Genomic DNA, 61,827 nt, shown 5'->3' with positions numbered 1-61,827 from the left:
AGCCTGCCCTCTTGAGAGGCCACGCAAAGGCGCAGGAGTGGCTCCCCAAGGAAAAGCAGGGAGGTTTCGCAATACAGCAGCGTTTGGGGATTTCAAGGTCCGCAGGGCTTGGGGTGGGAGGAAGGAGGAAGGGATGGCAGCTGGGCCCAAGCCTAGGGGGCAGCAGAGGCCAGGGTGGGAAGTTGGGGAGAGGGAGGACTGCTGTGCTGGGGAGTCTTGCTCACGGAGAGATTAGTTGTGAGTAGCAGACAGAGCAAATGAGCGAAGCTAGAGATAGTGAGGAGCTACGGCGATGGTTCTCTAGAACGGTCAGTAAATACCCTAACCCCCCTTCTCCTCCCCAGCCCTGCAGCTCTGGGAGGGTTGGAGCCACTTGCTGGGAATCCGGGTAGCCTTTCTCTAGAGTCCGGAGTAGTACTGGGCCACCTCACCCTACAGCTCTGCTACCCAGAGCCTGTTAGCGGCCCGCTGCACCTCAGCACTTAACAGCCACAATTAATATTAACCACCACTTATTAAGCACCTACAATGAGTAGTTTTATGTGTTATTTTAAGTAATTCTCACAACAGCTTTATGATTGTTATTGCTTCCATTTTTTAGAGGAGAAAACCGAAGCACAGGTCATGTTTTCATTCATCCGACTAATGAGCCTTGCTCACACAGGACACATTACAAACATGTTACATGTATACTCACATATGTGATATAGCAGATGTTCAATGCATGAATGAAGTCGCTTCGTTGGGAATTAGTCCTGAGTTCTGCCGGAAGTCAAAGCCTGTTTTCAGGTGGGTGCTCAAAACAGACTGATAATGTAGTGGCTCATTTGTGGGGTTTTCAGTCACCAAGTACTCATCACACCTCCATTATGTGCCAAGAATGTACTGGGGCCAAACAGGCCGTGCAGGGTTTGTGTCCCAGGAAGCCCAGAGGTGTAATGGGACCCAAGGGCTTTGGAATAGTGCCTCACTGTGGATCCCAGTAGTGTCTGGGATCCACTGTCTAAGTCCTTCCAAGTCCTTAGAGACAGGCTCCTCTTCCTGTCTTCCTATTGGGGACCTAAGATTTTAACTGAGATTAGGGAAGGGTCTGGGGAAGGCTGAGCCCCTGAGGGTCACTGGTAAATAGCCTTGCGAGTAGCTACAGGCCCAGGAGCCAATCTTGGCTTGAGGCTGTGAGCTTATGGGAAGGAACACTGCTCTCACTTTCCTTTGGCTTCTGTAGCATCTTGGGAGTCTGAGGGCGGGAAGAAGAAGGTGAATTCAGCCAAGGGAGCGCCTGGCACCTCCTACCCCCCACTCTCTCCCCAGATATAATGCAGTCCTATCTAGGCTTGACCATGCTGGGGCAGGAGATTTGTGGGAGAGAAAGGGGCAGAATGGAAGGGGAAGGTCCATAATCCAGCCCAGAGCCCTGAGGCGGCCTGTGGTGGGACCTGAGGAGGAACTTCCAACTGGGAGGGAGGAAAGCATGTGGGATCTGCTGGGTTGGAGTTTGGGGAAAACATTCTTACCCACCCCAGCCCTCTCCTGGAGGAGAGCAATGGGGGACAGGGTGACCCCTGGGGAATTCTGCCTCCCCGTGACAGTCTTGAGCAAAAATTCTACCTTAGACATCCTCCCCCACTGTCCCCATCCTACCGCAGGCACTTCCCCTCCACTGAAGCTACTCGACTCCATGAGACAGAAGTAGTAGGGCTATGGGTGGGCCCAGTTGGAACCAGGGTTCCTTCTTTATTTTCAAAACATACCCATCCTATTAAAGAGGGGGTCCCTGGAAATGTGGGAAGCAAACTGAGAATGATCATCCCAGATGCCTTGGCTCTCTTCCCAGTCCTGACCCTTTGCCCACGTCCCCCATCACCATCAAATTTCCTGAAAATGTCAAATCTTTCCTCCTGTTTTTTCCCTGGGACCCCCCCTACAATCTATTCATCACACATCAAAACATGTCACTGCTTAAACTTTCCAATGGCTTTCCATCGTCCTTGGAAAAAAATCCCTTTGTCTAAAATGCCCTTTTCTCAGCTCTTGACATGGTGGGCTCCTTGTCTGTCTGGATTCTATACAGGTGCCACTACGTCTTCAAGGACTCTTTCCCTGACCACCCGACCTAGACAACAGGAGAGACCCACCATCACGGTCATCTTCTATCTCTCACTATGCTTTATTTTTCTGTAGTACTTTAAAGTATCTGAAATTATCATATTTATATTCTCACCCGTATACTTGGGAGGCAGCAGTGAAAGGCAGTACAGAGCATGGGAAGTGGTTTAAGCTAACACTTCCTGGATGCGTAACCTTGGGTAAATTTGTTAACCTCTCTGAGCCTCGGTTCCTCATCTGTACAATGGGGACAGTAATAATACCTTATCATAGGGTTGCCATGATGATCAGGGATATGATATCTGGCACAACATGGACTCAATAAATTTTAGCTGCTATTATGATGATAGCTAAGATTTACGGTTTATGGCTACTATCCCATGACCTAAAACAGTGCTGAATGAACCAGAAAGCAAACCTTCACCTAGTGTGTGGGAAGCATATTCCAGCCAGCTGCCTTGTTGAGGGAACGCGAACGCCATTGAGGAAGTGACAAAAATGCTTATGCAGTGGGTAGCAGGAAGAACACTTGACAGAGAGTCCTGGTTGCAATATTGCTGTGGCACTTGGGTGAGTCACTTCCCTTCACTGGGCCTCAGGCTCTTAAAATAAAATTATGGGTTGAACCACTGGTTGCTCTGCTCCTTGCCAGCTTCCAGGGGTTCCCATTTGGGTCCTGAGCTCCCTTTATCCACTACATACTCTTCAAGGTTAGGGACACATGGTGCCTCCAACTTCCACAGCCCTGCTTCCTAAACAGTTCAAAGCTGTCATGGAGAGAGTTGACCTGGATAACATTCTTGGTTTAAGTCTTTGAACCCAGAGACAAAGTCTTAGCCCTGGAACACTAGATCTTCTTTTTAGCCATGTCTCTTCCTCCCTTGCATCTCATTCACTTTAATATTTGAGCCCTGCGGGAGGAGGGCCAGCCCTGACTGAGCTCCACCAGGGGCTGGGCATGGGCATGAAGGCCTTGGCCTCGAAGTTATTCTCAGACATGCACACAGGGTGTGTGTACAGCTGGGTGAACACAGATGCATGTGCCTGTATGTACTTGTGGGTGTCTGTAGTTATATTTAAACTTGTTCCCATTTTCCTCTCATGAGTGGCAGGAATGAGATTAATTAGGAGAAAAGACTGTAGGATTGCAAGGCTGGCATTCTTCAAGGAAGTAAGTCACCAGTCAAATGAGATGTTAGTCTCCAGGACTGTTGTGGTCCCAACATCCTTTGTCTACACCCCCACTCCAGATATGTCCCTGGTTCCCCAGAACTTGGAGATACAGGGATTTGGGGGGAGCAACTGTGAGGCTCATGGGGCTGGAGCTTTTCAAGGGGCCTGGAGGGCTGCATGCCTAGGAGCAGGTGTTTCTGGTGGTGGGTAATACCGAGTCCTTTGTCCCCTGCATCATTGCTGCTGGATTTTCCAGCACTGTCCACTCCTTACTGAAGTTGTCTGTCTGCCCCTTGGGTCAGTCTGGGGGACTGGGCAGACAGATGATAAGATCTCCGAGGGGGAGATGGACTAACAGAGGGATTTCTTCTTCCTTTCTCAGTCCTCTTTGTTTCAAAACTGAGCCCACTTGCCCCACACTTGTCTGCCCAGATCACCTGGGATGCTTGTGTCTGTCTCCCTGCTAAAGCTATCTACATGTTTGTTTTTGTTATTTTTTTATATTGATGTCTAGAAGCTATTTATGTATCAGGGGCATTAGCCCTTTATCTATGATATGAATTGCAAATATTTTAACACAGTCCTCTGTTTTCTTTGTTTTTTAGTAACTTTTTATTTTGAGATAACGTGGATTCACATGCAGTTATCAGAAATAGTACAGAACTCCTGGATATCCTTCATCCAGTTTCTTCCCCTGGTACCATCTTTCATAGCTATAGTACAACATCACCATCAGGAAATTGAAATTGATGCAACCCACTGACATTATTCAGATTTCACTCATTTCACATTTACTTATTTGTGTGTGTGTATGTGTATTTAGTTCCATGCAATTTCATGATGTGTTGATTCATATGAACACGACCCCAGTCAAGATGCAAAACAGTTACATCATAGGGTCATCTCCTGCTACCCTTTTATAGCCTTAGCCACCTCTTTCCCTCTCCCCTCTGTAACCTCTAGCAACTACTAACCTATTCTTCATTTCTATAATTTTGTCATTTCAAAATGTTCTATAAATGGAATCATATAGTGTATAGCCTTTTGGGATTGGCTTTTTTTATGCAACATGAGATTTATGCAAGTCATTGCAAGTATCAATAGTGTGTTCCTTTTTGTCGATGAGTAGTGCTCTGTGGTATGCATGGACAACTGTCTGTTTAACCAGTCACCCATTAAAGGATATTTGGGTTTTTCCAGTTTGGGGCTCTTACAAATAAAGGTTATATGAACATCTGTGTACAGCTTTTTGTGTGAATGAATGTAAGTTTTCATTTTATGCACAAGGGTGTAATTGCTGGGTCATATGGTAAGTGCATATTTAGTTTTGTAAGAAACTGCCACACTCTTCCAAGAGGCTGTACTGTTTTACATTCCCACCAGCAACGTATGAGTTATCCAGTTACTCCACATCCTCACCAGTGTTCACTGTTATCACTATTTTTTATTTTATTTTAGCCATTCTGATAGGTGTGTAATGATATCTCATTCTGGTTTTAATTTGCATTTCCCTAATGGCTAAGGCAGTTGAAAGTCTTTCCATGTGTGTTCGAGTAATTGCCATCTGTATATCCTCTTTAGTGAGACGTCTGTTCATGTGTTTTGCCCATTTTCTTTTTCTTTTTTTTTCTTCTTTTTAGTTTAGACAGAGAGGAAGAGAGAGGGAGAGAGAAAAACATCAATCTGTTGCCTCCTGCACGCACGGACAGGGGATCGAACCTGAAACCTGGGTATGTGCCCTGACTGGGAATCGAATTGTGACATTTTGGTGCATGGGACGAAGCTCCAACTAACTGAGCCATACTGACCAGGTCTGGCCCATTTTCTAATTGGATTGTTTATTGTTGTTTTTAATTTTTGAGCTTTGAGAGTTAAAAAAAAATAATCTAGCTATATAAGTACTTCGTTGGATATGTCATTTGCAAATATATTCTCATAGTCTGTAGCTGTCATTCCATCCTCTTAGCAGGGCCTTTCACAGAGTAAAAATTTTTATTTTTAATGAGACCAAATTTATCAAATTTTCCTTCTATAAATTGTGCTTTGGTGTCAAGTCTAGCAACTCTTCCCCTAGCTTGAAGGCCCTGAAGGTTTTCTCCTGTTTTTCCCCCCTATATTTTATAGTTTTACATCTTACATTTAAGTTATGATCCACCTTGAGTTAATTTTTGTATAAGGGGTGAAGGGCAAAGTTCTTCTTCTTCTTTTTTTTTTTTGCTTATGGATGTCCAATTGCTCCAGTACCATTTGTTGAAAAGACCATCCTTTCTCCGTTGAATTCTTTTTACACCTTTATTTAAAATCAGTTGGGCCTGGCTGGGCCTGGCTCAGCAGTTGAGCATCAGCCCAGGATCCTGGAAATCACAGTTCAATTCCTGGTCAGGGCACCTGCCTGGGTTGCGGGCTCGATTCCCCAGTTGGGGGAATGCAGGAGGCAGCCGATCGATGAATCTCATCATTGATGTTTCTCTCTCTCTCCCTCTCCCTTCCTCTCTCTGAAATCAATAAAGATATGTTTAAAAAAAAAATCAGTTGGGCATATTTGTGTCGGCCTATGGGTCTAATAATTCTCGGTTCTCTATTCTGTTTCACTAACCTGTGTGTCTGCCCTTTGACAATACCACACTGTCTCGATTACTATTGTAACCTAACATTGGGTAGAATTATTCCTCCCACTTTATTCTCCTTTTCAAGAATTATTTTAACTGTTATTTGGTTTTGTTTTTTCTTTCAAACATACAATACAGTATTATTACCTATAGTCCATGCTGTACCTTATATCCCAGGACTTACTTATAACTGGAAGTTTGTGCCTTTTTACCACCTTCACCCATTTTGCCCACCCTTCACCCCCGCCTCTGGCAACCACTAATCTGTTCTTTGTATTTATAAGTTTGTTTTTCCAATTCCACATATAAGTGAAATCATACAGTATTTGTCTTTCTCTGTCTGATCTATTTCATTTAGCATAATGCCCTCAAGGTCGATCCTTGTTGGGACAAATGACAGGATTTCCTCCTTTTTTGGCTGAGTAGTATTCCATTGTGTACATGCACTGCATTTTCTTTATCCACTCATCTGTCAGTGAGCACTTAGGTTGTCTCCATAACTTGGCTATTGTAAAGAATGCTGCAATGAACAGGAGGGTGCAGATATCTTTTCAAGTTAATGTTTTCCTTTTCTTCAGATAAATACCCAGAAGTGGAATTACTGGACCATAAGGTACTTCTATTTTTAATTTGTTGAGGAACCTCCATATTGTTTTCCATAGTGGCTGCACCAACTTTCGTTCCTACCAACAGTGTACTTGTGTTCCTTTTTCTCCACATCCTCACCAAAATTTGATATTTCTTGTCTTTTTTATGATAGCCAATCTGACAGGTGTGAGGTTATTTTGTTGTTTTGCCATACCATTTGAATGTTTAAAATGGGGGGGGGGGTAGAGAGATCTTTTTAATGTAACTTGGAGTCTTTTAAGATCTTTTCAGGGTGTCCGTTAGCACTCGGGATGAAATCCAAACTCCTTACCTCAGCTCCAGGCTGTGGCCCCGGCCTGCCTGCGTGGCCTCATCTCTCTAGGTTTCCCTTTTGGTCACCTTCACTGTGCTTGGCTAATTTCATTTACTTCCTCTTCCCCCTGGGCCTTTACAAAAGCTGATCCTTCTGTTTTGAAAGTTGTTCTCCCACATTCTTCACTTGGCTTGCTCTCATTCCACCTTCAGATCTACTCTCTACCTCCAGGAGGCCTTCCCTGAATCCCTGCCCCCTAGTCCCCTGGGCTTTGTTCACCCCTGTGTCCCAAGCTGACTTCATTCAGTACAGTGCCTGGCAGGCCTCGGTGCTCAGTGGACGTTTGGAGAAGGAAAGGATGACTTACTGGGTTTGTACTACTTGGTCCGGGCCTCCCCACTCCATGAGTACAGCAATGGCTCCATGATTCAGATTTACTTCCTTAGGGTTCCGCCTCTGGCTCCCCAGCTGTGCTCCGCTCCCAGGCTTTGCTCCGCAAGAGGGCCTTTAGGACCCAGGAGCCAGTGGGGAGAGGCACAAAGCTGGGGACTTCAAGAAAGAGGCAGGGGAGAATAAACACTGTCGGGAGGGGCTGCTGAGCCAGTCTCAGGCCCACAGAACAGACGTGGGGGTTGGGAGGGTGACAAGGGAGAAGTCCAGGTCTGAAGTAGGCAGGGGTGGGAAAGCACAGGTGGGAGCCCTTCTCATGTCTCCCAGCCCACCTAGATTTATTTTTCTCATCACACCATCCTTCACCTAAGGGCTCCATTGAGATTCGCTGCTCAGCTCTCTACCCTGTCTGCAGATGTGGCCTGACCTGTGTGTTCCTGCCCCTAAGGTCAGGCTTCCGCCCAGGACCTGTCTGAGTAAAACTTCCAGGCAGCACTGATGAGGTGTCCAAGCATCTGTGTGGCATCACCTCTCCTTTCTCCCATGAGGATCCAGCAGTCCTGCCTCCATCTTGCTCTCCCTGTAGCACCTGAGTGTCCTTCCCTTCTCCTGGTCTCTGATGATCTGTCCAGGAAATACTGGAGCCAAAGAAATCAGATGAACTTCCACTCCAGTGTGATTGGGAGTGAAGGAACTAGGGGTTGGCACCATGAGAGGAGTTGGTTTCCCTGTCCCCTCCTCATGAGCTCTCTGGGCAGAGAATGTGGCACCCAGTAAAATCAGTCCCCCTGATGCCAGGGCAGTGTTAGAGGGGGGTTTGAAAGCCCTATCCTGCACCTTTTCAAGCTTCAGGGAATGTCTAGTGACTTCTAGAGGTGAGATAAGCCCCTGGAAGGGGAGAGCCAGCAGTGCACAGGAGGCAGAGCCAGCCCAGCCTTTGGGTTTAGAAAGACTTGAGTTCAAATCCTGTCCTCCCTGGCTGTGTGGCCTTGAGCAAGTGAGTTAACCTTGAGACAGGCTAGTAAGGCAGGACAAGCAGAATAGGGAAACTGAGACAGATAGTTAAATGGCCAAGCAGTTTATAGCCATCTAGTAAACTGCAAAATCCTATCTTCCCTAAACGAAGGACACTTAAGAGTACATGGTTTAGCCTGGCAGGGTGTGGCTCAGCAGTTGAGCATTGACCTAGGATCCAGGGGATCAAGGTTCGATTCCAGGCCAGGGCACATGCCCAGGTTGCAGGCTTGATCCCCAACAGCCGATCAATGACTCTCTCATCATTGATATTTCTATCTCTCCCTCTCCCTCTCCCTTCCTCTCTCTGAAATCAGTAAAGATATATTCAAAAAAACCCAAGAAACAAAAACACACGAAACAACATAATTAAAAAAAAAAAAGAGTAAATGGTTTACACTTCTCTCCAACCACAGGGTTAATAGCTTAAACCACCCTACTCAGGGAGATAGCAGAAATCCAATTAGTGCCGTTTGCCAGCCACAGCCAAGGACAGATGAAGTCCATCCTTGGAATAAATCTCATTTTGGCACATTAGCATAAAACTAATAAATATTCTGTTGAGATCCTCCCCTAAGACCTCCCTTAAACTCCCAGCCTTTAAAAATCCTCAAACAAAACAAAGCAAACATAACAAAAAAAACAAAGGGCCAGCTCCCATCCCGGGAGCATGTCTGTGCCTTTCTCTTTCCCCTCTTCTTCCCCACAGGTATACTATTTTCTAAACTCTAGGGGACCCCACAAGACTTGTAACCCTCAAGTAGACGCAAAGGGCAGCTGCTGCTTGTCTGGACTAAGCCCCTGAACCTATCCCCAAGGCCTCTTTTCTCTGACTTATTAGTGAGCCAAAGCAGCCCAGCCTAGGTTCATTTCCCTACCTAGTGTCTCTCCTGTTGCTCTTCTATCCTAAGCCCTTCCTTGTTTCACTAGGCCCAGGTTAGTTACTGTAGTCTGGCCCAAACTGTAGCATACTGAGCTCCCTGGCAGCCAGGGCACAGGATGAAATGTGAGGGTTACCTCGAGAGTTGCTTAATTTCATAACAAAAGGAGACAACCCAGCTCCTTGGGTGATCCTAAACAGGGCTACCCCCAGCCTGGCCCTTTCCACCTGCCCTCTCTCCTCTCCAGCTCCCAGCTAGTAGGAAGCAGAGTTGCTTCAGTGAAGGTGCACCTGACTCACAATCTCGCTCAGATTCAAGGGGAGGGAACATAGGCCCTACCTCTCAATAGAAGTAGTGTCAAAGAAATTTTGGCCAATTTTTAAAAATCATCACATTAATCAAATCCCAAACTGAAAGAATCAAGGACAGTGTTTATAATCTTAAAAGAGGACTTTTCTTTTATTTGACAAACATTTATTTTCTCTTTCTGTGGCATACCTTGTGCTGGGCTCTGGGGAACACAGTCCCCCTTGCCTAAGCAGAAATGGCAGAGGTGGTGTGGGGAGAGGAAGGTTGGAGCACCACGCAGAGGCAGGTGCCCTGGGCTCTGGCCCTGGCTCTGTACCTATGAGCTGGTAACCCTGGGCCAGTTTTTTCATAAGTTCTAAGGTCCCCTCTGCATTAAATGCCCAGGTTCTAGAACAAGGTTCAGCCTGTGCCTGGGAACCTCTTGGAGGCAGCCTGGGGAATGCGGGGAAAGCGGGGCAAAGACATAGGCCGAGATAAAGGGGTTTGGGGGGCTGGCTCACACCTTGGACAGGGGAGGGTGGTGGTCTGTAGAGGGTGGAGACCCCTGTACCAGTACTTTTGGGGGAGAAGAGTCCTGTTGCCCCACTGGAGCTTCCCATAGCCTCAGTAGCAGTGTACACCAGCAGGCTCTGGGCCAGCTTCTTTTCTTTGCCATCTTGGAACCCTCTTGCAGCCTCAGGACCAAGGTAGGACCTCAGAGATTTGGTTCCCTCTCAGTTCTCCCTTCTACCCCTGACCCTGGTCCCTCTTCAAGTTTCTGCCCAGCTGCCCAAGCTGGTTGCTACTGTGAACCATAGCCTCAGTCCCTTCATGATGTTTCAGCCCCAAATACCTTGTCTCTGTCCTGACTCCCATCTCTTCTTTTTGCCTAGAGAACATTTCACCCCCACCTGGTACATTTTTTCTCTCTGTTTCCCACCTCTCCCAGCAGCTGCAACCTTCTTCCTCCTCTCCTTCCCCTTCTCCCACCCTGTATTTTCCTGCTGGGTATTGGCATTTGGCAATGGTCTGGGGCCACTGCAGAGAGTGGAGTCCAAAGCACTCGAATCCTTCCACCAGCCACTACCAGGCTGTGGAAAGCCCTCACTGGCTGATTAGAGGTTTCCATGGAATCATCCTTCACCCCAGAGGTCCACCAACAGGAGATCTTCCTGGAGGTCCACCAACAACAGGAGATTCTCCTGTGTGTTCACCCTCATTGACTAACAGACCACCTCCATCCCATTTTTATTTATTTATTTTTAAATTTTATTTTTATTGTTGAAGTATTATAGATGCTCCCCCCATTAATCCTCCACATCCTGCCCTCCCCCCTCTCCCACCCCATTGCTCCATCCATTTTTTTTTGAGGTCTTAGGCAGTGACTCCCTGCCAGGTAGAGATCTGCATCCCAGGGTAAGGTCAGCAGCTTACCACATGTCCCTCTGTGTAGTTAAATTTCCTCATCTATGGCCCAATCTTCCTGGATTATGGCCACATCTTTTATGGCTCTAACCTTACCCACCCTGTTCATGGCCTCTATCCCCGTTCTTATAGCTCCAGTGGTTTCTGACTGGGCTCTTTTAGGCCTGAACCAACTGGTGTCAACCTTCTGTGTCCTGCATTGACATCAAGAATATCCCCTCATCAGCAAGCTCAGGCCCTCAGTTCAATACTCTTCCCTTTGCGGCACCCGGCTCCACCAAATTCTCTATACCCAAACCCTGAAAATCTGTTTCTCTCTTTTCCTAGCTTCATCCAACTTCCCCTTCTTCATTCTCCTCCACCCAAACTAGAATGTGGATAACTTCTCCCGACCCTGTTCCCTACCCTCAACTCTCCTTTATCCCAGAAGCTGGCCTCATCCCATATCCCTAGAGACTCACACTGAGGGAACTCATCCTGGCCCTCCTGTTCCTTTCCTGCTGCTGGAGGGGCAGGGTCGGTGCATTGGCCTGCAGGCGAACCTAAGCACTCCTCTCTGGATCTCAGTCTGTTCCTCCTATGTAGAGAGAAAGGAGTGGTGGGCTCAGGCCCAACCTTCTGCTGTTGGGGGGACAGGTTTACCTTACTAACTCCTGAGATTATGTAGATGGGAAAGTACACTGTGTGTGGCTGGAGAGTGGGTCACAGCCCTTGAAAGGCAAGGTCACCCACTCCCATCCAGCACTCCCTGTGTGACAGGGACACAATGTGGAAGTGTCTCTGGTTGATCCATAGGCAACAGCCAATTTGAGAGTGGGGGTTGGGAAGTAGGGGTCCCTGCAGGACGGGTTTGCAGAGGGTGGCAATAGATGGTTGCTGCATCATTTCTTTGACTTATCTTAACCTTCTTGGAGGGCACCTTCCTGGATGGAGCCTTTGCTCTTCCCCTGCCCCATCAGCCCTGACAGGTCTTCCCAGCTGCCCTCTGTAGCAGTCTCAGCCACACTGTGGGTCACTGCATTGGAGATATCCCCCTGCAACTCAATGGCATGGGTCTTTGAAGGACCTCTGACCCTGTCCCATCTCCTGTCCTACCTAGGCCATCCTACCTAGCCCAGCCAGAGCATCTGGCCCAACAGAAGTGAGGGATGGAGGGGGTGAGGGGGAGAAGGGAGAGAGAAAGGGAGAGAGAGAGAGACTGGTTGCCTCCCTCCTGCATGAGTCCCACCTGGGGGTGGGGATGAGCCTGCAACCAAGGTAGGATCCATTGACTTGGAATCGAACTTGAAATTCTTCGGCGCATAGGCCGATGCTCTAACCACTGAGTCACACTGACCAGGGCTAAAGTGTGACGTCTTCTTGGGGGTTTTCTCTGTGCCTCTTTCCCTCGTCCTTCAGCATTCCCATCCTCTCCTCTCCCAACTCTTTCCTGGGTGGCAGATGATGTAGAGTTGGGACCTCTCCAGCCTGGAGTGTGGAGGGAAGTGCCAGTTGATGAGGGCTTGGGCAGGGCAATCTCAGGTAATGGTAGCTTTTCTGTTTTTCCCCTTTTGCTTGGGTTCAGTTCCTGAACAATATTTACAATTTCTTTCCTTACTCCCTCCTTCTGGGTTCCTCCTCCCCACCTTCTACTGCTCTTAGTCAGGGCATGGTTTAGTGGGGCATGTAATTGGAATCCATCTTTGCAGAAGAGAGTATAAGTAGAATATGCTGCCTTGAGACTAAAATTAAGGATAGAGAAGTCTTCCTCACTTATCAGTACCTTCTTAAAGGAGGAATTCCTTCCTTCCTTCCTTCCTTCCTTCCTTCCTTCCTTCCTTCCTTCCTTCCTTCCTCCCTCCCTCCCTCCCTCCCTCCCTCCCTCCCTCCCTTCCTTCCTTCCTTCCTCTTCTTTTTTAAGAGGAAAAGCAATTCTAGGCTTCTCAGCCTGATCTAGCAAAAAAAAAATCCTAGAAAGAGTGGGGGCAGGACTGAGACTAATCATTCCCTAACATTCATATTGTTTCTTTAAAGTCATTGGGTTAACTTTCCACTTCCTAGAAGCCCATAGCATAAGCTGTCAAACAGAATGGCTTGCTTTTATCTCTACGTCCAGGCCTAGGAAGAGGTAGTGGCTAGATTTTAAAGCTGAGGGATTAGGCTTATGGAATTCGTGGCGAGGGCCTTTAAAGTCATCAGCACAGTCAAGGCCTGGGGGGCAGTTTCAAGTTTTAGCTCCAACCTGCACTGTGTGCCAAAGCTGCATTAGCCTCCTTAAAACAACAATAAACAGAAAACAAAAAGCTTTTATTATAGAAGTGTACAGATAAATACAAAAGAAAGAAAATATTATAAGAAACCCTGTGTACCCATCATCCAGCTTCAACAATAATCCACATTTGGCTAATCTGGTTTCTTCTATACGCCCACACTCATGCATTGCCCTTCTTCCCAATCTCAACATTACTTTTATTTATTTTTAAAAATTGACTTGAGTGAAACACAGATTTATGTTCCACTTATTTATGCATTCATTGATTTTTTTAAAAATCCTCACCCAAGGATGGTTTTTATTTATATAGATATGTGTATATATATGTGTGTGTGCGTGTGTATATATAATGTATATTGCTTTTTTTTAGAAAGAGTGGAAAGGAGACAAACATCGTTGTGAGAGAGATGTTAATCAGTTGCCTCTTGTACATGCCCTGACTGGGGATTGAACCTGCAACCTAGGTATGTGCCCTGACCGGATACTGAACGAGCTCACAACCTTTTGGTGTATGGGACAACTTTCCAATCATCTGAGCCACCTAGCCAGGGCCATTGGTTGATTCTTGTATGTGCCCTGACTGGGGACTAAACCTGAAACCTTGGTGTATGGGGACGATGCGCTAACCAACTGAGCTGCCTGGCCAGGACATTACTTTTTTTTTTTTAAAATTCTCACCTGAAGATATTTTTTCCATTGCTTTTAGAGAGAGTGGGAGAGAGAGAAATATCTATATGAGAGAGACACATCAATTGGTTGCCTCCTGCAACGAAGGTACATGCCTTTGGCTGGAATCGAACCCGGGACCCTTCAGTTGTCATTGATCGGCTGCCTCCTGCATACCTCTGACTGGGGATCAAGCCCGCAACCTGGACATGTGCCCTGCCCAAGAATCGAACTGTGATCTCCTGGATCCTAGCTTGATGCTCAACTGCTGAGCCATGCTGGGCTGGGCTAAAATTTTTATTGAGATCATTGTAGATTCACATGGATTTATTAAAAATCACTTACACACTTTCCTATTTTCCCCAGTGTTAATTGCTATAGACTGAATGTTTGTGTTCTCCCAAAATTCATGTTGAAACTTAATCCTCAAAGTGTTGGCATTTGGAGGTAGGGCCTTTGGGAAGTGTTTATGCCATTATAAAAGAGATCCCAGAGAGTTCCCTTGCCTCTTCCGCCATGTCCATGAACCAGGAAGTATGTTCACCCCAAACACTGAATCTGCTGATGCCTTGATCTTGGACTTCCAAGCCTCTAGAACTGTTGAGGAATAAATTTCTGTTGTTTATAGCCATCCAGTCTATGGTATTCTGTTATAGTAACACGGATAGACGAAAACAGTAACATTTTGCAAACTATATTATATTGTCACAACAAGGATATTGACATTCATACAATCCACCAATCTGAGTCATATTTCCCAGTTTTGTACTCATTTTTGTGTATGTATGTATGAAGTTCTGTTCAATGTTATAACCTGTGTAGGGTTCTGTATCCACGACAGTAAAAGAAACAGTTCCAATACCAAAGGATCCCTGATGTTGCACTTTTATGACTACACCCGTCTTGTCTACCACCTCTTCCACTTCTTCCATAACATTTGGCAATCCCCAATTCTGTCTTCCATTTCTAAACTTTTGTAACTTCTAAAATGTCATATAAATGAAACCACACAGCATGTAATTTTTTGGATTAGCTTTTATTTTTTTCAGTATAACCTGGCAATTCATCCATGTTGTTGTGTGTATCAAGTTTGTTCCTGTTGCTGAGTATATTCTATGACAAAGAAGTACCATAGTTTAACTTTATACCTGTTGAAGGAAATTTGAAATGTTTCCAGTTTTTGGTTATTACGAATAAAGCTGCTATGAATATTCTTGTATCGATTTTGAAATGCCTATATGGAATTAGCTACTAAAAAGTGGGGCCAGGGGTGATTATTGAGTCCGTCTTTGTTTCTAAGGGCTTTTCAGTGGATAAAATTAGGATATTTTTTTTTGTTTTTTTTTAATCCTCACTTGAGGTATGTTCATTGATTTTAGAAAGAGAGGAAGGGGGAGAGAGAGATCAATCAGCTACCTCCTGTACTTGCCCCTACTGGGAATCTAACCAGAAACCTAGGTATGTGCCCTGATCGGGAATCAAATCAAAAAACTTTTGTTGCATGGGTGAATGCTCAATCACACTGGCAGGGAAGGATATGCTTAATTTAAGCTAATATATGCCATGAATTCATAAAGATAAATCAAGACTACAGGGAATTTGCATAAATTGCTGATTTTAGGTTTGCATGTCTTTTTTCCTGTTATGATACAAATCTACATAACTATTTTTTCCCTATTTTTTGTGGTAATGTATACTTTCAAATGGTTAAGATGTTAAATTTTATGTTATGCATATTTTACAAGTATACACTTGTGTTATTAAATATGTTCATAATGTTGTGCAACTATCATCACAATCCATCTCCATAACTTTTCATCTTGTAAAACTGAAACTCTATACCAGTGATTTTCAACCAGTGTGCTGCAAGAATTTTTAAAACATGCAATATCTATTTAGTCAGGGGCATTGACCTCTTTTTCCTTAGATTGTCAAAAAAAAAAAAAAAATGACAACAGCTAATACAACAACAGCTGTCTGGTGTGAATAAATCAAAATTATACCTACTTTTTTTCTCAGATCGGCAAAAAAATATTTTGGTGTGCCGCAGAATTTTAGTAATTTAAATGTGTCATGAGATGAAAAAGGTAGAAAATTGCTGCTCTATACCCATTAAATAACTTCCCATTTCTCCCTCTTCCTCCCCAGCCCTTGGCAACCGGAATTCTATCTGTCTTTATTATTTTAATTAGTCTAAATACTTTATATAAGTGGAATCATACAGTGTCATTTTTTGACATTCAATATTATTTTATATTAGTTTCAGGTGTACAGCATAATGGTTGATTATATAATTTACAAAGTGATCCCAACATAACTGTTTTAGCCAACACATTTTCACCTATTCCCAACAATATGACTACTGAAAACAATTTAAGATTTTATGGCAGTTTTTTTAAAATAGTAGTTAATTTTGTCCTTAGGGTAGATCTTTGGATATATAGTTGAATCAGTGTGTTTTCAAGTCATTCAGAAGAGTTCCCTTCTGTTTAGTTAGGCCACCAACTAGATATACATTTTAGGTTCACTTACTTCATTTTACTTTCAACTTTTAGGAACTGGTTTTTAAAAAATTAATTTTTATCATACCATCATGTAATCAGGTTTCCGAAGTCAAATGCACAAAACAAAGTATCTTCAAAGTCTTACCTCTTTTCCCTTTATTGTAGTCTCTCCTTTCCAAGCTAAGTAACCATTAAAAAATCGAAATGTATATTTCCATTTTTTAAAGATATGTTTTTATTTATTTATGTCTGTACCTCCCTACTTCCTTTTACAGATGAAAACTAAAGGGAATGAGCATACTTTCTTATTGCTGACTTTAGCAGGTAAGCCTCGAAGGGGTGGGGAACCTTCTTTCTGCCAAAGGCCACTTGGATATTTATAACATCATTTGTGAGCCATACAAAATTATCAACTTAAAAATTAGCCTGCTATATTTGGTCAAATATTTAATTAAACTCACCCCTAATCTGATGGTTGGAACTGCTTCTCTTTGGTGAAGCCTTGGCAGGGCCAGACCAAATGATTTCTGGGGCCTTATAGGGCCCAGGGGTCAGTTGGTCCCACCCCTGGGTCTAGTGTTTCACTATTGAGATCCTCGAAAACTTTTTTGTAAACTGAGAGCAGGGCTATCCATTCTATCTGATCTTCCACAGCATTTCTTGGGAAGACAAAGGATGTAAAAACTCTAAAACTGAAAAGTGGTACACAAACATGCCTGTTTACTTATTAGCCCACGTTTCGGAGAACCTTGAGCCCTGAACCCAATTAGTACATTTAACACAAGAACAAACAGAGGCTCACAGAACTGAGAGGACCTGACCAAGGAACACAGAGAATATGCGAGAGCTCCAGTCATCTGCCTTGCAGACCAGGGGTCGGATAAATCCACCAAGCTCTTCTTTTTTAAAAACTGTACTCAACATACAAATACCTATTTTATAGAAATGAGTATTTCAGGAGACCCTCGAAAAGGAAAAAAACTAACGAAAAGTCTCAAGGCTGAGTGAGGCAGTTAACGCTCAGGCAACCGCGACCGCCCAGAGTTCCAGGAGGGAACAGGAGGCCGGGTGAGCGAGCCCTGCCTTCACTCAAACTGGGAAGCTCTGGTAGGAGCTCGAGGCGACCGAAAACCTGGAGATGTGTGAAGGCACGGAACCGAGCAGGGAGGTCCAATGCGGGGAAGCCGGACAGTTAAGTTAAAACTGTCCCATGTGCCACCGGCAGGGAGGGCTAACACACTCCGACTGCAGCTGAAGCTGGGCGAAGATTCCACAGGGAAAGGACATACGTCATAGATCCGGAAGGAGAAATGGTACAAATGGGGATCCGTAGGGCTTCCGGGGCTTCAGCTCTAATATCCTGGCCTAGGGGTGGGGCCGAGGTTGGCTCTTAGAGGCCCGCCAGGAAACAGGGGGAAGAGCAACGAAAATGACGCTAGGGAGCGTCAACGGGGCGGGGCGGGGGCTTGTCTCCCAGCCCCCTTGGGCAGGGGCTAACGGTTTCCGGTAGCAATGTCCGGCAGGGGCCGGGAAGAGGAGGTGGCAAGACTGTGCCCTGTGAGCCTTGGCCCCCCCAGTAACCCGTACCCCTGCAGCCCCTTCAAGATGATGGGCTATGGGGAGTCAGAGCTGAAATCGCTGGAAGGGGAGGAAGCCGTGGCGGCCCCGGGACCACCCCCAGAGCCTCGCGCCCCCGAGCCCGGAGTCCCAGTGCCGGACCGTGGCCTGGATCTGAGCCTGAGCCTGAGCCCGCGGTCTGAGAGCCCCGAGCTGCCGAACTGCAGCCCGAGGCGGGGGAAGGGGCGGGCAAATCGACAGGGCGGGGCCCGCAAGGGGCGGCAGGTGAGCTGGCTTAAGGCCTGGACCGCATCCCGTCAACGACTCCGCGCCCTCTTCTTCACCGCCATGCTTTCTGCTCCCAGGTCCGTTTCCGCGTGGCGCCGCCCTCCCCGGTCCGGTCCGAGCCGCTGCCAGTCACCGGCGCACCGAGCGAGAGGCCCGCGGCGTCGCAGGACCTGGGAGCGCCCGCGCAGCACAGCAGCCTGGCCTTGAGCCTCGAGCTGCAGGCCGCGCGGACCGCAGCCGCGGGCCAGTTCGATGCCGCAAAGGCCGTGGAAGAACAGCTGAGAAAGTCGTTCCAGACCCGCTGTGTCCTGGAGGAGAGCGTGGCCGAGGGTGAGGGGGGCAGATGGCCGGCAGGGCGCGGGAGTGGGGGTGAGAGGCACGGCTCACCTTCGCTCCCCCTGCGGTCTCAGGGCTGAACGTGCCGCGCTCCAAGCGGCTGTTCCGGGACCTGGTGAGCCTGCAGGTGCCCGAGGAACAGGTTCTGAACGCTGCGCTGAGGGAGAAATTGGCGCTCCTTCCACCGCAGTCCCGCCCCCCACCCCCAAAGGTGAGGGACTTGGGCTTCAGTCCCCTCCCGCGCTCTCTTCCCTCTCCGTGGCGGGTTCTTCTCTCTCCGAGTGTAACTTTGCTTTGGACTCCAAACAGGAGCCACCTGCGCCAGGGCCAGACATTACTATGCTGTGTGACCCAGAAACATTATTTTATGAATCTCCACACCTGACCCTGGACAGTCTGCCCTCTCTCCGCCTTCAACTCCGCCCACGGCCTTCAGAGGATACTTTCCTCATGCATCGGACACTGAGACGATGGGAACTGTAAACCTGGAGTCTCCCAGAACTGCTAGTTAGTATTTTTGTGTTAAAAAAAGTATCAGAATAAAGTGGTTTTGCTAACTAATGGGACTTTTCTTGGGAGGCTTAAGATGGGGTCAAGCCGCTTGTTGGAAGCTGCCTGGAAGTCAAGTGTTTTGGCCCTTTTCTAAGGGAACTCAGTAATGACAAGTAGAAAACATTGGTCCAAGTCAGGGGTTTAGTTTAGTTTAGTTTTTTTAAAATCCTCACTCGAGGATGTTTATTGATTTTAGAGAAGTTAGGAGAAACATTCGACTGGTTGCCTCTCCTAAGTGCCAGGACTGGGAACCAGCTGGCAACCTTTCAGTGTAGGAGATGATCCAACTGAGCAAGCCACACTAGTCACGGCCAAGTCAGGGATTTAGATACTCTCCCCACATCTTTCTGACCAGTCACACCTACCACCTTTGTTTTTGATGACACCAACTTGTTTCTTTGCACCGCTGGATCTCAGCCTGTATGTTACCAGACTCAAGGAACCTGTAAGGCAGCTACTAGCACCTAGTTATTTAAATAATCTTGCTTTTACCTTCAAGGGCCTTGCCCATCTTTACAACTGGCCAAAGAGTACTCAGTATCTGTTGAATGTCCAAAGCTCCAGGGACCCTTGACAAGCCACTGAAGAGCTATAAGTTAAACTGCTTATTAGTCTGGTTCCACAGCAGCAAAAAGGAGGATGGGTGGTAGGTAGGTCCTAGAGCAGGGAGGCAGTCTCGTCCAAAGTGCCTTTGGAAAAAAACTGATTTGAAAGGGAGAGATAGGAACATCAATGATGAGTCATTGATCTGCTGCCTCCTGCACACCCCCTACTGGGGATCTAGCCTGAAACCCTGGCACATGTCCTGACCAGGAATCAATCATGATCTGCATTTCACTGGTTGACAATGACTGAGTCACACCAGCTGGGCCACAGTGCCTTTTTCTAGCTCCACTTTAACTCCACTGTTAACTTCCAGTTAGCCCTCTGCCAAAGCTTCCACAAAAAAATTGTGTCAGTGGGTTTTTTGGGGGTGAGGGTGGGGGAGGATAGATGGGCTCTTCAAGTTTCACATCAAAATTTGCATTATATCCCCTTTTCCTGACTAGGGTTCTATATAGTTGTGTACAGATCTAGCAATCCACAATCTTCCCAGCCACTGAAAAACCTTTAGACTGTAGTTTGGGCAGAGAGGAAGCACAGGCTGTACTGGGAGGCTCCACCCCTTCCCACCAGCTAAAAAGTGCCAGACATATATGTGGGGGCCATTGCCCTAAACATCAAGTTTATTGTGCTGTTCTTACATTCCAAACCCAATCCCCTCTCCCAATGGGGGACAGCAGAGGGATTTTCACAGTACCTGCGTGCCCCCCCATCAAGCTTCCCCCTCTTAAGCCTCAGTCCATCTATCTGTGGTCCACTAAAACGTAGCTAGGGGCAAGGGCTGAGGAGAATGGGAATCTCTCCTTGGAAGAACAGGAGGAAGTGGCTAGAGAACTTGATAACCCCCCACCTCCTGTGCCCTAGGAGAACAGAGGTCAGCAAACAGTCCATGCCATCCAGCCCAGTGAGCCGGGGGAGAGGAAGATGGTAACTCCAGAACAGCTGGGCTTGCTGCTTAGGTACCAGAGGTGTAGGGAGGAGGCTGAGGCAGCAACATAGGAAAAGCTTTCTATGCAGATCCAAGAAAGGAAACTTTTGGAGCCAGAAAGGAAAGACTGTGGGATACTTTCTTCTTTCCCCAGGTCCTTAAGAGCAGCGGGCAGCTTCTTCACACTTTCTGTTCAGGGGCCACTTAGTGGCTGGGGGAACGGGCCTTGTGGAACAGGTACACAGGACGCTGGAAGCCTGAGAGGAGAGTATGCAATCAGGAGGGGTTGGTAGGACCTCTCAAGACTCCACAGTGTCTGTACCCTCTCCCCCAGGACTGGTCTCCCTTCCTCCCCCAACAAAATAAGCCAACCTTACCTTTGAAGGTGTTGTGAGGTGTGGCCACAAGCTCATAGCTAGAAAAGCCCACCTCTGGGGATGTCAGGTAGGAACTGAACTGCTCTGGTTTCAGCTGGATTCGATAATAGTTCTTGTAGATTGTTTCCTAGGGAGAAGAACAGGGGACCTCTTCAGCTTGTAGCCTTCTCCCTTGCTGGAGAATGATGCCCACCCAGGAGATCTTTTCACCTTGTTCAGAAAGTCCTCCTTCTGCTTCCTTGGGCCTTTCTTGCCTCAACTAAAGGATATACCCATTTTCCACTGAAACCCCAACTCACTGTGAGAGTCTTTCTCTTGGCGTAGGTTGACCAAGGTTGAGGTTCTAGGACCAGGATGCCCCCAGGGCGTAGGTGCCGGTAGATTCGGCGAAACATGCGCTTCAGTCCCTCGTCTCCCCAGTTCAGATGCACCCACTTGGTAAGGCTAAGGCAGAGCACCACATCATACTCAGGTGTTTGGGCCTCCACCAGCTCATCTCGATCCAGCACATAGTTACCCTGAGGGAGAGGTAAACAGAGGCAATGAAAGAACCACTGCCCCACACAACTCAATCTGCAGCCTCAATTTAGCCCTTGACCACAATCATCTGTAATACTCTGTCTAACTTTCTTGCATGCTATTAGTGGTAGACCAAACAAAAAGAAGCCTGGGTAGTTTTAAGTTGAGCAAAGTATCCAGAAGATCTCCAAAGTTGGGATGAAACGACAGAGAAAGAATGCTGGAGTTCCTCCAAGACCCTGTCCATTAAGCTGAGTGACTCAATTTTATGCAAAGGGACCTAACCCAGATTTGAAAGGGAGACCTGTGGTTCCTTCTCAGCAGTTGGGGCTGGCAAAGTTTCAGGCTTGTTCTTTCTTCCAGAGCCCACCCCTTCGGAAATCTTTTCTAAATAAGCTCATTACCACCCCTCTGGAAAGTCTACTTTCCAACACTACTCCTGCAGATGGCTGAATTAGACTGTCTTATGAGAAGCTATGTGCAGTCAGGGGACAGACACTGAAGACGTGTTACCCTCCCCTCCCGCAGAGGACTCTGACTCTTCTCCATCCCATTATTTAGGGTCAATGTGTAGATGATCCAAGGCCAACCTACTTGGGTTCCTGACCACTGACACTCTTCAACCAACTCACTATCTAACGCAATCAAAGTCCCTATCAATGGACAGAAACTGTAAAAATATTAGCCACTACCTTAATCCTCCCCCCACCTGAGACATTCCATGTCTGATATCCATCCCTTCAAGCACCTTCAGCAGGCTGGAGGACATGTTTCCATCTGGACCAAATCCCCCAGTGAGCATTAGCAGTAGCCCCCAAGAGAAGGTGGACTGATCTGGATTACAGTCCAGGTAGAGAGCAGGGCAAAAGGAGTCAGATCCCATTTTGAGGCTATTAGTCACAAGAAAGGAGACCAGGCAGAGCTCCCACCTTTCCAGGTTATAGGAGGGGAGACACACCCAGTGGAACCAATTGCAGATTCAGACCATTCTTTTGAGAATCTGGTTCTCCCAGTGAGGACGGCATGCAAAAAAATCCCTCTGGCTCATAACCTTCCCCTGCTACATCCTTATTTAATTGCATTCTCATACCTGCCCCCTATCCCAAGACCCTCTTACCGTAACAAAGACAACATTGTTGGGGAAGACTGATGTGTCTGCTCCATCCAAGGGCACTTGGGGTGCAGCAATGGGACCCCGGCTGGCTGTCAGTGAGGCTGGGAAGCAGCTCCTCTTTCGGATGGTCGTTGTCCCTTCCTCACTTTCTGCCCCTGGGTCCCCCTCAGAAGTCTGGGGTTGCAGACGCAGCTCCTCAGACAGGTAGTGTCGGATGTTTTGGCGGGCCGAGTGGATGAGTTGGGCATCGATATCCAAGCCTACCATGCGGGATGGGCCCCACTTACAGGCAATGCTCAGGGTCAGATGACCCACATTGCAGCCCAGATCTAGGACGTCCCGACCCCGAAACCACTCAGGCTTCAACACCCGAAGGCGCCCATCCTCACAGGAAGGGTTTCGGTACCCATAGTACTTGCAATAATTCCCATACTGGAACTTGCGCTGTTGCTTTTTGAAACCTGCTGCAGGTAGTGGGTGAAGCTGATGGCGGCCTCCCCCACTCCCTCGGCCCTTTTCCTTGGGACCCTGGCATCCTCCACCCCTAGCCCCTGCCTCTGACTTGCTGGAAGTCCTGCGACGTTTTCGATGTCGTGAGGAGGAAGACGGGGGTGCAGAGGTAACTGAGGCAACTGAAGGGGCTGAAAGGGAGCCTGAGGGACCCTGTAGGGCAGATGGAAGGGGAGACACGACCTCATCCCTGCAGTTGATGGCTGTGTTGAGTTCATAGGGCTGGGGGGCATCCCGGTTCTGGCCCCTATGCCGCTGCTGCTGTGCGGTGCCCTCCCCAAGGAGCGAGGGGGTTGGGGGGGCTGTGGGCAGCACAGAGTGGCTATCATTCCCTCCAGTTGCCTGCTGCTGCTGGTGGTGCTGTCCCCGGTGTCTATGTCGCTTCCGACCAGTCTTGAGTGGTGAAGCAAGAACTACTTGGGCCTCATCAGTGCAAGTATTGAGACTGAGCGGGTCAGTAATATCTTTGGGGATGAGAATCTCCACTGGATCTCGCCCCTTGGCCGGAAGTGGGGATGACTTAGGGGTCTCTGCATTGAGTGCGCGGCTCACTTCCTCATCCAGTAGACTATTCAGGTTCAGTGGATCAAAGATATTGCCCCCCAGGAGGAAGTTGGAGGGTAACACAGAGTCACAGTCCGAATTAACCCGCCTGCGCCTCTTGAAGGCCGGATGTTTGAAGCCTCCACCACCTCCTCCTACATTGCAGCTATTTCTCCTCTTTCCTCCACCTCCCCCAGGGGGCCGGTGGGGCTGGTAACCATTCCGGGGTCGAGGCGGGGCAGGGGGTCCCAGTTCTGTTCCGCCTCCTCCCCGTCGCTCCTCCCCCACGTCCGGGGGAGCGGCTCGCCCGTGGGGATCCGACAAGCGGGCCTCCCCATGCGCCGGGGGGCCGCCCCCTCGTTGCTGCTGCGCCTGGCTGCCTCGAGGGTTGGACGTAGCCCCAGGGCTCTCCTTGCCCGCCCCAGAAGCCAAGACCCCAGCTGAGTGTGTGCGCGGACCAGGCCCACGCTGAGTTCCGCCGCGGAGCTCCCCGGAGGCGGCCTCTTGGTGCGGTTGCACCGTGGGGCTGCCCCCTCCGCCTGACTCCTCTTTGAGCGGCGGCGGCGGGGCAGGCACCAGAAACGGCTCCTTCTCCGCCGCCATCTCTATCATTTCCTTCCCTTAGTCCGTCTCAGTCGAGGGCTACGGGGGTAAACCAGGGGGTTTAACCCCCTCCTTAAACCCCGCTCCCTTCCCCCCTTTCCCTGGTGCGCGCGCAGCTCTGCTCTTCTCGACCAGTCTCGAGCCCAAGCTCCTCCCCCGAAGCGCGCCCCCCTCGCCCAAGAGACCAAAACAAGATGCCCGCGAGACCCGAACAACTCGAGGAATAAACCGCGCGTGCGCCGACCCCTTTCTCCTCTGCCACTAAGACTCTGCCGCGAGCGCGCACTGCTGGAGCGCGTTCTACTCGCCCCAGAATCACGCATGCGCACTCCGCCACCACCCTGGTCGCGCGCGCATCCGAGTACGAACCAACTTAACGGCTCCGGGAGTTTAAATATAGCCCCCCTTAATCCCCCCCAAAAGCCCACCACCCCAAACTGACACCCTACTTCCCTTCGCAGCTATGTTCGTCCCTACTGATATCCTTTGTCTCTGCCGCGCGAACCCACCCACCGTAAGCGGGGGACGGGGAGCTGGTGTGAAAAGGTCTCCTTGACACCCGACCCTTGTTCCTGAGGAATGAGTCTCAGCGGTCTCCGCCCGGCTCTAAACCCAACAACCTCCCTACCCCGCCTCCTTCCTCCCCCTAGCGGGGAGCGCCTGCGCACATCCTTTTGGGCTTGCGCGGGTAGATGCAGCACGTGCTGGAGGTGACGCCCCGCCTTCCGTCCTAGGGGCGGGGACTGTTACGTAGCTTCCTCAGGTTTGGTACACGTAACGTGCGTCAGAACGATTTGGAGGGGCGTGACTAAGGAACGGGATGCCCCTTATGAATTATTCATAACCTAACCCCCCCACCTTTGCCCACCTACTTAGAAGGGCTGCGGGGGGTGGCGAGGGGGTGAGCTTTAAAAGTGGAGGAAGGGGCGAGTGTACTGACCGTCTTCCTACGAAATGTTCTCATGAAAATACGGTAAGTCATTTTAACTCACCCCCCTGGAAAATATTCACTGCTGAACTGAAAAAAAAAAAAAAAAAAATCAGCACTAAAACAGCCGATGTTGTCCAACTTCCTTTTTCCCCCGAAATCGCCGAGTCGTACTCTCGCTACTCAGCCTTCCCTCAATCGCGATCACCTGGGGACACCACGCCCTTCCCTCCGCCTCCACACCCAAATCCCCGACACCAACGCCCCCGTACACCACCGGACGCTTGCGCTCGATCCCCCTAGCCCGAGGACCACGACCCTAATCCCACCACAGCCACCAACAGCAATACATTCACCACCACCACCATCTCGCACGCAGGCCTTCCCGAGCGCATGGTGCGGCTTTGCGCCGCCTCATAGAAAAACGAGTGTGGGTGGGGAAGGGATTTAGACTTGCTTGACTGCCTTGGCCAATGGGGAGGAAGCTACTCAACGCCCTTTCTAGTGGGTGCTAGATGGCCTATGGCCTGTTCTCTCTGCCAACAGTGCTTGGGTTGCGGGTCCTGTCGCTGAAAGAGGATGGGAGAGGCGAGAATGGGGTGGAGAATCTCAAACAAAGTATTAAAATACGGGTGCGAAGGAGACTAAAAGGAAGAATAGGAATCGTGAGATGAAAAAAAGAAAAAGACAGTTTGGGTCAGAGGAAAGTTAGTAAAAGAAAGATGTAGTTCATTAACGATCAGGCACTGCTGTTGCCGCCTAAAAAAAGAGAGGCCATCCAGGATTGTGGGATTTGTAGTTTTACTGGGGCGTTCGATTGGAAGATGGCGGCAATCACTCAGCTGCGCAAGCGCACACGCGTCTTCCGGCTGCGCTTGCGCCTCAGCGCTGAGAGTTCGACGCTTGAGGGAACTGCGGCGCTTACGCGTGGCCTCGCGCCTTTTTTTTTTTTTTTTTTTTTTTTGGTGGCGGGAAAAGTGGGTAGAGGTTGGAGGGGCTTGAAGAATTGTTGCAGTAGTTCTCTCTATTCCTCGCTCCAGAAGGTAGCTAGCTCTAAACGTGTTACAGATGGTGTTAGGCGCGGCCAATCTCGGGACCTTAAGTCTGAGACGTTTTCTCTTCAGGTCGACAACCAACTCTTACCCCTGCTCCTTAGAACCTCTAACCGCAGACTTACCCTCGACCAACAGAAGTAACCCAATTCTTTCATACTGGCGGGCAACGACGGTCTGAGCGAGAATGTGGATTCTGGGGCCTAGCGGGAGGGGCAGCCGAGGGGAAATTATCTCCTGATAGGATTCTTGATTGGGGAAGAGAAGCTAGAAAGACACAGTTTTACCCTTGGAGGGGCGTCAAGGACTTTTGACTCTGTGATACTCCAGTCTTAATTGCTGTCCTTAAGAGAGATTTGGTGAGGGAAGAGCGAGGAAAAATTGGGATTACAAAAAAATTCTTCCTTGCAGTTTTAAAGGTGGAATTAAGGCCTTTTACTGTTCCAAACCTTGGCATCCTTAGAGGAAAAATGGTGTGGGGATCTGGAAGTTGATGGAAATGTGCTCCTTTAAGTGAAAACAACACAAAAAGGCTAGTTGGAGGTGGGTAACAAGGGCACATGTGGAAACATCTTTGGCGGTAGGGCACATGTGGAAATATCTTTGGCGGTAGATAGCAGGAATAAGATCAGAGTCCTGAAAGAGTCTGTACTTTTGTGATAAGTGGCCATACCTCTGTGCTTCCTTGCGCTGTCTGAACCAAGAAGTTTTAGTTCACCATTTATTTATACGATTTTGTAAAAGGTTTAGGTTAACTACAGTAGTTATGACAGTAATGTCAGGTACTCTAGTATAGGCAGTAGGGTGGTTGGAATCTTTTTCCTTCTGTCTTGTTAAATGTTTTAAATCATGCTCGCTGAGCACAGAAGAAAAAACTGTTACTAATCGAGGCATGAAAATAAGCAGAGGTCTACATGGCATTAGATATTAAAGCCAAAGGGAAATCCAACTCCAGCTTAAAGGAGCTTTTAAATATAGCCTTTAAATACAGGTTTTTGAGACTTACGGAGTCTATGTTAGAGGACAATTCTAAAGGGTTTATTTTTATTCTCTTAGACCAAGGATTCCAGGAACAATATAAAGAGGGAATAATTGGATAGTCAGGAGGGGGAACTTTGTGAACACATTCTAATGGGGGGAGGAGGGAGGAGAATTAATGCTTTCTGAAAAATATTGACAAGGCTGAATTAGGTTATTTAGCTAGACCAGTTCTCAAACATGTTATACTCTTTCGTACTCTTAAAAACTGTGAAGGACTCCAAAGATTGGTTTATGTTTATGGCAGAAATTAAACAAACATTTAAACAATTTATTAATGTTAAAATAACGATAAACCCATTACATGTTAAAAATTTAATAAATAATGTATTTTCCTAAACAAAAGGAAAGTTAGCATGAACATGGTGGTGTTTTACATTTTTGCAGTATCTTTCATGTCTGGCTTAATAGAAGACAGCTGAATTTTCATCTGTTTCTGAATTCAGTCTGTTATGATACAGGCATACCTTGCTTTATTGCACTTCCCTTTATTGTGCTTCACAGGTGTTTTTGTTTTTTTTTTTTTTACAAATTAAAGGGAAGACCCTCCACCAGCAAAAAGATTACCACTTGCTTTACTGTGGTACTCACTTTATTATGGTGGTTTGGAACCAAATCTGCCAATATCTCCAAGGTATGCTTGTATCTTGTTTTGGTTGAAGTATATGAGAAAATCCAGTCTAACACAGATAAGTAGTTGGAAAAGGGAGAGGACCCCCAGGAGTCTTTGGATGGCACTTTGAGAACTGCCTAGCTAGGTGATTTTATCTTAAAACCAATGTGATAATTTTTTAGTGTTTAAGTGAAAGAAAACTATTTCTTGGAACACCTCAGTCACTTTCCCTTGGTTGTTTATTTGTTGTTTCTAAGTTCTTTTTCCCTTCTTATTCACACTTCTTTTTTATGTTGATGAACAGCATCTGGTTTATGGATCTTTCCTTTACTTTTATACTTGAAGTGTTACTGCCCCCCCCTCCCCCCTTTCATCTAAGGTAAGAAAAGAGAAATTAAAACCTCAGTTGTTATTCCTGGGTATGGAGTCCCCAGTCTTTTAGTAGCTGGTCAGATGAAAGTTGGTGGTATTTCATACATTAATTAACTGTTTTAAAAATACTTCTCTCTCTGAACTAGATTTCAATATTTGTTATTGTGGAAGAAAATAATTAGTCTGGAACAGAGGAGCAGAAACTTGAGTTGTCAGTGACTTCCTGGCTTTCCTTTCTCTATTGATCAGGTTAGAGATTTTCTTTAAAAGTAATGTTCTTCATCACACCCCCACTCTAGATTAAGGGGAACTGTTACACGTTGTTGCTTATAGATTTACTACAGTTTATTAACTTAATAATTATCCACAATTTTGTCCAGTTGGTTGGGGCTCCAGTAACACACTTTTGCCTAGAGAGGTCAGTATAGGCTTAGATAATGATTCAAACCTAACTATTGGAAATATTTGCATTTTTAGGTTGATCAAAATACCCTTTATTTTATTTAAAGAATTTAGAATTTTAAAAAATCGCTTTTGAAGTGATAATATGTGTATGCAATAAAATGCTAGAGATGTGTAAGGGGGTACAGTAAAAAGCTCCCTTCTACACAGTTCCACTCTCCAGAGGCATCTTATAAAGATAAGTATTATAAAAAAGGAAATATCACCTCAAATCTACTAATTTTCATTTCTCATTTAGTATAGCTCTTCTTGAAATTTATATTCATAGGGATTTCTCATGATTATTTTTGGGATTCTGGAGTCTGAGAGAAGATGTTTGTCATTTGTGGTCAAGTTAATATGTGTATATGTGTGTGTATATATATATATATATATATATATATATTTAAAAATATATCTTTATTGATTTCAGAGAGAGGAAGAGAGAGAGATAGAAACATCAATGATGAGAGAGTCATCGATAGGCTGCAGCCTGCAACCCGGGCATGTGCCCTGACGGGGAATCGAACCCCTATCTCCTGAATCCTAGGTCGACGCTCAACCACTGAGCCACACCCTGCTGGGCTAAATTGATATTCTTTTTGCAGCCAATTTTATTCAGTTTCTAGCTTCTATTTAGGATTATCATAAAGAAGGAGACCAATTTGCTGTGGTGGTTCTCTCCCAATTTCCCATTTGCCTTTTTTCTTAGAGCAAATAAATTTGGGGGTTGGCGGTGGTGAGTTATGATGGAAAAAGTGAGAAAATGTGCTCCTTAATATAAAGAAAAAGTAGTTATTGCAGAACAGCACATTGGAATTATCAACATTTATAGAATGAAGAAAAGGAACAGAAAAATACCAAAAGATAATTTAAAAATACTTTGCACTCAGCTATGCTGTAGCCACACTAAGTCAAGCCCCAACACCTTTGGAATTCATCTTAGAGATCAGGGAGAGGAACTTTACACCCCAAACAACTAGCTTGGCCATTTGAAGGTCTTAAAATTTTCAGGTCCTGTAAAGGGAACTGTATATAAACTAAAAGATCCATTTTATACTGCTTTTGGGTTTCTTTATAAGTGGGAGATAGCAGAGTTGGAAGATTGAGTTTCAAGTCCAGGGCCTTCAAAGTACTCAAAAACCAACAGTCAGAAATAAGATCCTTGAGAAGAATAGATGTGGTATTAGTAGAATTTAAAAGCCAAAGGCCTGGATTCAACTTAGCTCTACCATGTATTAACACTGAAGCTTTGGATAAACCACTTAACCTCTCTTTGCATATTTTTCATCTGTAAAAAGGGGAGATGGTATTTTATGGCCTCTAAAGACCCTACAAGAGTTACACTATAGTACAGTACAGTGTTTATTATAACTGATACAGAAATAAGAGTGAATTAATTATATGCTTTAACTCTAAAGAAAACTGGGTAGAGGGTTATAAATTTAGGCTGATGAAACAAAAAGGGATTCTAACCAGTGGATAGAAATAATATCAATAGTGTAAAGTGTAAATTGGAAAAATGTACAGATTATTGGAACATCACCCACAAGTTGAATCTCAGCACTCTGCCGGGCCACAGATGGCTTATAATTGTGTTGTGTGGGTATACTAATCTCTTCAGCACTTAAAACACTAAGGATTATTTCTAATCTTTAAAACAGTAACTAATTATCCCCTGGCATGTTAGTGGCATTGCTGAGAAGACAGAAGTGTAGTCAAGAAGGCAGAAAATGTAGTTCAGGAGTTCCAGGAAAAGAAATCCTGAGCCCAATACAGGAGGACAGGAAGAGAAGAAAGTTTAAACTCATGTTCAATCAGAGTCATAGCAGTTCATTTCTTTTTTCTAACAGAGGAACAAAAAAAGTGTAGCTTCTGAGCTGAATGATGACAACATTGCATAGTAAAGAAGGTGAGTCAAGAGTGAGGGAGGTTCATTTTATGCATTTCTTTCATTTTTCCTTTCTGTCTCAGTTCTTGGTCATCTGGACCAAGGGGTTTAGATTCCCACCAAAGGGAAGCTCGGTTCACATACATTTTGTGTCCACTTTGTTAAAGTTACTACGTTTCTAGACACTGAGTGAAACATATATCTTAGAAACAGTCCTGCTCAAGGAATGTATGAAATCATAGGGAGAGAAAATACATTTAAATATCTATAACATAAATTTGAATGGGGTGAATGCTACCAGGCAGGTACAAAGTGTTATGGGAGCTCAGAAGAAAGAGATATTATACCTGGGAGGATCACTACACTTTTCATTGTATCATCTGTAGATTTTGACTAGTTTTTTCATTTTTCTCTTAATTTCCCATAAAATTTTGTCCAAAGTTAAAATAAATTAAAAAATTTTTACATTTGAAGAATTCTTTTTCCCACATGCTTATATTTATCATATTTATTACCTTTGAATTACTCAGTGATTCCTAAGCCTCAAAGTACATTAGAATAATCTAGATAATCTTGTAAAATTACAGATTCTTGGGCCTCGCTTCAAAATATTTCATTAGAATCTCAGGACGGGGGAGGTGAGGGTGGGTGAGGAAAGACCTAGAAATCTGAATTTATTAAAATAATTCTCCAGATAATTCTGATAAGGTTAATCAGTTGGCAGTGTTTGGCAGTCTCTGTGTTAGACTCTATTGTTTCATAAATTCCATTTGATAATCAAATTTCTTTCAGAATATGGGGAAGGATCAAAAAAAACCTTCACCCCACCTGCTCAAAAATTGCATAGCCTGATGCCCTATAACCCTAACTTACCCAAAGAGAAGACCTTGGGGATCAGTTCTCTGGAGGCAGAGTCCAGAGCAAACCTGCTAAAGGCCAGGTTAGAGAAGAAGGAGGAGGAAGAAACCACAGAAAATGGTCCAAGCAGTTGCCAGGAGAAAAAAGTAAAGGCTCAAGACAATAAGCAAGCAGAGAAGAAAGAAAAGGTATCAATCATACTGATGGGCTCTAGTGGGACAATTTCTTCTAGTCACCCATCCTGGACATGTTGGGGAAATTCATCTTGTAGTTTCAGTTTTTAATTCCTTTTTTGGGACTTCCATTTTTTTCTGAAAGCGGTAAAAAATGTTTTGATGAAATCATTTACCAGGAAATAATGGGTAGGTAGGTAGGGACTGAGTTGGGATGGAGATGAGAGTAGAGGTGTACAGAAATTTAATCAACTTTTTCCTTTTTTTTGACTCCTTTATTCCCAGATCTGGGATAGAGTTTATGGAGTCCTTATGTACGATTGACTTCATGCTCTCAGCCTTGTGAATTTACTGCCTCATCTAAAGGAGGCTTTTCTGACTGGCCAGAGAGGAGAACTGGGAAAAGATGAGCGGTTTTCCTTCCCTACCCTTGTCTCTACAGGAAAAATCAAGCCTTACCAATGAAGAGTTTGAGGAGATTGTCCAGATTGTGCTACAGAAGTCACTTCAACAGTGCTTAGGTATGGCTTATGGTGAGAGAAAAAAAGTTTCAGTTAGGCAGAGAAACTGTTACCTGAGAAGTAGAGTAAGTTGACAGCTTCCCCCCTTCCCTCCATCTTCCTAAGTAAGAAAATGTTAGATGGGACTCTGAAGTATTTTAAAATACTTCATCTTCTATCAACAGGACTATAACTAAACCACCTTAGATAGGGGGTACAGACTTTAGAAAAGGTAGATTACACTGACTTCAGAATGTAAATAGAGTCTCATCTAGATTTTTAAATGTAACTTAAATTCATTTCTATATGTTCAGATTCTACTTAGAAAAGATAAATTATTTTTCCCAGGTTTGAAGAACTTATTTTCCATCTACCCTTGTTTATTTTCTGTTTCCCATAGTGTTTTAACACATGCTCAAGGATTTGATTTTTAGAACAAAGTACATTATAGCATAGACCCTGAGACCCTAGCAATAAGGTCATGAGACTAAGAGGAATGGTTTGACATTTTCAATTTTTCTTAGGTGTACTTCTATTCCTAGAGGAAAGTTTGAGGAACAAATGATATAAAACACAGTATATAAAGTAAAATTAACATCACCTGGTTATTCTGGAATAAGGCAGATCAATCTTGAAAGGCTTTTATAAGGACATAGATTTGTAGTTTTTCCTGAAAATTTAAAGACTTAAAATTTTATGATATGACAAAAATCCAAAAGTAGACTCTTCCAGGCAACAGGTGGAAGACATTTTAATGAAAGGTTACAGTTTGGAAATAATGGAGTGGTTATTTTTTAAAATTGCTTCTCTGCTTATAGCATTTTGTTTTGGAAGGGATAGAATCTAGCCTTGATTTTGCAGAGACTTCCTGTGTCCAGCCCACAAGATGTACCCAGTTAGATAAGGAACCAGCAATTGCTTCTTCTACTGATAATGATAATGCTGATAGGTAAGTTTATCCCTGTAAAGTGAGTTGATCACAGGGTGGACTTAATATTTATAAATGGTTATCTACTTACCTACCTACTTACCTATCTATCTATTTGGTCATTTTTTATGTCTGTAAATTTCAGCTCAGGAAAACTACTTGTTTGAATTGGGGAAAATAGGCAGATAGATAAAATGACCTCAGGAGGCCTTAGAGAGCCTAGGATTCTTCTATCCTCTTAACATTTATCCTTGGATTCTTTTACCTTTTCATTTAAAACTATCTTATTTTCAGAGAGAGGGTAATGGTACCTCATATTCTAGCAATTTTAGCCTCTCAGGAAGATGGAATAATCTCTGAGATAAACACATCTAAGCCAGGCCAACCAGATCCTGCACTCTCTGAGAAGAAATTCGGTAAACTCTCCTTAAGGAAAAGAAAGAAAGCTCGTAAGTATAGTCAGATATACTTTATACTTTGACATCTGGCTCAAGTACTTAATCCATGAAATTAGAGAATGGGACAGTGGGCAGGCTGAGAATTTCCGACCTAATGCTTGAAATTATCATGCTATGATTCTTATTCCTTCATCTTTCTTTCTGCTTTACTATCTACAAAGAATCTCTCCCACATCTCCCTACCCTACAGTGTTTTATCTTCCTAGAAGATGAGAAAATGAAGAAAGCCCAACATGGACATGAGCATAGACAGAAAGACCAACCAAAGAAAATTGCTCAGGATCATTCTCAGATGAGGGACCAACGAAAAGGAGAGGAAAGTGGTTTTGGTGAGTTTAGCCATGGTTTGGAAAAGCTACTTGGACTTGAAAACTGGAGATGAAGGAGAGAGGCAAGGGTTAGAATGTTAGAGGGAATTCTGCAAAGATTAGATTAATTTCTCACAGCTACCTCTTAGAGGATATGCTACTGAGGAAGAGAGAGAAATATTTAATTCATTCAGTTATTCATATAATCTGTAGTTTTTGGGTGCCACTATATACTAGGCATTTTAGGAGGTGCTGGATAAGTGCAGAGGAAATGAAGATAAGCCTACCATAAGGGAGATAGGCTTCTAGGGAAGGCAGACAAGAAAGCTACAAGTTGGGAGTATACCTGGAAAAGTTTCTAAAAAAAGATACTGCCTGAGCCAGAACTTGAGGTATAATTTAGTCAGATGAACCAAGGTGGAAATGGGGGTAGATCAGAGTGATCATTATTTTCAGAGTTATGGAGGAGGGCTAATGTCGGTAGCTTTTGATTGTGCTGTGGGGTAGGAGGTTGCAGGGGTGAGGGAGATAAGGCTAGAGACATGCAAGAGCCAGATCATAAAGAGCCTTACATGTGAAGCTAAGGGATTTGGATTTTATTTTACAGATAAAGAGGAACCATTTTAAGTAGGGAAAATTTGATAAGATTTACATTTTATTTTTTTTTAAACATATCTTTATTGATTTCAGAGAGAGGAAAGGAGAGGGAGAGAGGGAGATAGAAACATCAGTGATGAGAGAGTCATTGATTAGCTGACTCCTGCACGCCAACTGGGGATGGAGCCCACAACCCGGGCATGTGCCCTGACTGGGAATCGAACCCCGATCTCCTGGATCCTAGGTCGATGCTCAACTGCTGAGCCACGCCCAGCTGGGCGATAAGATTTACATTTTAGAAAGCTCACTTTGGCACCAGCATGAAAGATGGGTTACTGGGAACAAGACTAGACTCAGAAATAGTAATCCCAGCAAGGAAGATAGAGAATAGCAATGATGAGGAAGAGACAAATATGAGATCTTTAGGAAGCAGGATCAATATAATATGGTTGCCAGCTGGATATGAGAGCTGAGGAAGAATGAGGCTTCAGCCTCTAGGATGATCCTGTTTTCTGGCATGAGTGACTGAATAGCTAAAAGAGCTATGATCTAAAATGGAGAATATAGCCCGGGTGGGTGTGGCTCAGTGGTTGAGCATCGACCTAGGATCCAGGCGATCGGGGTTCGATTACCGGTCAGGGCACATGCCTGGGTTGCGGGCTCCATCCCCAGTCGGGGGCATGCAGGAGGCAGCTGATCAATGACTCATCATTGATGTTTCTCTCCGTCTCCTTTCGTCTCTGAAATCAATAAAGATATATTTAAAAAATAAAATAAAATGGAGAATTTAGGAGAGAGAGAAAGTTTAAGATGATGAATTCAGCTGTGGACAAGTTAGGGGGTCTTTGATGAGATTTAGAGTTCAAGAAAGAAGTCTGGGTTGGAGATAGAAATTTGGAGTCATCTGCATCGGTAGGAGTGGATGAAATTTTTCCATGAAGAAGGTAGGGAGTGAAAAGAGAACACTGAATAAAAAACCCTGGGTGGTGGAGGGGACATAATGTTTAGGAGTGAGCAGAGGAAGAGCTGCTCAGGGAAAAAACAAAGAACTAAGATAAAATTAGAAAGGTAGAAGGAAAATTAGGAGAGTGTGGTATCACAGATGCCAGGGGAGGAGAGAATTTCAAGAAAGGGAGTATTTAGCCTTGTCAAATGCTACTACAGAGACATCCAAGAGGATAAAGATTCGAAAATGCTTAACCGATATTACAGGAAGTCATTAGGGTCTTGATTAGAGCCATCATATGGATTGGTAAGGGTAAATGGCAGGTTATAGTTGGTTGAAGAATAAATACTTTTCAATTAGTTTAGATATGAAAACTAGGTGGGAGAAAATGGTAAGTTACGGGAGGAGGGGGGAGTGGGTGTAGAATTGAGGGAAAGTTTTTTTTACTTTCTTTTAAAACAAATAGACTTGACCTGTGTGTTGTCAGCATTTTTATGTGCTCAGGGAAAATTGTTTATAGAGAGGGAGAGATTGAAGGGAATGAGAAGAAAACCAGAGGATTTATTTTTAGTCAGAAAGGACAGCTTAGCCTTTGAAATTGGATGGAGGGAAGATAAGGATGGGTATAGATTTATTTATTCTTCTAACAGTAGTTATTAATGCCTTACATGCCAGGCATTGTGCTAGGTGCTGGAAATATGGTGGTGAACAAGATAGATAATCCCTGGCTTTTCAGAATTTGCAGTCTTAGTGTGTTGGACAGATAATAAACAAATATTTTGTATGAAATAACCTTGGTAATATTGAGAAATTTTAGGATAAGAACTAAAATAGATCATACAACATATTAGTATGTTTAAAACTTTGAAAATAAGTAGAATTAACAGTCTAGGGGGAAACAGGCTTGTGCCCAAAAAAACAGAACCCAAAGTGTAATGAACAAAGGAATAAATAATCAACTAGTGCCTAACGTGTGTGTGTATAAATTTAATTATAGAAGCATAATATGGTTCATACATACTTAAAAGAAGACTCTAGCAAGACTATGCGGACATCAGACAAGGTAGTTCAGGGCAATAAACCACTCCTCAAGTTATTATGACATGATAATATAATGAACTGGAGGAATTAGTCCAATTTGGGCAGTTGGGGTGGGGAGGATCCATCTCCTGAACCTCTCAGTATTAGGGCAAGGATTGGACTTTAGACTGGAAGACCTTAGGCAGTGGTTATGAGTCAGATTGTGATTGTAGTGAATGTGTAAGTCTCTTGCTATAAAAGAACTATTCTTCCTGTTTCTTACAGTTGCCAAGGAGAGGTGAGTCCTCCTACAATAGGAAGTTGAAAGGGAAGTATCTGATAAATACAATCAATTTTTGTTAAGTACTATGAAAGAAAGAAATGGAGTGTCATGAAAGGAAATAATGGAGACCTATTTAAAATTGGGTCAGCCAGGGAATTCATTTGTAAGGAAATGACATTTAAGCTGAAACCTGAAGGAAGAGTAAGAGTAGGAGAAAGAATTTTAAGTAGGGTGAAGTTTGGCATATTCCAGGTACTAAAAGAAAGCTGGTGTGATTGGAGTTCAGAGAACAAGGGGAAGCAAGGCAAGAAAGTGACTCTGGATAAATGTAAAGAGGTAGATAGTAACTAGATCAATGACCATGTTAGAAAGTGAGAATTTTTTCCTAAGTGCAGTGGGAAGCCACTGGTGGATTTTAATCAGGGGAGCGACATCATCGAGTTAATGTTTTAAAAGGATGCAATTGGATAATAGAGTATGGGGGGACAGGAGTAGACAAGTTAAGAAGTTAGTGCTAGGATTAGATATTTTGGTAGCTTGGATTAGGATGATGAAAGTGGAGACAGAGAAGTGGATGGTTTCAAGATTTGTGTTTGAGGTAACACTGTCAGAACTTGGTAATGAATAGGATATGGAGGAGGTGTGAGAGAGGGGAGAGTATGTCAAAGATAATTGGTTTCTGGCTTGAGCATTTACATGAAAGGAGGTGGGGAAAGGTGGAGGAAGAACAAACTTGTGGGATAAGTTAAGCGTTTGGATTTAGGCCCATTAGGTTTGAGATCATTGTGAGACATCCAAATAGAGTTGTCAGTGAGCAAGATGGCTAAAGGTGTCTGGAGCTCAGAACAGAGGCTGTTAGTGTATATATCTGTGTGTTGTTGGGTATGAAAATGTATTTCAAAGCTATGGGAATGGGAGAGCTTGCCTCAGGAGAAAGTGTAACACAGGGAGCAAACACCCATGATTGGGCTTTGGAACCCCAACATTTAGAGATTAAATGGAGAGCAACGAGAACCCAGTAAAGAAGACTGAGGAGGGAGTAGCCAGAAAGATGGGGAGGGGAAACAGGAGAATGAGTGATCACAAAATCCAAGGAAACTAGTATTTCAAGAATGAGAGGTCAACTGAAATGCTCTTACGTATGTATAACATCAGTCTTTTGTTTGTTTGTTTAAAATATTATAGATGTCCCTTTTTCTCCCCAGTGACCCATTCCACTCCCTCCCCTCCCCCTCCCTAGTGCCTCTCCTCACCATTGTCCGTGGGCTGTGCATATATGCATATAAATTCTTTGGTTATTCTCTCCCCCTCTATCCCTCTGACATTCGTCAGTCTGATCTATGCTTCCATGTCATTGAATTTCTTCTGTTTATCAGTTTATTAAGTTCTTTAGATTCCACATATAAGCGAGATCATGTGATATTTGTCTTTCTCTGCCTGGCTTATTTCACTTAGCATAATTTTCTCCAGGTCCATCCATACTGTTCCAAAGGGTACGAGATCCTTCTTCTTTACAGCTGCATAGTGTTCCATGGTGTATATGTCTCAAAGCTTTTTTAACCAATCATCTACTGATGGGCACTTGGGCTGTTTCCAGATCTTAGCTATTGTAAACTGAGCTGCTGTGAATATAGGGGTACATATATTCTTTCTGATTCTTAGGATATATTCCTAGAAGTGGGATCACTGGGTCAAAAGGCAGCTCCATTTTTAATTTTTTGAGGAACCTCCATACTGTTTTCCATAGTGGTTGCACTGGTCTGCATTCCCACCAGCAGTACACTAGGGTTCCTCTTTCTCCACATCCTCTCCAACAGGAGTCATTTGTTGATTTATTGATGGTAGCCATTCTGACAGGTGTGAAGTGATACCTCATTGTGGTTTTAATTTGCATTTCTCTGATGAGCATTTTCTCATATGTCTATGACATCAGTCTTTATTATCGTAGAGTCATGTCATGAGCCTCAAACACAGTTTTCAAGCATGTCATCTTCTCTTTCTACATTGTTTGAAAGGGAACTTTAGAGAACTGTTTATTGTTGTCATTGGAGATTTCATCCCAAGCCAAAAGTATCTAGTTCTTTGTCATTTGGATGACTTTTTACCTTCACTCATTTCCTTATGAATATTCATTATTTTCACAACCAACCATTTATTTTATTGACCTGTTTTTACTTTTATAGTCTCCAGCCCCTTCTCCCATTATTTTTTTCTAGTCTTGCTAGGTCATCTCTGTAAACATCCAAAAATATCACTGGCAACTGTCTTTTCAGACTAATACATTGTTTCCAACCAGTACTTTGTTCTTCAAAATTAAGTTATTAAGAAAGTGACCCATGATATGCTTTTCTGAAGGATGATTTAGATGGAATGGAGGGCGTTCTTTATGCTCGGGCATTTAAGGTAAAATTTGACAGTGGGAGAGTGAACTTACTAGGGAAGCGTATTGTGAATATATAGTGTACCTATGTGCTTGGTTATGTGATACTTCTCTGGTAACACTAAATTTAATGAATATAGGCACAGAAAAGGTAAAATGGGCTCATTCAGGGTTGCGTTTTACCAGCTGGGTAGGAGGAAGGACAGAGAGAAAGGGAGTTGAAGATGTCTGCAAGGGAATCTAAGAAATCAAACCTGAGTAAGTACAGAGTAAAGAAAAGAGGTTGCTACTGGATTGAGGGGAAGGTAGGAGCCAGTGGATCAGGGATCTAGATAAAGTGAAAGTTGCTATAGGGGTCTTTGAACAAGTGAAGTAGAAGGACGGAATTTTTATTAGAGAAGGGTATTTGGATAAGTGGTTCAAGGGAGTGTGTGGTCCCTACAGATGCCTGGGTGGGGCATGCAAGGGTAGGAGTGGGTTACTAAGGTGGCATGGAGGAAAAGGTCGAGGAACTCAGAGAATGGGATGCTTTTTGAGTTACCCCTGTGGAAATAGTCGCCATTTGGAATGAGGACAGGAGGTAGAGAGGAGAAGACTGAAGAAGATATCAGTATCTTTTCAAGGGAGATGAGAGGATGGTGTAGTTCCATGGCATGGACCTCAAGGGAGGAGGGTTTTTATAGGAAGGAGGATGGTAATGGTCTGGAAGTGGCAATGGGGAATAAGGATGATGCTGAACCCATTTATCGGCCTGAGAGACATGAGATGTATGAGAAGGAACTAACTCTATTTAGAGGGCTGTAGGTGGGGTGGGGGTAGATGCAATGTCAGTGCCTCACCAGGTTTCAAAAAGGGGATAGAGGTTCAGAGAAGAGGTTGAAGATATATGGACTTTTGTTGCTTTTGTCTGGAATTCCAAAAACAGTGGAAGGGTTTAGGAGGGAAAGAGGAGAGGCTGTGTGGGGTACTGGATCAATTTAGAAAATGAAGGAATAGAGAAAGGTGAGAATGAGCGTTTGGAAGGTAAGTGATAAAAGGAATGCTTTGCCTTTCAACAGAGCCTGAAGTAAATAGTTGATTGAGAAATGATGGACTTAGACCTGTATCTTTTGGAGGGGGGTGAACTTGGGGCTGTTGGTCCCCAAGAGTGCAACTTGGTGACAGGTAATCTGCAGAGATTCAGATAGGAATTCTGGATGTTGTGCACAAAAATGCTGGCAGCCTTTCAAAAGAACTTTTTTCGGTATTGACATCCTAGCAGAGAGTAAGGCACTAGCCAGAAGGATGGAAGCCAACCTTTTTAAGAATTGTCAGTACAGGAAACACTCCTTTCTGCCCTGGGTGGAGGAGAGATGATAGCATGGTCTGGTAAAATACTGAAATGTGAGACCTGGGTTGTAAGTTCAGCTTTGCCACAGATTTAATCTTCAGCAAGTCAGTTATCTTCTCTGAGCCTTACTTTTCCCATTTATAAGTCAAGGATTAGACTAGGTGATCTCTAAGACTATGGGGAGTATATTGATTTTAATTGGATTGAAGAAGGAAGAACATATTTTTGAGTCTCTTTTTTTTTCTGTCACAGGTCAATGTCTAGTCTGGGTCCAATGTTCTTCCCCAAACTGTGAGAAATGGAGGAGGCTTCATGGGAACATTGACCCCTCAGTGCTTCCAGATAATTGGTCCTGTGACCAGAATACAGGTAGAATGGAGTGGAAATTTCTTTTTTGGTTCCACCCTTTCTTTCCCTGCACATGTCCTTTAATTATGTTGTAGGTGTAGTTTCAACTCCAGGGTTGCTTGTAGTATTTGGGGGAAAGAAAATGATCTTCCTGTCATCAAGATGAATCTGGCATATGGGCTAGAAGAAGACAACCTGAAGAGTTATGTTGTGGGAAGGGGCATGGAATCTAAATGTATATTCTGAGAGAATTCCATCTTTTTCAGCATTGGTCTGACCCTGTCAGTCCTGATTAGATTATTGGTGTTGGGTTGGTGGATAGGAAGGGTTATGGAATACATAAGGAAAAACAGGTGAGAGAGATCCAGTGGCATAGAATTCTAGAATGTTTGAAACTACTTGAAAGAGATTATGATGCTCTAATTCAGCCCAATTACTTTACAAATGAGAAGACAACATCTCAGAGAAATTACAGTCATAGTGTTACATAGATGGAAGCAGGATCAGAAAATGTGGGCTATAGGAGAAGTCTGGAATCTTTTTCTCTAGACTATAAGGAGGCAGCACCCTATTTCTCCTGGCTCTAGGCTGCATTTCCTCCATGACCCTTTGTTATTCTTCCTCCATGTCCAGGTGCCAGTTTTGGTCCCACCTGCTGCCTATACCAGTTTCTTGTTCTACCTTCTGCCCTCATCCAGGCTCTTCCCTCCCCTTCATTCCTTCTCTTTTTTGACAGACTTGGAGTACAATCGCTGTGATATCCCTGAGGAGACCTGGATAGGGCGCGAAAGTGATGTGGCCTATGCCTCCTATATCCCAGGATCCATCATCTGGGCCAAACAATATGGTTACCCCTGGTAGGGCACAGTGGCATACTCGGAGCATCCTTCATGAACTTGGGAGTGGTAGATTCAAGTTGAGAGGGAAGTAAATGGAAAACATTTACAATGGAAATGGTACCTGCCTTAGCCCTGGCCAGGTGGCTCAGTTGGTTGGAGCATTGTCCTATACACCAGAAGGTTGTGGGTTTGATTTCTGGTCGGCACATACCTGGGTTGTGAGTTCGATCCCCCGTTGGGGTACATACAGGAGGCAACCAATCAGTGTTTCTCCCTCACATCAATATCTCCCCCCCCCCTCTAAAATTAACAAAAAAAATAAAACGTATCCTCAGGTAAGAATTAAAAAAAAGAAATAAATGGTACCTGCCTTAGAAAGAGCATGGGGTGGGGGAAAAGATAAAGTACTAAGCTTGGAGGCTTTGAAAGAGCATGTTTTCTAGAGTTTCACAGTGGAGGTGGTACCTCCCTGGAAAAAAAGGGTCTAACAATTCTACCTTGAGTGGGTAGAAAGAGGAGGGTGGATCTACAGCCTTTTTTAAACATTGAGATATTAGGAACAAAGTAAAGAGAACAAGGGAGGGTAGGATGGGTAATTTCTTCTTTGAAGATGTCCCTAGTCAGAAGACTTTGTTCTTAGAGTTGCTGGGAGGCCTAAGGATAAGATACTTTTACAAGAAAGTTCCTAAGCTTCTTTGTACATTGATGGAAGTCACTTCGGTCATTTGGTAGTGACCACTGGGAGGGATTGACGGGGTATTTATCTTTGGGATCCTTTGCTTACAAAACATATTGCCCCTTTCTGTACATGTATATTGATGAGTTTGTGTTTTCTGTTCATTTAACATCTTCAGGTGGCCAGGCATGATAGAATCTGATCCTGACCTGGGGGAATATTTTCTTTTTGCTTCTCATCTTGATTCCCTGCCGGTGAGTCTTTCTGATTCCGGTAGGTGATCAGGCCACAGTAAACCAAATTCATCCTAACAGATGTACAGAGTTAGAAACATAGGCATAGCCAGCAGACATGAGCAGAAACAGACATTTAGCTAGAGTTAAGTGGGTCAGGTATAAGGGAGCAGAAGAGGCCCAGCACATCCTTCTTTGTGATTTCTCAGTTCTTCCCCTGCCTTTTCTGACTAGAGGGCCAAAGCAAGGAGAAAGACAAGAGGTCATAACATAACCATCTTTTATTTCAGTCTAAGTACCATGTGACATTTTTTGGAGAAACAGTCTCTCGTGCTTGGATCCCAGTCAATATGCTAAAGAACTTCCAGGAGCTGTCTCTGGAGCTAGCTGGAGTGGTGAGTAACCTTGGGGGTCAGCTGAAAACTAAACAGGGAACTTGAAAACTAAATCTTCCCTTATTAAACCTTATTTTCTCCCAGGGGAATCTGTATGGGGAGAAAGTCCCATGTCTGACCAAGTGTGCAAGGATGAGGTTGTTCATGAGGAACACTTCTATTTACCAGAATTGTAACATGATAGTGATTTTTCTTAGTCTCTTTCCCTGCCTTTAGATGGAAGGCCTTCCTGAAGACTCTGGCTTTCTACAGTTTAACCAAAGCAGGTCTGGCAGAAATGAGGGCACATATTAACAGGGTTTCTCAGTCTGGACACTATTGACATTTTGAGCCAAATAATTATTTGTTGTGAAGGGCTGTCCTGTGCATTGTAGGATGTTTAGCAGCATCCCTGGACTCTACTAGCAGCTAGCCAGTAGCAAGCCCCCACCCCTGGTTGTGACAACAAAAAAGTTGTCTCTAAATGTTGCCAAACATCTTCTGTGGGGCAAAATCTCTTCTGGTTGAGAATCACTGATTAGATAAATAATACTTCCTCCTTATAATTGCTTTGGCTTTGACCAGCCTTACAGATGAGTAGAGGTCCAGCAGCTTAGGTGCCTTAGAAAACCAGGCAGTGAGTATAAAACAGCTGGATCTAAAGAAACTTGTGAGAAGCTTAAAAGTGTAATCATCTGAAGTTCTTTAATCTTTTTTTTTTTTTTTTTTTTTTAATATATCTTTATTGATTTCAGAGAGAGGAAAGGAGAGAGAGAGAGAAACATCAATGATGAGAGTCATTGATCATCCGCTCCCCGCCTGGGGATCGAGCCCGCTACCTGGGCACGTGCTCTGACCAGGAATCGAACCCCGATCACCTGGGTCCTAGGTCGACACTCAACTGCTGAGCCACGCCCGGCCGGGCTAAAGTTTTTTAATCTTGCCTTTTCAAATTTCCATGGGATTTATTTTGGAGAGGACACCAAAATATTGGTTGAAAATATTGCTAGAAATTGGTGAGGGGTGTTTTTGGGGGCTAAGAGAGAATTGTGTCTCTGAGCTCAAAAGATTAGTTAGAGTATCATATCAATACCAGGAACTGGAAATAAATGTAGTTAAAGATAATGTCTGGTGAGTAGCAGTATTTGTGGTCACTTCTCTAATATTTATCATGACTCTAACCTTCTTCTATTTCAGAAAAAGTTCAAGAACAAGGACTGCAGTCAGAAACTGGGGGCAGCCATGATAATGGCTCAGGAGGCAGAGCAGATCAGTATTCAGGTGAGAGTGTTTCGACCACATACCAGCTCCTCTTTGGGACTTGCAACCCAAAGCAAACCAAGTGTTCTCTACTGCAGAAAACTGGTTTGTCCTTCCCCATTACACAGTCTTAGTCTTAGAACTAGGTAGTCTTTTCTTCCCAGGCCAAATTCCCTTGATTTCTTTTTTTTTCTTCTTTAATCCTCATCCGAGGATATTTTTTCCATTGCTTTTCAGAGAGAGAAGAAGGGAGAGAGAGAGAGTGATAGAAACATCGATGTGAAAGAGACACATTGATTGGTTGCCTCCCATATGTGCCCTGACCAGGGCAGGGGATCCAGCCTGCAACTGAGGTACATGCCCTTGGCAGGAATCGAACTGGGACCCTTCAGTCCATAGGCCGATGCTCTAACCACTGAGCAAGACCAGCTAGGGCTCCCTTGATTTTTTAACTCATCCATTCTTTTCACTACCCTTGGACAAATGAGGTCTCTCAGCCTAGACAGAGACAGTTTGTGGTAGGGGGCATCCTCCCTCCCTATTTTAACATCAAGTCTCAGATGTATGTACCCTAACTTCTCTTTTATGCGGAGTCAGTTTTTACCCTCAAATTCTGCCTTTTGGGATGGGATGGAAAATGACAAACAGTGAATTTACCCTTCTTAGTTATTTATTGAATTATAAACTGGAAAAGAGATGATAATATTATATAATTATGTATTATTTTACTATAATATTATATTATAATAATTTCCACAAAAATCTAGATAAATCTGATGTGAAATTTCAAGTGAAAATGGTATGGAATATAAATACAAATCCCATAACCAAAATCTTGAAGACAGAGGGCAACAATAGTCCCTGGGAGAGTAGTAGATGATGCTTTTGTTTCTTGGTTCCCTCAGGAGCGGGTTAAATTGTTTGGTTTCTGGAGCAGATACAATGGATCTGACAATAATGGGGAAGGAAAAGGTAGGATATGTAGGAGGATGAGGAGGGATTCCTTCATGAAGGCAGCAACTAAAGCTTTTCTTTGTTTTATATCTGGTGTCATCAGCCTAGTTCTAGGTTATATAATAGGAGGCTTCCCATGAATACAATTGGTCCAGTGTTGGAGACAGATGCATGGATGAGTGGAGAGAGGAATGGAGGAAAAAGGGGGCAGGGAGAGAGGGTGCATGTTAGTGACAGGACTTTGAAAAGGGTTGAGCCATGATAATCTAGGGTCATGTTTTATGGGGAAAATACTACTTGGATGTGAAGGGTAGAGTTAGAAGATTGATTCTCTGGGATCAGCTCCATTAACCCACTTATTTTATTAATAAATGATTTAGCTTTCCTTCGTATTCCTGAAGTTCTAGACTTAATGCTCTCTGGGGCTAAGAGCCCAGATTCCTCCGTGGAGAAAGAAGAAGCGTCATACTTGGAGGAGGAAGAGAAAGAGAAAAAAGTAAGATTGATCTTTGGGACTCCTTTTAGGAGATTCTTATAGGGCATCTGGTTGGCATGGGCTTATATTTACTAAGGAGCTGTCCTGTCTCTACCTCAGGGTAGCCCTGACTAGTCTTATCTCTTGGGGCCCTCCAGGGAAGGAGACTCTCCTCTTTCCTTGATTATTCTCTCTAATATATCACATCTCTAGGAACTTATTTCTTTTTTTAAATTTTATTGATTGATTGATTTTAGAGAGGAAGGAGGAGGGGGGAGAGAGAAAGAGAGAGAGAAATATCAACTTGTTCCACTTATTTATGCATTCAGTGGTTGATTCTTATATGTGCCCTTATTAGAGATTGAACCCACAACCTTGGCGTATAAGGAGGACGCTCTAACCAACTGAGCTTCCTAGCCAGGGCAACTTATTTCTTGATTATCATCTCAAGTCCTACTGTAGTCTTTTGGTTCTTACTGGAGCAATTTCAGAGAATACCAGGTTGCCTTTCTTTACTCTCCCTTCCCACTATGTGGACACTTAGGATATTCATTCACTTGTTTCCTTAGTCTCTTTTCAGGCACATGAAATATAGATTTGTTTTTCATATTTAAAGAGATTTTTAGAGTGGTGTTCGGTTCATAGCAAAATTGTGAGGGAGGTACAGAGTTCCCATATACCCCCTTCCCCAAACATACATAGCCTCTCCCATTATCATCATCCCCCACCAGAGTGGTGCATTTGTTATGATCACTGAACCTACATTGACAATCATCCAAAGTCCATAGCTTATATTACGGTTCACTGTTGGTGTTGCACATTCTGTTGGTTTGGGCAAATGTATAATGACATGAATCCATCATTATAGTATCATACAGAGTACTTTCACTCCCCTAAAAATCCTGTGTGCTTCACCTATTCATCTCCTTCCTTCCGGTAGCAATCGACCTCTGATAAACACTGATTTCTTTATTGTCTCCATAGTTTGCCTTCTCCAGAATGTCATATAGTTGGAATCATACAGACTGTTCAGACTGGCTTCTTTCACTTAGAATTATGCATTTAAGGTTCTTCCATGTCTTTTCATGTCTCAATAGCTCATTTTCCCCCCTGAATAATGTTCCATTTTCTGTATGTTCCACAGTTTATCCATTCACCCACTGAAGGATATCTTGCTTTCTTCCAAGTTTGGGCAATTATGAATAAAGTTGCTATAAACACCTGTGTACAGGTTTTTGTGGGAACTTAAGTTTTCAACTCCTTTGGATAAATACCAAGGAGCTTGATTGCTGGATCATATGGTAAGAGTATATTTAGTATTGTAAGAAACCACCAAACTGTCCTCCAAAGTGGCTATATCACTTTACATTCCCACCAGCAATGAATGAGAGTTCCTGTTGCCTCACATTCTTGCTGGCATTTGATGTTAGTGTTTTGGATTTTGGGCATTCTAATAGGTTTGCAGTACTATCTCATTTTAATTTGCATTTCCCTCATGACTTATGATGTTTAACATCTTTTCATGTGCTTATTTGCTATCTGTATATCTTCTTTGGTGAGGTTTCCATTAAGGTGTTTGGTCCATTTTTAATCGTGTTGTTTTCTTTAAGAAATTTTTTTTTAATTGATTTTTAGAGAGAGAGGAAGGAAGAGAGAGAAACATTGGTGTGGAAGTGAAACATCAATTGGCTGCTTCCTGCACGCCCCCTACTGGGAATTGAGTCCACAACCTGTGTATGTGCCCTGACCAGGAATCCAACTGACAACCTTTTGGTGCACAGGAGAACACCCAAACAACTGAGCCACACCAGCCAGGGCGGGTTATTTGTTTTCTTATTGTTGAGTTTTATGGGTTCTTTATATTTTACATGACAGTCATTTATCAGATGTGCCTTTTACAAATGTTTTTTCTTAGTCTGTGGCTTATCTTCTCTTTTTTTTGTAGCATCCTACTCTATTAAAAACACAATTATGTGACTTCATTTATTGTTTCTTATTTTTCTCTCCCATACTTAGGTCCCAACTTTGCCCAGTCCCAAGCCAGCCAAAATTCAGACAAAACCCCCCAATGCACGAGGTAAGCAAAGCAGCTGGAAATGATGGGACATGTGTTACAGTTAAGGCGGAGCGGAATCAGAGAGTGTAGGGGCCTGCAGGTAGCTGGAACTTACTGACTGTCTCAGATCTAGAACCTAAGAAAACAGGCAGGACTCGTGCTAGTGTCATTGGAGAAGCTGTAGCCTCCTCACTTCTGTGTGTTGAATTATAAAATCTTAGGAATGAATGTTTTAAACTCTTAGCCAAGACGGATGACTTCCTGGAGAAGGCAAGCTCTGAGGGGAACCATGAAGAGAAGATGATAGGGCTGGGGAGAGGGGAGAAATATTTGGGGGGAAAAAGGAACTGAAAGAATTTACCAGATTAAGATTAGCAGAAGATGTGGGGCAGAGACTTAAATGTGGGGAGTCCATGGACCCTTGACAAGCTGTTATTTAGAGAGAAATAAACAAATGTTCTTCATGGTTAGGGGGTTGGGATAGTGCAGGCATAGCAAATGGACGAGATGGGACTCAGCAAAGGAAGTCAGTGAAGAGATCTCTGGGAAATGAACCTGCAGCTGCTACTATACCCATAAATGGAAGGAAAGAAGTGCATGGGAATTCAGATCCTGACCAGTCAGGTAAGGCTCTGGACTTGGGAAAAAGTTTGGGGAAATAGAGTTCATGTCTGTATCTTCCCTCCCTGGATCATTTTAAAACAATTCTACAGCTTTTCATCACTTTAAAAAGAACAAAAATTAGACCAGAAGGGCATCTCTCAAATTGTAGAATGCAGTGCACACTATAGAAACATAGTGGTTGTTGATTTGATTTGGTCCAGAGACCAGAGATGGTAAGGAGACGTAAACTAACATTTATTGAGTATTGCCATGCACTGGCTAGATAGATATGTCCATACTTGTTCCCTTTCATTTTTCCAGTATCTCTATGGGTGGATATTTGCCATTTGTTTTTTGTGTGTTTTTTTAAAAATATATCTTTATTGATTTCAGAGAGAGGAAAGGAGAGGGAGAGAGAGAGAAACATCAATGATGAGAGAGTCACTGATCGAGCCCACAACCCGGGCATGTGCCCTGACCGGGAATTGAACCCTGATTGCCTCAACCACTGAGCCACGCCCAGCTGGGCTGCCATTTGAATTATAAGGAGACTGAGGCTCAAATTGTTTAAAATTTGCTCAAGTCTCATGTGACTATCATGTGGTTAAATCCATGACTTGAATCCAGGTCTTTTTGCCTCCAAAGCCCATGTCTTCTTATTGAGAAAGGTAATCTTTTCCAGAGGTTTTTTGGAAATAGAAATTTAGGAGTTTGATTTGTAAAAGTTAAGGACAGATGACTTAATAAGACTCTCAGTTTTGTTACTTTTTCATTTAGGCCCTGAGAAAAAATTTAAAGTTTCCCAAAGCAAGGTTTCAGTAACCAGCTTTTCTGAAGAAAAAGAGGTTAGAATGGTGCCAGAGGGCCTGACCCTACCAGCTCATCATGGGGCCTGTCCTATCATGGGGAAAGAAGAGCCTGGATCTCAGGAGCTATAGGAGGCTGGAAGGTTCCTCCCTGATAATGAAGCTTCCAGTGACCTGGATCTTGAGCAACTCACGGAAGATGGAGAAAAGCCAGAGCAGAGGGTGGAGCTGCAGCATAGAGACGACACTGAGGAGTTAATCTTCTTTGAGGAGTAGTTCTGTGCTCTTGTGTTTTTCCCTCTTACATAGGAGTAGGAGAGAGAGCTTCTCAGAGGGTCCCAGAGAATTGCTGGGATTGGCCATTGTCTACAAGATTAACTGGCTAAAGTCAGAGTTGTATGGTTTATGTGTTAATAAAAATAAGTTACTGGCTTAATTGGTTTGGTTTGTCTCTAACCACATGTCTCCTTTTGGCTTCTCTCCCTTGTCCTCCATGTCATTAACATCATTGTTTCTGGTGGGAGGCCTGCACAGTATAGGAATCTGGGAAGGCAATGACATCTGAGTCCTGGGAGAACAACATTGAAAAGGGCAGGTCTGGGTTCAAATCCTGACTTACTGTTTATGAGCTGTGTGGCCTTGGGAAAGGCACTATATAACCATTCTGCTTCTTCATTTAATGTCTCAAATAAGCACATTCAATAGCATATAGGGTTGTTAACGTCTAAATGAGGTGATGCATAACACAATACATGCCACTTATCATAAGGGAAGTAGAATGGTTAGACTGCGGGGCAGACCTTCCTTTCCAGGCTGCCCACCAGTGTTTGGAGAGGTATTGTTTCCAGGTCTGAGGCAGTCGCTGAACTAGAGGAGGAATCTTGGGTGTGAGCTTTCTATTATAGTTCATTTTTGGTGAGAAGGTCAGAAGTTGAAGGTGACATCAGTTTTCCCCTTAGATGCATTCAGGCAAATCCTTAAGATATTTTTATTTTTGTGGGCAAGGGAGGGAGTTGAGGGAACTAGAGCAGATGGCTGTTTTTCTCAGGTTCTTGGTGGCCTTTGACACCTGCTGGCTTCTGAGTCATCTGTGTCTGGCTGGGATTATTATGGGAAGTGATGGTCCCTCTGTGCAGCTTCCTCTAAGGAAATCATCATTCGGTCACACTCCTTAGGCCTTTAGGATAGAGTATACAGTCTCTTCCTGGGGGTTCTTGTGGAGATGGTGGCTGGGAGGTGCTGATGGTGAGGTTGGTCTGGAGAGGGCAAGGGAGGCGTAGAGGATGCCATCAACCTGGGTAAGAAGAGAAAGAGAAGAGGGTTAGAAGTAGAGGGGACCTGACCTCATCTTAGAGCAGTGATCCCACACCTGAGTGCCCTGCTGATACCACAGTCCATTCTTTCCACCCCAACTTCTCCAAGCTTCCCTTTAATTCTTTCAGGCTCTAGTCTGAGCTGCTTACCTTTGGGTCCAGCTTGGAGTCTGTATGTTGTCCTAGGAAAAAAATCAAGATGTGTCAGGGTCAGGTGGCATGGCAGCCAGGGTAGAGAAATGGGCAGAGGGCTCAGCAGTGAGGTCATCTGCTAGGTCAGGACCAGGGTGGGATGGATGGGTGAGGCATGGGCAAGAGGGAAATGCTGAGGGGCACATGTGCAGGAGGGAGTGGGCGGGGAAGAAGGAAAGGCCAAGGTGGAGAGTGGCGGGTGATGGTGGTAGAACTGACCTTTATGCCCAATGTTCTCATACTTCTCCTCAGTGTTATGGAAGGATCCCCTGCATGGGAAGGAAAGGGTGGGAACTGTGTTAGAGGCTGGGCAGAAAAGAGTTAAAACCTGCATCAGGCTGGTTCTCTTGTAGGGGCCTCTGCGACCTGCTTGGACATACTCAGAAGATATAGGCAATGGTTTGAGGCTCTCAGACGGAGGCTGCCTGGGAACTGAGAGGCAATTTGTGGTGTAGCCCAGGAGAGGTCCCTGAGTGCCAACTGAAGGAGGACTGTTGTGGGGAAGCCGCTTTTGTAGAAAGGGCACCAGAGGAGAAATAGGAAGAGTGAGCTCCTGTCCTCTCTGCTGGCACTGCCTTGGTTAAAACTGAAGGAAAACCAGTAAAGCTCATCTCCCAGCCTCTGGGTGGTGCTCAGGCCTTGGTCCCCAGGAGGAGACACCATCCTGGAAGGGGACCTGAGGAGGGCAGCTGAGGAAAGTCAGGGAGGGAGAAAAAGGAGGGAGGGGGACTGAGGAAAGGGAGTGTGGAAAATGGGGAAGAAGGATGGAGACAGGGAAACCGGTGGGAGGATGCTGAAGACCAGTGCCCAGGACAGGAAGGAGACCCCCGGCACTGAGGAGAGGCCAGGCTGGGAGCTGAGGGGCAAAGGTGCTCTGAGAAAAGGCAGATGGTAGAGCAGCTGGAGACAGACAATTCTGTGGCCACTTTGGGCACATCACCAGGGGAAAAGGCAGGTTGGACAGTGAGCAAGAAAGAGTAAAAAATGTGGAAAAGGGAAATATGTTTGGGAAGGACGATGTCCAAGGTGGAAAGAAAACGATGAACAGAAGGAAGAGCTGAGAAATGGCCAAGAAAAGAGGAGAAAGGGGATACCAGAGAAAGGGAAAAGGGGGACATTCTGGGAAAGAATCAGAGAAACTGCTGGAACCCCTAGGTCCACTGTTTTCGATTTGTGTGTGTCTGTGTGTGGCTTTTTTGTTTTTTAGGATCTGGAGCCTCAGGAAGTAAAAAACCTAGCCTGTTAGGGACTTAGGAGGATGTGGATGAGAAAAGGGAGGATAAGAGCAGCTGTGAAAGGCTCCCTCCCACTGTTTTCATAAGGACACTTCCCGTTTCCCAAACCAGTGCTCCCCTTGGAGGACAAGCACTCACCTGTCTGGGGCTCTTGCTTTAGTCTGCAGACCTGTAGAGGAACCAACAGCGTGTCAGTGTGCCATCCATGGGTAGCATCTCTCCTCCTGCCTTTTCTGCTTCATCCTACTCTGAGACCATTCTTGGATAATCCAAGGCAGCAAAGCAGCTCTGCTGAAACCCATGTGGAAAGGCCTAGGACTCGCAGCCAGCACCTAGCTGGCACGCTGAAGCTGCCCACACCTCTCCCGCTATTGTCCTCCACACCAAATCAGGAAAGCAGCTCTTCTCTGCACCCTGTGCCCCCTTCACCCTCTTCTCTCCCTACCTTTCCCTCTGCTTCCTTCCCCTTTCCTTGAACTCCCTGCAATCCCTCAACCTTCTCTTCTCCTTCCACTCCTGAGCCCTGGCCCACCCTTCCCTCCCTTCCCCCCCCCCCCCCCCCCCCTTGTCACAGGCATCATTGCTCCCTCCTGCTCTGACAAACCAGCTTCTGTGCTTTCCTTTGAGTGGTGGCTGTTTCTCCCTCCCACCTCTGAACCTCATGGCTGGAATCTGCGTTTACATTGCAGCTTGTCCCTCTCTTCCACTGCAGACTCTTGTTCTTCCCCATCCCCCTGCACTATCCCCCCTCCACATCCTACGCATTTGGCCCCTGGTTCACATACATCGTCTCCACCACTGACCACCCTCCTGGGAGGTCTCATCATCTACAGGGACAATCCTCTAACACACTGGACATATTTGTCGCCCCAACTCCAGTGACCTCTACTTCACTCAGCCGTACCCTCGACTTTATTTTAATCACTGGGAATGAGAGCTCTAAAACATTAAATGCTAGCATCATTTTCATGCTACAATGTTCTTTACTTCAGCTCTCTTTGGTCATCCTCCTCCTATACCTGTGCTTTTACCTCCCTGAAATATTGTCTCCTGATAACCCACTTTCTTTCAGGTTATCTAGGCTGTCTGTGAGTCCTCCACTCCATTTGTGCCCCTTCACCAGCTCCATGACCTCCTGAGTTCCCCTGTCCTGCCCCACCCAGCTGACAGATCACCAGTCCTGCACGTGTCTATGGGATGGGATGCTATTTGCTTACCCCAAATCCATTCACCTCCTCTTGCTCACTTACAGAGCCTTGATTTTATTTGGAGTGGCCGTGTGCTCCCCTCCAGATAGATGTGGGACATATGACTAAATTCTGGCCAATAAGATATCAGGGGAAGTGTGGGTAGGACTTCCAGGAAGGCTGCTCCTGGACTGTGTCACATTTCTCTTCATCTCCAACCCTTGTCTTAACTGTCAGGGGGACAGACAACTGGGGCATAGTCTTTTGTCCTTTTTTCCTTCCTTCTGTTTCCTACTTGGATTCAGAAATAATGGCCAGAGTCTTAGCAGCCACCTTGGACCATGAGGCAACCTTCAGGATAGAATCCAGTATCCAGGACAAAGAGCAGAAAGGTTGGAGCCTGAGGGCTTAAGGACAGTGGCCTCTACTGTCTGCTTCTAGATCTTTTTATATGAGGGGGGAAAAATCTCTCCCTTATCTAAACCATGGTTACTTGTGGTGTCTGGTGCTAGCAGGTGAACACAACTCCTAACCAGTAAGTCGTAAAGGTTTCTAAACTGCATCGTTGAATACTGCTGGGGGAAAACACAATCATGTGCAATGATGCTTTCACAGATTTATAGCTTCTCATCTGAGTTGAATCCTCAAATACTATCTTTCATTTCCTCAGTGACTGTATCACATTTTCTCTTCATCTCTGACCTTCTTTCTTACTCTCAGGAGAAACCACTGTTGTATTTTCTTTGCAGAATTTTTTTTAAATCCCAATTTTTATGTAGTTGAATTTATCAATATTTTTATTCATTGCTTTTGGGTTTTATGTCATACTTAGGGAGGTCATCTCCACTCCATGGTTCCAGCACTATGTATTGAATTACTCATTTCCCCCCATTGATTATAAATGTACCTTTTAATTTTACTAAATTCCTGCATATACTTGGGTCTATTTTTATCCTGCCTATATTTTGAGTTTTTTATTTTCTTCCATTACTTTATCTGTTATCTGTTTATCTATTATATGCTAGTATTGCATCACTTTAATTATTGTAGCTTAATAATTATAAGTGCTAATGCTCATCTAGTGCTTACTCTGTGCCAGGTATATTCTAAATGCATTATACTTTGTGTTTTGTTTGTTTGTTTGTTTTTAAATTTATCTTTATTGTTGAAAGTACTATAGATATCCTCCCTTTTGTCCCCCATTGACACCCTCCACTCCACATCTGGCCCCCCCAGGCCCTCACCACACTACTGCCTGTGTTCATGGGTTATGAGTTATGCACATAATTTCTTTGATTAATCTCTCCCCACCCACTTCCCCACCCCCACCTTCCCACTGAGATTCATCAGTCTGTTCCATGCTTCTGTGTCTCTGGATCTATTTTGTTCCTTAGTCTATTTTGTTTATTAGATTCCACATATGAGTGAGATCATATAAAACTGAATCAGGAAGAATCAGAAAACCTGAATAGGCTAATAACAACTGATGAAATCAAAGCAATACTAAAAAAAACCTCCAACAAACAAAAGGCCTGGTCTGGTGGCTTCACAGGGGAGCTTTCTAATTCTTTAAGCTGTAGGATTAGATAGTTTACTAAAAATTTTTCTTGCTTTTTGAGGTAAGCCTGTTGTGCTATGAACTTCCCTCTTGGAACTGCTTTCACTGCGTCCCATAGATTTGGGGTTGTTGTGTGGTCATTTTCATTTGTTACCAGGAAATTTTTGATTTCTTTCTTGATCTTATTGGTAACCCATTCATTGTTTAATAACATGCTATTTAGCCTCCATGTGTTTGAATGTTTTTGAGCATTCTTACTGTAGTTGGTTTCTAATTTCATGTCATTGTGATCTGAGATACTTGATATGATTTCAGTCTTCTTGAACTTGTAGGGACTTGTTTTGTGTCCTAACATGTGGTCTATTTTTGAGAATGACCCTTGTGCACATGAGAGGAATGTGTATTCTGCAGCTTTAGAATGAAATGTTCTGTAAATATCAATTAAATCTATCTAATTTAGTGTGTCATTTATAGTCACTGTTTCTGTGTTGACTTTTTGTCTGGAAGATCTATCCAGTGAAGTCAGTGGGGTGTTAAAGTCCATGACTATGACTGTATTGCTGTTGATCTCTCCCTTAAAGTCCTTAAGGTTATTATTGATAGGTCCTTACTTATTGCCCTTTTCATTCTTTATGCCTATGTTTCTCTCTCTGTTTCTTCTTATTATTATAGCAGCCTCTTCAACATTTCTTGCAATGCTTCTATTTCTACTTCAAATTACAGCAGTCCCTTTAACATTTCCTGCAATGCTAATCTCCTTTAGCCTTTTTTTTTTTTTTTTTTTTTTTTAAATCTGGGAAGCTCTTTATTTCACCATCTATTTTGAATGATAGCCTTGCTGGATAGAGTAGCCCTGGTTTCACATCCTTGTTTTGCATTACCTTGAATACTTTATGCTATTCCCTTCTAGCCTGTGGAGTTTCTGATGAGAAGTCAGCTGACAACCTGATGGGATCTCCTTTGTAGGTAACAGATTGCTTTTCTCTTGCTCTCTTTAAGATTCTCTCTCTGTCTTAAATTTTTGGCATTTTAATATGATGTGTCTGGGTATAGGCCTCTTTGGATTCTTCTTGCTTGGGACTCTCTGTAGAGGCCTCCTGAACTTGTGTGACTTTTTTCTGGACCAGGTTAGGGAAGTTCTCTGCCATTATTTCTTCAAACAGGTTCTCTGACTCTTGCTTATTTTCGACCTCTCCTAGCACTGCTATGATGTGAATATTGTTCCGTTTATGTTGTCCCACACACAGCTCCCTTAAACTGTCCTCCTGTTTTTGAATTGTTTTTTCTTTTTGGATCTCTGATTGAGTGATTTTTTTCTACCCTATCTTCTAATTTGCTTATGTGATCCTCAGCTTCCTCTGATCTGCTGTTTATTCCTTCCAGTGTATTCTTTATGTCTACTATGTCACTCTTCATTTCTGACTGGTCATTTTTCATAATTTCCATATCTTTTTTCATGCTGTTGAGCACCCTTGCAATCAGTATTCTGAACTCTATATCTGATAGATTGCTTATCTCCATTTCATTTAGCTCTTTTTCTGGAGACTTCTCTTGTTCTTTCATTTGGGGCTTGTTTTTTTTGTCTCCTATTTTGGCTGTCTATTTGGGTTTGTTTCTAAGTATTAGGTAGGCCTGCTAGGACTGTCAGTCTTTTTGGAAGGTCTCTGGTGAGGCCAGTGTCAGATGCTGTTTGTGCCTGGCCTTGAGTACCCTGCTTGGAGCTATCAACAACCCATGGCTTGAGGTCCCCTCTGTTGGGCCTGAGTGCATTTGGACTGGACCAAGATGCACACTAAAGTCTACTTTCCAAGGCCCAGGTTGAGAAGCAGGTCAGGCAAAGACTCAAAGCACTCTGAGATCTGCCTCTGCCTACAGGCTGGTTAATCTGATTCTCTTAATGAGCCTCAGGCTGTAGAAACTCCACAGGGCAGGGGGAGAGGTTTTCCAGCAGGGTGGGGCATTTGCTTCCCCCTCAGGCAAAAGCTGCTTGGAAGGTAAATGTCTGCCTGTGAAAGATGCCCTCTGCAGTATGGGGGAATGACTTGGCACAGGAATCCATAGTGGTGCCCTCTGAGCTCTATCTCCAGAGCCCACAACCCTAGATTCTCCTCACACAGCTCCAGTCCACTCTGCCCTCCCTCTGCTGGAGCCCAAGGTGAGTGGCTGCACACAAAACTGTGCATTGGCTCTTTAAGAGGGTGCCTGCATTTCCAGCCATCTCCCCCTGGAGGGCAGAAACCCAGCTGCTTTTCACAGCCAGATGTTATGTGGGCACCTTTCTCAGTTCTGGTGCTCTTGGCCAGGAAGCTCAGCCTGGGGTTTAGTCCCCAGAGTCCTCAGTGGGAACCCCCCATAGCTGAGATACCCCTCTGGACCTTCAGCTGCTGCCTGTGGGAGTTCAGACAGCCCTGTCGCGCCTCTGCACTTCCTACCAGTCTCTATGTGGTCTCCATTTTTCCTCCTTGATTATGAGGGTGCTCTCTAGCTCATCTTCAGTTGCAGTTGATTATTCAGGTTGGTTTTTCTATATTTTAGTTGTAATTCCAGTTTGGTCCTGTGAGAGTATGAGTGTAGCTTCCACTCAGTCCACCGCCATCTTTAATCTCCTCTAAATACACTATGTTTAATTGTCATGATAACCCTAGGGTAATTGCTAGTATTATCCCCATATTACTGACGAAGCACAGAGTAATGGTACCATGGTGTCAGATTTGACCTAGCCAGGACTAATTGCAGGCAGTCTCAATTCTATGTTCTTTACCTTTGTGCTTTAATATCTAAGAGGGAAACTCTTGTTGCAAATTTTTTTAAACATAATTTCAAATAAATTTTGGATGGCGTTGGGGCATAAATAATGAATGCCTCTAACTCTGCCCTCTCTTTGAATTGTAAATGCATACATTCAAATTTCTGATGGACATCTCTACCCAGATGCCACACAAGTGTCTCAAATATAACATATCCCAAACTGGAAGAATCATTTTTCTCCCTCAAACATGCCCTTTGACCTCCTTTGTTCCTTAATTCACTTGGTGGTTTCATTACAGCCTCATTCACCCAAGTTGTAAACATGAAACTTCTTCCTGCTCCCTCACTCCTACATCAATACAATCACCAAGTCTTACTGGTTCCCTCTTAACCTTTTCCAGAATCTTGCTCTCTCCAAAGACCTATGTATGTGCAAGACAAAGTGTGGTTGCCTCTTGGCTGCTTCATGTTGACTCTGGGATCAGAGGCTCTTGATGTGATTTCCAAGTTCCTCTTCTCCTACCTCCTGCCTCCTCCATAGCACTGAGCTACTTACAGTTCCCAGAATTGTTTCCTTTGCTTGGAAGAACAGTGGTCTCTATACCACCCTCACCACTTCTGTGGCTAATGCTTTTTTATTTTTTGAGACTTTGCAGATGTTACTTCCTCTGAGAAGTCCTCCCTGATCCCTCTTCTTCCTCCCAACCTACCATAGCTCTTTCCAAGTGAGGCAATTAGCCCTCGGGGCACTTCCTGCTCCCTCTGAGTTCCTTGAAAGCAGAGCCTTTGCTTTATTTACTTATAACTCCATTCACGAGCCAGGCCCTGGAAAAGGGCCACCCCACTAATGCTTGCTGAGCTGAGCCAACTTCTTGTCCCTTCTGCTCTCTCCTTACTTTTCCCAGAGAAGATCCTCCCCTCCCCATGAACCAAAAGGTGAGGACTGATGAGAAATTACTGAGTCAGAAAACAAGAACTGAAAAAATGATCAGATCCGTGGAGAGGGGTTGGTCTGGAGTGGTGGTTTTCAAACATGATTACTCACAGACACCATTTGAGGAGACTATTAATATATTTGAAGTCCAGACCTCACCCCAGCAGGAATTTGCACTTTTAACAGGTATCTGTGGTCATTTTGATGCAGGTGGGCTCAGAAAAACACATGGTTGGGAAGATTGGAGAGAGAGTGCAATCTTTGACTGCTTACCTTTGCTTCTTTTCTGCTTCAAGTAGATCATCAGTCCTAAAATTGTGATTATGAGCACAGCACTGGCCAGTGCCACCCCGACTATACCTCCTGGAGTCAAGGGCCTAGATCCTGAGCCTCTGTTGTCTCCTGAGATACTGAGGCCATCTGTGGTGAGGGTCGGGGTGCTGGTGGGGCCCTCGGTGGTTTTCTCACTGGCTGAGAAGACATGAGAAATAAGCAAATTCACCTTTAGAGGACTGAAGGGATCTGGATGGAACTGTCACATCCTATTCCCTAGTTTGGGGAATATTAGGGATGGGGAGCAACCCCTGGAGCTCTTACACCAGAAGGGGATCACCAAGGGTGAAATGCTGAAGGCTGAGAACCCACATCACTCAGTTCAAACCCTGACTCTACCACCGATCAGTGGTGTGACCTCAGAACCTCATTTCATCATCTACAAATAGGCCACAGGATTAAAAAAATTTTTTTATTGTGGAAAAACACAGATAATATAAAATTTACCATTTTAACCATATATAAGTGGCATATGTAAGTGGCAGTTGAATGGGATTGAGTATCTTCACATTGTTGTGCAGCTCTCACCATCAGCCATCTCCAGAACCTTTTCATCTTCCCAAACTGAAAATCTGTCCCCATTAAACAAGTTCCCATCACCATCACCCCAGGCCCAGGTGACTACTCTAGATACCTCATATTATAAGTGGAATCAAAAAGTATTTGTCCTTTTGCAAGATTGCTTTAATAGGTGAGAAAGCATTTGTAAAGTACCTAGTATGTATTGGAAATATGTTTTTAAAGTTACATTAATATATATTGAATTTTAGTTCTTACAAACAGATTGCACCTTTGTAGGTATTTAATGCATCATTAAAAAACTGCTATAATACTAAGCCACAGAAAAAAATCTAACTCTAATAAAATCTTTAGGTTACCAAATTCTCTGTCTACTCTTGTTAGAAATTAACACAGGAGATATGGAGAAGGTGCTGGAAGTATAAACCCAAGGCTGTTTGCTTAATTCAGGTTGTGAGCCACTTTACAAATTATCTAAAACCAGCTCTGTGGTCAAGACAGGGCAGTGGGTTTCCCCAAGCTGGGAGGAGTGATTCATCACTGACATCGTTTAGAGTTGCCAGCTCGAGTGATTATAAAAAGTAAATAAACTTACAATGCATCCCTTTATGCCTGGGCCTGGGAGAGAGTCCCTCTCCCACTGACCTGGAGACAGATAAGCCCAGGTTCACATTCCTACACCCCAGTGGGTAATATAGGAAGACCTATTAATACGACACATCCTATAGTAGGTTAAAATAGGTCAAGACAACAAGATGATCAAGTCAGTACGTGAGACTGAGCGGCTAATGGTTAAGACAGGAGGCTCTGGGGTAGACTGGGTTCAGATTCCACCTGGCCATGATGGTGGCTTTGTGCAAGTGCAAGCCTCAGTTTCCCACCTGGAAGAGGAAGATGATAGCGGTTCCTACTATTATTGTGGGGTTGTGGTGCAGGTTAACTAGGGTGATGCATACCAAAGTATTAAGTTGGGACAAGTGCACAGTAAGCAAGAGCTGCCCTTATTGCTAATGCAGAGGGGCCCCTAATGACCAGGACAGAGGGAGAAGGGGACAACACAGGCGTTTGTGTGATGAAGGTGGGGACTTGGGGAAGGTTGTTGTGGGAAGCAAGAAAGGTACAGGGATGAAGATGGTGAGAGGGAGATGGGGAAGGAAAGGAAAGAGATAGGACTGGGGAGGGAGCATTGAGGGCCATGTTCTGGGGAGCAGATGGGAAAACGAAGCAGGGAGACTGAGAAACAGGTGATGGGGTGTTACCAGGGGTGGAGGGGGGCGTCCTTGGGCCATTATTGGGTACCTCCTGTGTGTGCCAGGCTGAGCTCGTGGCTGTGGGGAGACACAGACATGGGGCTAGCTGGGGCTCCACACACAGACACATGACAAAGGGAAGGCAGGCCACATCCTATAAAAGTCAAGTCCACCTGGAGGACATGGGGCGAGGGCAGGGGGCAGGGGACGGGACTGGAGCCCCAGCTTGGAGCAAGAAGGGAGGATAACCAGGGAGCCTGGAAGGTGCTGAAGCCTGGGGATGGGGTCGGGGGCTGGTTCTGGAGGGGGCAGTGAGGGGGATGGGCAAGGAAGGTAGTCTGGGGGAGATTATGGTGAAAAAGGTAAAGTTGGCAGAGGCCTGGGAAGAAGTCAGGGGCAGGGAGAGGAGTTAGAGAGAAAGGTCAGGAAGAGTGGCGCCTGGACTAGTCCTGGGGGGTGAGGGCACCAGTGCCCGGAGCAGTGGGACTCACCTGTGGTGATGGTGAGTTTGGTCCCTTCGATGGACTGCCAGAACATCTCGCGGAGTCCCTGTGTGGTCAACCGGACTCGGCCGAAGTACTGAGCTTCATCCTCTTTCCTCAGGTTAGAGATTCGGAGGAAGCCGCTCCTCTGGCCCTTTGTCCAGTTCAGGAAGAGGCGGTTCTTGAAATCCTCATGGGTGAAAGGCGGGCTTGTGTTGTAGATGAACTGTCCATGGAAGTCTTTCCATCTCCAGAATATTCGCACTTTGGGATCCTTGGGAACCTTCCAGGAAAAACAGAAGGAGAAGGGGATGTCGATGGAGCCACCCTGCGGGGCTGAGAGGTGCTTTGGTTGGTTGACTTCATAGTCAGAGTTTGAAGTGCATTTTGCGGAGCCACCTGGAGGAGGGAGGGAGAGGGGGAGACGTTGAAGCCACTAGGAGAGACAAAGACGATAACCCAGACCACCTGACACCCTCACCTATGGGCAGAAGTGTGACAGATGATAGGACTGGCCCCCTGGCTGGGTGTCCCCCTCTCTGGGCTTGGCGTAGAAAGGAGGGTGAGGGGTGTGGGGGACCCAGCACTGTGGGCGAGCCCAGCCCCTTGTTTGTTGCAGGCGGGAAGCCTGGCTGGCCACAGCCCCTCCCAGGGGCTCCCTCATGTCCCCGGGCAGAGCCAGGGGGCCTGTCCACTCACCAGCCTGCAGAGACGCTGGCGGCAGCAGCAGGGGCAGCAGCAGGGGCAGCAGCAGGGGCAGCCCCATCGCCTTGCTCTCCTCCCGAGGGTGAGAAGACAAGCAGAGCTCTAGGCCGGGAGGCCCTGGGGAGGGGCTGCCTCAGGCTTGTCTGGCCGCTGGGCGAGGACTGTGGGAGCCTTCCCCAAACACGCCTGCCCCAGTGTGACCAGCACTTCCCTTTTAATCTCGCTTCTTCTTTATCTGTATTGCAAAAGTGCTTCCCTTGTGAGTGAAAAGGAGCCATGATATAGGTCCCCCAGTCCCCATCTTCATGCTGATGTGTGTGGTCCTGACCTTGGCTCCCTGGGGCCTCTCCCCTCCCACCTCAACTCCCTGTGTCTGCCAGGCACTTTCTCATCTCCTTAGGGGTCAGTCCCATCTCTCTTTCTCTCTCCTTTTGTCCCTCTCCTTTTCTCTGCTTTCTCTCAGCCAGCCTCTGTTTCTCTCATTGCAGGGGAG

The 61,827-nt window shown here is 44.9% G+C and overlaps 4 protein-coding genes across 4 annotated transcripts; 2 read left to right on the top strand and 2 right to left on the bottom strand.

Moving 5' to 3' along the window:
• Nucleotides 1-17,650: 17,650 nt before the first annotated feature.
• On the top strand, nt 17,651-18,946 carry PPP1R35 (protein phosphatase 1 regulatory subunit 35). Its single transcript, XM_016217750.2, has 4 exons — nt 17,651-18,050; nt 18,131-18,383; nt 18,464-18,600; nt 18,699-18,946. Exons 1-4 carry the CDS (start codon nt 17,721-17,723, stop codon nt 18,870-18,872), a joined length of 894 nt encoding a protein of 297 aa, XP_016073236.2. The 5' UTR covers nt 17,651-17,720; the 3' UTR covers nt 18,873-18,946.
• Nucleotides 18,947-20,136: 1,190 nt separating this feature from the next.
• On the bottom strand, nt 20,137-24,532 carry MEPCE (methylphosphate capping enzyme). Its single transcript, XM_016217864.2, has 4 exons — nt 22,486-24,532; nt 21,149-21,367; nt 20,850-20,976; nt 20,137-20,729 (listed from the first exon to the last, which is right to left on the bottom strand). Exons 1-4 carry the CDS (start codon nt 24,145-24,147, stop codon nt 20,677-20,679), a joined length of 2,061 nt encoding a protein of 686 aa, XP_016073350.1. The 5' UTR covers nt 24,148-24,532; the 3' UTR covers nt 20,137-20,676.
• Nucleotides 24,533-28,148: 3,616 nt separating this feature from the next.
• ZCWPW1 (zinc finger CW-type and PWWP domain containing 1) lies at nt 28,149-49,188 on the top strand. Its single transcript, XM_087815561.1, is given in 17 exon segments — nt 28,149-28,390; nt 30,436-30,494; nt 31,266-31,519; nt 31,947-32,025; nt 32,839-32,953; nt 33,233-33,381; nt 33,597-33,719; nt 40,507-40,623; nt 41,339-41,459; nt 42,296-42,371; nt 42,641-42,745; nt 43,922-44,005; nt 44,890-44,956; nt 45,346-45,434; nt 47,430-47,490; nt 47,959-48,093; nt 48,850-49,188. Coding segments are annotated over 16 exon segments (1,908 nt in total). The 5' UTR covers nt 28,149-28,390; nt 30,436-30,466; the 3' UTR covers nt 49,155-49,188.
• An 861-nt stretch (nt 49,189-50,049) lies between these two features.
• On the bottom strand, nt 50,050-61,395 carry LOC107540894 (paired immunoglobulin-like type 2 receptor alpha). The gene is made up of 7 exons (XM_016217755.2): nt 61,329-61,395; nt 60,639-61,028; nt 58,319-58,516; nt 51,757-51,787; nt 50,603-50,652; nt 50,342-50,373; nt 50,050-50,172 (listed from the first exon to the last, which is right to left on the bottom strand). The coding sequence occupies exons 1-7, from the start codon at nt 61,393-61,395 to the stop codon at nt 50,050-50,052; spliced, it is 891 nt and encodes a 296-aa protein (XP_016073241.2).
• Between the last annotated feature and the right edge of the window lie 432 nt (nt 61,396-61,827).

Source organism: Miniopterus natalensis, chromosome 3 (genome assembly GCF_054644295.1).
Source record: "Miniopterus natalensis isolate mMinNat1 chromosome 3, mMinNat1.hap1, whole genome shotgun sequence".
Taxonomy (NCBI): domain Eukaryota; kingdom Metazoa; phylum Chordata; class Mammalia; order Chiroptera; family Miniopteridae; genus Miniopterus; species Miniopterus natalensis.
The sequence above is the reverse complement of the archived record's forward strand: the minus strand, read 5'-3'. Positions and strand labels throughout refer to the sequence as shown.

What these genes read in the sequence shown, in the direction of transcription:
- LOC107540894 (XM_016217755.2), bottom strand. Translation starts at nt 61,395, where the DNA reads ATGGGGCTGCCCCTGCTGCTGCCCCTGCTGCTGCCCCTGCTGCTGCCG. An exon ending in CAAACTCACCATCACCACAG is followed by an intron (nt 58,517 to 60,638) that starts GTGAGTCCCACT and finishes ATGTCTTCTCAG; the next exon opens with CCAGTGAGAAAACCACCGAG. An exon ending in ACTCCAAGCTGGACCCAAAG is followed by an intron (nt 50,173 to 50,341) that starts GTAAGCAGCTCA and finishes CTTCTTACCCAG; the next exon opens with GTTGATGGCATCCTCTACGC.
- MEPCE (XM_016217864.2), bottom strand. Translation starts at nt 24,147, where the DNA reads ATGATAGAGATGGCGGCGGAGAAGGAGCCGTTTCTGGTGCCTGCCCCG. An exon ending in CCAAGAGAAAGACTCTCACA is followed by an intron (nt 20,977 to 21,148) that starts GTGAGTTGGGGT and finishes TCTTCTCCCTAG; the next exon opens with GAAACAATCTACAAGAACTA. An exon ending in ACCTCACAACACCTTCAAAG is followed by an intron (nt 20,730 to 20,849) that starts GTAAGGTTGGCT and finishes CTCTCCTCTCAG; the next exon opens with GCTTCCAGCGTCCTGTGTAC.
- PPP1R35 (XM_016217750.2), top strand. Translation starts at nt 17,721, where the DNA reads ATGTCCGGCAGGGGCCGGGAAGAGGAGGTGGCAAGACTGTGCCCTGTG. An exon ending in GGAGGAGAGCGTGGCCGAGG is followed by an intron (nt 18,384 to 18,463) that starts GTGAGGGGGGCA and finishes CTGCGGTCTCAG; the next exon opens with GGCTGAACGTGCCGCGCTCC. An exon ending in CCCGCCCCCCACCCCCAAAG is followed by an intron (nt 18,601 to 18,698) that starts GTGAGGGACTTG and finishes GACTCCAAACAG; the next exon opens with GAGCCACCTGCGCCAGGGCC.